This window comes from Symsagittifera roscoffensis, chromosome 10, assembly GCF_963678635.1.
Source record: "Symsagittifera roscoffensis chromosome 10, txSymRosc1.1, whole genome shotgun sequence".
Taxonomy (NCBI): domain Eukaryota; kingdom Metazoa; phylum Xenacoelomorpha; order Acoela; family Convolutidae; genus Symsagittifera; species Symsagittifera roscoffensis.
The window spans coordinates 28,849,975-28,922,063 of NC_087071.1; the positions used below are offsets into that span (position 1 = coordinate 28,849,975).

Below are 72,089 nucleotides of genomic sequence, written 5' to 3' on the forward strand. Positions count from 1 at the left end.
AGATAACTCATGCATGGCAACGAACAATGGCAACTTTTAACCTTAAGTTATCTAATTTTGTTCAATCTAACATGGAGTTCGTATCATTTTATCACTAGCGAGCAAAACTGTATAATCAATTTGGCAACAGCTTTTATTTTGACCAATTTTCAGCAGCAATCAAACTAATGTGTTCCTATCTAGTTTACGTTTATCTTGATAGAGTGGTGAAAACTTTCGAAAAACACGATAGAGAAGAGCTTTTGATTGAAATCGCTCGAAAGTTTGGTAAAGATGACCCTCCTCAGTTTTTGTACGACATAACTACAAAAAAGCCTAAGAGAATTGACACATCTAACACTGAGTTAGAGAAAGGCAAGCAATATCGGTGGGAACTTGAAGACTGGAATTGCAAATACCTTGTTCAAAGTGCTCTTTTCTGCTCGAAAGCAACCTACGAACCGAATCCTTACATGTTCCTGCAAGCGGAAATAGAAAATCACGGAGTAACGAAGCTGCTAGCTGCTGAAGTCGTTTTTGATGAACAAAGTGCTTCTTTGTTTCTGTTGGGTGATAATGAACACTATTACAAAGGTAGAACATTAGTTGTTGCATTCAGAGGAACTCTAAACAAAACTGATATCAAAACAGACTTTGAAATAGAACTAAAGAAAGATAACAGCTACTTCAAAGAGGGTAAAATTCACGGCGGCTTTTTGAAGAGAATGCAACAAATACCGATTGGTGACATTTTGATTCTGGCTAAAAATTGTAATGTCTCACGAATTTTAACTTGTGGACATTCACTTGGGGGCGCTGTTTCATCATTATGCCACATGCGACTGCATCACGCTCTTGCGGAAAAAACTGATAAAAGTGGAGGGCCCAAATATGAATTGATAAACATGACATTTGGTGCTCCATTTTTTGGAAACAAAGAATTTCGGGAATATGCTGAAAGAAATGGATTTGATCAGCGAATGTTTCATTTTGCGAGTGCCTCTGACATTGTTCCGATAATACTCTCCAATGGTCAACTCAAATCTTATTTAAAAGGCAAACCGTTAGGTGTCCTAGTGAAGCTGGTAGATTACTGCATTCAGATAGTTTCAAATGTGGGCTTCAAAAATTCAGAAAAAATAAAACACCTCAACAAACTTTTTTCATTTTTGAATGAAAACCCAGAAACGATGCACAGTGACACAAATGAGAGTAGTTATGTTCCAATCGGTGACTACCTGCTGATCATCGAGAGATCAAAAGAAACTGTTGTTGAACGTCTTCAGAATAGGCTCACAATTGTTCAAACTATGTTGAATAACGGTTTCAAAACAAACGAGGTAGAACTTTGCGATATTCGCAAACATCACTCTTTAGACAACTATATCCACATTGTGGAAAAAGTCATTGAGCAGTTTCGAATAATCAAAAGAGCGAAAAAGACAATTCTTGTTGAAAAAGAACATTGTAAACACTTTATTGGAAAACATGGAATTTCGTACAACTTCGAGGTGTCGTGCTCCTTCACCTGCGCCGCTGAATGTAACGAAAAAGAGATGCTGACCAAATCAAGCAAACCATTTGTGTTCTGCGAAGCCTGCTATTTTGATCCAAACACCGTGGAGCACTGTTTCCACCTGCAATGCTCGGAAAAAGATGGTTGTACATTCATTTACATTCAAGCATTTAAACCCATAGGGGCTTATGATTATTTTTCGATGAACGTTTTCTCTTTTTTTTTGAATCATTCTAAAATTAAAGAAAAAACAAAGTTAAAAGAATTTATTTCATCAAAAGGTTTAAACTAGGGATATGCAGTATTTGTCGAATTAACTTGATAGTGGCGAAGAGTTTATTTGAAAAGCTACATTTTGTAAAATGTACGGATAGTTCATTTTGAAGTTAAAGGTTTCAACCAAAATATTTCATGCCGATAACCGCTCAGTTTATTAGATACACAATTTTTCAAACAAATCTTGGCCAATATCAAGTTAGTCAAATTTGCTTAGCAACAGATACAATCTTTTTACTTCAGTAAACGATATCAACTAGTTCAGTTGAAATTTTAAAAAACACTTTTGTTTAATAATCAATGTGTTTGAGGTAATATGTGTGCATAAATGCTTCGTCTCCTTTCTTTTTTAGAGCATGACAAACGAAATCATCGAGAAATCAACTACTGCAATAGAAATCCAATCAAAGAAACTGAAAGGAATGTTATGGAACCATTGTTGGATCCTATTGCTCTATCAGTTGGACATCTTATACGGATTTCTTTTAGCAAAAAAGTAACTTACCTGGGGTCAAAACAAGTTTCTAAACAGATTGCTTTCAATAAAAAAAAACTTCGTTTAAGAAGCAGATTTATTTCAAATATGACCTTAGTTGGGGGAAAATGCAAAAAAAAAATTTTACTTCAACTTTTTAGTCGCTCTTTTTTATGGTGTTTTCGAAACCGATGTTTGGAACGGACAAATCCAGAAGATTTCTTTGATAATAAAAAATTTATTTTAGGCTATCGAAATGAAAAAAAAAATGAAGGAAAAACATCTCTTCTTCTTTCAAAAAATCATCTTGTCGCTTTCTTGATAATTTTTCGGATCAAAAACGAACCAATTTCGGTCACAAAACTCTTGCGATCACAAGTCAATAACTACATTAACGGTTTCGTTAAATTTACAAATTGACCAGAGCCACAATTGCTTATTTTTTGTTGCACAAAGAGCAGTTTCGTTTTCATTCAAAATAAAAAGAAAATCTGTGTACTGAAATAAAAAATCACGCAAACAGGATTCAATGGAGAAAACAGCATCCAATTAACAAGATGTATGTTTTTAATCAAAACAAGATCAGCCCTGAGTCTAAGGCAGTTTGACCCTGGGTATCGAGGATCTTTCGGACGATAAAATTAATTGTTCAATGCTAATTAGTGCAACAGAAACAAGCAGTCTACTCCTTGTAAACTTTTGTCATCATCTGTATCAAATGTTTTTGCGACGAAATATAACAAAAGGAGAGTTCTGCTGTGCTGTGTTTGAAAGTTCGTTATCCAGTTTTTTTGCCGGCCTTGCGTCTTATTTTAGTTTTACGGACTGTGCTGACGTCTTGAATGGTTACATACCAACAAAATACGACAAACATTTCTTGATACATCTTGAAAGAATGGTGTTTACAACCGGAAGCGTACAACTGGGAAAGATTCTTTTTTCCGGACAATTCCAAAAAATTTTTCTTGATTCAACGGGTGACAATGAAAAAGCTGATTTAATTGTCAAAGCTTTATGTATTTTGGAAGTTCCTCTTCCTCATGATGGATCATTAAATGCGATTACACATGACGACATATTGGGTTGTTACAGAAAAAAGGCCTTAAGTTTTCATTATCAGGCTCTTTCAAAGGTTGCTGGACGTAAAAAAGAAACCGAACACCGAAAACAAGCCGCAAGATGGATTGAAATGTCAAAAGACCTGCTCATTTTGTTGTATGAGAAACCAAACACTGTCTCTCGTTCAACAAAACGATTAATTGAGAGAAACTGGAAAAAAAGCGAAGAAATATTTGATTTCACTGAAAACACTGACGATATGCAAGTTTTTTTCAATTTACTCAGGATATCAGGCGAAGTAGAAGACCCAGGGGAAGTCAAAATGACCAACCGTAAAAGAAAACATGATCAACTAGAAAAGGTGGGCTTAGAATCAAAGAAAGACGTCCGGAAATTTTGAACACTTGTCAACAATGATGGATGCAAATTTTGATGTGTACTAAAATCAAAATCAGCAAAATATCGCTCAAACAAATTAACTTTGCAGATCTTCACAAAAACATGAAAGAAAAACACAAAAAACCTGCGATGCCACAAGTTATCCAGCAAACTCTGTGATGCAGCATAGCGATACATCATGCAGATACTCATTAATTAATTTGAAAAATATAGCTAAGCTCTGTGATGCGTTTACCTATCTAACAGCTTGAAACTTTTTTGGGAGTTGAAAAACCTACGACAAAAAATAAACCCACGTCCAGATTCACAAAAATTGATGGACGCAATTTTTTGCTCGCTTTTTGCTGAATATCAATCGGCGCCATCGGTCTAAGTTTTTATATATGAACGATTAAATAGGTTTTTTAAACGCTCAATTCTTTTCGAGTTAAATTGTTTACATAACGAGAGTTGGAGCAAATCTAATTTCACTAACTTTTTTGATGAATTATTAGAACAAAAATGAATCAAAATTTTTTTTGGTACTTACTGTCAGTTTTAGCCAATTGATTTCTCTTCCATCGTTAACTCTTTTTTTATCAATTCAAACTTTTGACACAGAGATAAAGCGGAGCTGTGCACCATTTGTAATACCGCACAACCAACATTGCAAGCAAGCCGAGAAAAAAACATAACAAAAACTAAATTATGAAAAAAATCAAAAAAAGTGTCAAGAATCACAAAATCTGAAATAATTTTTTTTCAGCTTGAGAAATCCCTGGATTTTTTATCGGGGCGTTAAAAACGACAAATTTTAAAAGACTCTAACTGAGCCAAAACAGATTTTTATTCCTTTTGTCGTTCCAAGAGAGAGTCGTAAAAATTATGTTTTCCTTCAAAGGTTGCAAAATAGGACAATAAACCGATTGAAAATGCCAAAATTGATACAGAGGCTGAAAAAATCAAATCAATCGCCAGAACAATTAACGTTGCTCATTGTAAGAGAGAATTTGACAACTAAGACGTTAAGATTTAAATTGATAAAAAACGACATCATTTTCCCTATCGGAACTCGCTCAGTTTACAAAAATGAATCATTGATAGTTGAAAAACCTTATTTCTCCCAATTTCAAAATCAGTGTCCACCAGAAAAAGTTGGCGAACAATAATTTCCTCCTTAAATCTATCTCCATCTCCCCCTTCTTGCATCATAATATTGTTCAACTCCGCCACTTTATCACTTGTTTTCCTTTGCTTTGCTCAAAGTTCACTCCTCATTGTTGTTGAAATAGCTCGCTCACTCTTTTTTTCACAACACCTACATTTAGTTGATTGCTTGTAAAATGAAGGTGCTTCTTGGCAACGTGACAGTTCGTCTCTTCCTTCTTTGCATGAAATTGTTTAACTCCGCCACTTTATGACTTGTTTTCCTTTGCTTTGCTCAAAGTTCACTCCTCATTGTTGTTGAAATAGCTCGCTCATTTTTTATTCACAACACCTACATTTAGTTGATTGCTTGTAAAATGAAGGTGCTTCTTGGCAACGTGACAGTTCGTCTCTTTCTTCTTTGTATGAAATTGTTTAATTCCGCCAATTTATCACTTGTTTTCCTTTGCTTTGCTCAAAGTTTACTCCTCATTGTTGTTGAAATAGCTCGCTCACTCTTTTTCACAACACCTACATTTAGTTGATTGCTTGTAACATGAAGCTGCTTCTTGGCAACGTGATAGTTCGTCTCTTTCTTCTTTGTATGATATTGTTCAACTCCGCCACTTTATCACTTGTTTTCCTTTGCTTTGCTCAAAGTTCATTCCTCATTGTTGTTGAAATAGCTCGCTCGCTCTTTTTCACAACACCTACGTTTAGCTGATTGCTTGTAACATGAAGGTGCTTCTTGACAACGTGATAGTTTGTCTCTTTCTTCTTTGTATGAAACTGACAGTTTGAATTTTAATATTCCCCTTTTTCACATCTCTTTCCTTGTCTAGCTGCCCGTTGTCAATATAATCTTCGACACAGACATCGCTTTTGTTTTTTTTTGTTTCAGTAAAGGGCTTACCTAAAAATGAACCTGGTACTTTGAGAACGTTCAAAAACTGATAATCAGAAATATAAACCGAGTTTTAAATAATGACGTAACTTAGTTTTTCAGTCGGTTCAAGAAAAGAAATGAAGAAATTATGAAAGTGGAAAAAGTTAATATGGTTTTTTCCGATGAGGAATCAAAAATAATGATTTTTTCCAACACAACAAACGTATAAATACTAATTTTAACATTTTCGCCTTGGCAAATTTCCTTTTATGGTCATGACGTCATTTCTTCATTACAAACGACTTTATCATCACGCATAATTCCATTTTTGGCAATGACGCTACTTTTATAAAGAAGTGGCGTCCTCGCCTATGCAAATTCGTTTTCAAAGAAGTTTTAATTTTGGATATTCTGTAATTGTGGGAACTTTTGTTTCTTTTCCAAAGAAAATATCAACCAACCAGATATCAGCAGTTTCTAAACATGACTTCGATTGAAAATAATCTTTTTGCGGAAATGACTATTCAAATCACCAAGTTACTCTACAATACAAAAAATTGGCCAGTGATTTCCTTATTGATAAAACGGAGGTAATTTTTTTTTAATTTTTCGCCACTTTTCTGACGTTTTTGTTGTCCTAAAAAGGGTTCTGCCGTTAAGTGAAGTTCTTATTGGGACAGTAACTCAATCAAAGACTTTATTTTTGATCCAAGTATTGCGAACCAAAGTGTATCAATTTTGGTTGAATGGAACCTGACAAAAATATTTGTTTTGTCCTCAGAACATTGAAATTATTCAAAACGTCGCTTGAAAGAATATCAAAAAACTACTTTTTATAACCTACCCGAAACGCAAAAACGTCAAAACTCATATGAAGCATTTCTCTTTTTCTCCGCTTTAAAAAAAAATTCGATATTCAAAGTCCTGTAAGTCAGGTTCGATACAAAAATTCCTGAGATTTGCTTTCCTTCTAAAAATACATCAAAATTGAAAAATTTGATTATTTTTGATTTTTTTTTAAATCAGTAATTTTCAATGATTATATAGAAGAAATTAAAGTGACTGCAAGGGAAAAAAACTTTTTGCTTTTCAAATCACTTTTTTTTCAGCAAACAATTTCGGGTCAATTATTCAAATCATTTCTTTTTTGCAAGCTTTTACTGATTTGGAAGATTTATATTTTTTGAAAATAATTTGACATCAGATACGAAGTTTGAAATAAACAATATTTCCGATGGAAACGAAAGATGGTAAAATATTCCCAAAACGGAAACTTTCCGAAAATATTCCCAAAATCCGATCGGATAGGTTTTTTTAATAACAATTACCAAGAAAAGAAGCTGAAAAACGATTAGAAACGACTACAGTCTATCTGAACAGAATTTACTCAGGTTGATTAAACACGCACAGGTAAAACGATGAAACCTTTATTATTAAGTGAAAATTGTTTTCGTTTTCTCTTCAGCTACAATCAACTACGATAGTCAGTTCCTATCAGCTCCATTCTGCGAGTCCTCAGTCTTCAAATTCGTTAGCTTTAAATCAACATCAGCTCGTGATATGTCATGATAAAATTTCTCAATCCAGGAAATTGTATTTTTTTCCTTTGTAAAATTTGGATTTGGTTTGGTTCCATTTCGGGATAAAGATTCTTGAGTCACCGTTGCCCAAAATATTCCCGGAATCCAAGATGGTCACATGCCAGAAGTCAGGGAAAAGAATTTAGTGATAGTGAAATCGCTCTGATGTCCATCAACGTGAACAAGCTAGGAATCATGGGATTGATATCAGATAATGCAGACAACGTTGTGACGGATTATCGCTTCTTCCTTGGCTCCAAATTTATTCCTCAACTTTGAACGACTTTTTCTTCCAATTGGAGCAATCTGCCAAGAACTTAACTAGAATTGAAGAGGATCAGTGATTTGGAGAGCCATCAACTCCATTGAGCAGTCCAACCAAAGAGTCACCGGCGTCTAAAGTAAGACTGTTTTCGCTTTTCACTCGGAATTTTAAAAAAATCAGCACTCAGCTTTTCGACGCTCTCTAATTTGCAAGTAAAAGGGTTGCTATTTTTTGCTTTGCAAATTGTATTTGTCCGAAATAATGGTTTTTACACAGAAGTGAAACGAGGACAAGCATCAATCATGATACACCAAACGCGAACCACTGCACGCTACTAAAAAGTGAGAGAGATGAAAATAACTAGGTGGAAAAAAAGGAAACACCATAAACTCGATCACAGAAAAACAAGCTAAAAACATAGCCACTAAAATTAAGCCCGCTATAAGTGTTTTCCGAGCATCTACTAAACCAAAAAAGTGGCTTCAAGCCAATTGATCCAAAAACAAAAGCTTAAAGGAATTCGGTTTCATAAAAAATTACCATTCTTTTGGCAACACGAAAGATCGAATCCCAAACAAACAAAACAGATAAGAAACACAACCACTAGCATCACGCAAGCTCTTGAATTTTTCCGATCGTCAAATAACTAACAGATGCCAATTGAATCTAAAACAAAAATGCCGTAGGAAATGGTTTTCATGGAAAACTTTTTGAAATACGAAAAACCCAATTTCTGAAAAACAGACGAAAAACACAGCCTGCAGCATAAAAAAAGCTTTAATTTTTTTCAAAGTAAGTTACATCAGATACGACATTCTAAATAAACAATATTTCCAATGGAAACGACACATTGTAAAAAAGTTCCTAAATTTGAAACTTGATTCCAATTGGAAAGGAATTTTTATTAAAAAAGAAGCTGATTAAGGATTGAAAAAAGCTGCAGTTTATTCATGTTGAATTGCAGAAACCTTCAGATAAGGTAAATTTTTTTTCGATTTCTATTCAGCTACAATCAACTACAATAAACAATTCCTTTCAGCTCCATTCTGCTATTCTTCAGTCTTCAACTTCTGCATCTCTAAATCAACCTCAGCTCGTGGTTCGAAAAATTTCGTCAATCCAGAACAAAAATCGTTCTCTTTTGTTGATTTTAGCCCTGATTAGGTTCAAGTTCGATAGGTTCTTGAGTCTTCTTTTCCCAATTGAATCTCTCAATCAAAGTTCGACACATGCCTCAACTCAGGAGAGTAGAATTTAGAGATCATCATACGCACCTGATGCCAGTCACTTTGAATCAACTCGGAACCATGGAGAAGATATCAAGTAATGCAGACATCGTTGGTATGTATTATTCCAAGTTCCCTTGCTCCAAGTTTTTAGCTCAAAATGTGAACAACTAATTTTCTTCCGCTGGAAGCGATCTGTCAACAATCTAAGAGCTGTTGAAGAAGATGAAGGGTTTGCAGAGACATCAACTTTAATTAGCGGTCCAGCTAGAGAGTCAACAGCGGCTGAACCAAGACTGTTTGTGCGTTCCCTTGAGAATTTACGAACTCAGCTTCTCGACAACTCTCTGATCTGTAAGTTAAAAGGTTGCTATCTTCTGTGGTGAAGTTTGTATTTGCAACTACTCATTTTTACACAGAGGTGAAGCGGCGTTAGCTACGCATCATTTGCGATAAATTAACTTGCACCCTTGCAAACTACTAAATAATAATATAGAAGTAAAAATGTGAAAAAAAACTGGAAAAACCAGAAGTTCGATCACAGAAAAACAGAATAGAAACAAAGTCATCAGCAAATTGCAAGCTTTTAAGTTTTTTCCGAGCGGCCACAGCACATGGTTTGACGCCATCCGACAAGAAAACTGAAATGGCAGAGGAACTGCCATAAAAATTACTTTTTTTGGGATTACGAAAAAATCAATCTCGCAAAAACAGGAGACTAACACTACCACTAGCAATAAGCACGCTTTTGGTAATTTCCGAGCAATCATTAAGCCAAAACAAATGGTTGAACGACAACTGATCCAAAATTGAAACCATCAAAGGAAATGGTTATCATAAGAAACATTACATTTTTTTGGCATCAAAAAAGAATAAATCTCAAAAACACAAAACCGCTGAGAAACACAACCTCTAGCATCAAGCAAGCTTTTATTACTTTTTGATCATCCAATACACTAACCACAGGTGGTTAGATATAAATTGAGCTTAAAACCAAAAAAAAAGAAATGGTTGTCATAAAAATGTTGAAAAGCAGACGAAAATACTCACTCTTGAAAAACAGACGAAAAACAGCCTACAGTTGAAAAACAATTTTTAAAAATTTTTTCAAAGTAAGTTACATCAGATACAAATTTTTAGATAAAAAGTTTCCCGATTGAAACGGTTCATTATGGAAAGATTACAAAAATGGAAACCTAATTCCGATTGGATAGATTTTTTAAAAATTATCAAGGAAAGAAGCTTATTGAAGATTGGAAAAACCTTAAATTTATACAAAGAAATCATTTTGATTGATTAAACTCACATAAGTGGATCGAAGAAACGTTCATCGTGAAGTAAAAATAAGGATTATTTTTTTTCATTTTCTATTCAGCCAGAAGCATTTTTCATTTTCTGTTCAGACACAATCAACTACAGTAACTAATTCTTTTGAGCTCCATTCTGCTTACCTTCAGTGTCTCTCTAAATCATCAGACACAATCAACTACAGTAACTAATTCCTTTGAGCTCCATTCTGCTTACCTTGGTGATTCCAAAACTGTTACACAATTATTTTTTTTGTAGAATTTGGCCCTGACTCAGTTCAAGTTCGGTGTAGCGCTTCTTGAGTCTTACTTACCCAATTGAATCTCTCAATCTAAGTTTGGCACATGCCTGAAGTCATGAGAATATACTTTAGTGATTATCACATTCATCTGGTGCTCATCACCATTAAACAACTAGGAACCATGGGGATCATGTCAGGTAATGCAGATATCGTTGGGATGAATTAATCCAAGTTCCCTTGCTCTAAAGTTGTGGCTCAAAAGGTGAACAATTTTTGTTCCCCCGGAAGCGATCTGTCAAAAATCTGAGAGCTGATAAAGAGGAAGAAGTTTTTGCCGAGCAATCAACTCTTTAGAGCTGTCCTGACAGAGAGTCACATGCGGCTAAACCAAGACTGTTTTTGCATTTCACTAAGAAATTGCAAAAAATTGAGAGCTCATCTTCTCAATAACTCTCTGGTCTGTAAGTAAAATGATTGATATCTCCTGCTTTCATTATGTAACTGTCCCAACTGGTGTTTTTTTTACAGAGGCGAATCGAAGTTACGCATCAGTTGCGATACAACAAACGTTTACCATTGCAAGCTAATAAATGTCAGTTAGATAGAAATAACTAAAGAGAACAAAAAAAAGAACCAGAAGTTTGATCACAGATAAACAGATTAGAAACAAAACCACCAGAAATTTGCAAAATTTTAGTATTATGCGAGCGACGCTAGGTCAAAAACACGTGGTTAAATGTCAATCGATCCGAAAAATAAAATGGCAGAGGAATTGTCATAAAAATTTAACATTTCTTTTGAGAATACGAAAATTTCAACATCGCAAAACAGGCGACCAACACAATCTCTGGCAATACGCACGCTTTTAGTATTTTCCGACCATCCAGTAAGCTAAAACAAGAGGCTAGACGACAACTGATTCAAAAATAAAAGTAACAAAGGAAATGTTTGTCATAAAAGTTTTGACACAAAACTCAAAAACACAAAACAGCGGAGAAACGCAAACACTAGCATCAAGCAAGATTTTGTTACTTTTTGGTCATCCAATAAACTAACAACAGCTGGTTAGATACTAATTGAACCTAAAACAAAACGCCAAAGGAATTGGTTGTCATAAAAGTTTCATTTTTTGTAGGGGTTTGCAGAGCCATCAAATCTTTTGAGTTTTCCAGTCAGAGAGTCACCAGCGGCTAAACCAAGACTGTTTTTGCGTTTTACCGAGAAATTGCAAAAAATGAGCGCTCATCTTCTCGACAGCTTTCTGATTTGTAAGTACAATGGTTGCTATCTTCTGCTTTGCAATTTGCATTTGTTCCAACTAGTAGTTTTTACACAGAGGTGAAGCGGAGCTACGCATCATTTGCGATACAACAAACCGGTACCATTGCAAGCTTTTAAAGGATCACTGAGCTAGAAATATCTGAGTTGAAAAAGTGCAAACACCAGAAATTCGATCAGAGAAAAACAGACTAGAGACACAACAACCAGTAATTAGCAAGCTGTTATTATTTTTCGAGCTTTCTCTAGGCTAAAAAACGTGGCTAGATGTCAATTGTAACAGTTTCAGTTACAAAATTATCTTACAAAAAAAGTTAAAATTTGTGCTAACTAAGTTGACAAAAAGTACGCGGACAATCAATTGGCCACTTATTTTTTAATAGTAAATATTATAGGTTTACAAAAAGAAGTGCTTGCCGGATTTGAAAGTAGTCTCTTCAAAATTTTACCCAGTAATTAAACTCAAATTTTCGAGAAATTGAGCGTGGCTGATTGCTTCAGAATTGAATGATGCAGAAATGGTTTAGTGATTTTGTTAAATTAGTTGTTAAATAGAAATAAATTTGATATTCCAGTTTGATAACGCTTGCTAATCGCCAGCGTAAATAGATAATGATTACTGAAGTGCTGCTTTTACTAAAAAAAATTTCAAAAAAACGAATTTTGCATCTTGCAATAAACTCTTCAAACATCTTGCACAGTTTCAAAAACAAGGAAACCTTCTGTTTTTTTTTGCGGAAATGATCACAATTTTTTGCCGGCATCTTAAATAGATTTTTTCAATTTGTTGTAAGAAAAATTATTTTTGGACAGAAGTTGAAAAAACTATAACAATTTTTTTTAACTTTTCCCAAATTGTTCACAACAATTACTGTACAGAATTGGAAAGAAAATCAGAATTTCTCTTTGGTTCCTGCAGAAAATATCAAAAAGAACCTTGTACAAAAAACAAAAATTTTACTGGCATTGTTTTTAATTGAAATTTATGAAAACGTTCGATATTTGTTCCGCTGTTTATAATTGAGCAAAATCAATTTTTGCATGAAAATTGATACATAACGACAAAAAACGCAGTGTAAAAAATAGGGAGTAGGGTTCAATTTCAACGAAATTAAAATTTTCTAAACAATAATTAAACTTTTTTTTGTTATCACCTTGTTGATTTTTTGCATCACACCAGAAAAAATAGATAAATATCAATATTTACCTAGTTCTCTAATTAGGCAACGAAGTTTGTGATTTTTGCGAAATATTAGAGAACAAATTTTGCACAACTGCCAGAAAATAATAACTGAAGTTTGCTTGCTTGTTTTTCAAAAAAAACCAATACAAATTTCTGATACATGTTGACATATACGCGCAAATTTCTGCACCCTGTGCGCAAAACTTCCGAATAAGTTTTGCGGATCTTTCAATTACAATCTTTTTGTGTATGTTTAAAAACAGTTTAACTTACAATACCTTTGTTTTTGACTTTTTTCTACAGTAGGCGTTTCTCTGCAACACTGGGTGAGTTTTCTGGAAATGTAAGTCTTAAGCTGTGTTCGACTGCTCGGTTCAGTTGATTGATTCTTTTGTCACTTGATGGCTTCACATTGGAATGGAAATGGTGTTTCTAAAAATAAAAAAAACAGTCAGCAATATAGTAAGTGGTGCAATACTAACCTAATAACCGCAAAAATTGATCGAGCGATGGTCCAATTAATACTGAATGGAAGTTGCAATCGTCCAGTGGTCTTGGGTAATTATGAACTTTTTATACAAACTGTCTGGAACAAAGATAAACGAGATTTTCAATTGTAATTTGATTGATTATTAAAATAGGCTTCAAACATAGCAGATGCCAACAACAATTACTTGTTGAAGTTAATTTAAATGACAAATGATCTGTTTTTAGAGCATCTCTAACAACTAACCAATGCCATTTTCGGTTTATCGTCTACTCATTTCTCTTTATTATAAAAAATAAATCCTCAATTGGAACGTACAGTGAACCATCTGCATTTCCTATCACTTTCCAAACAATTATTTTTCTACTACTTCTACTGATAAATTAGATCTGAAGGTCACGTCAGAGAGAACTTTTCGAAAGAAATATCCTTCTTAACAAAATTAACATGGTTTACTTGGTCTCAAAAACTTAACAATAGAAAATTTTTTCTCCATCTACTAAAAAGTGACTTGCGACAAACCGATATGTCCCAGCAAATCTTTCTTGTTGAAAAAGAAGAAGAAATAACTTCAATAATCCAAATCATTATCATTGATTATGCTGAAAAACCTCTGTACCTGTCTTAAATTCGAGCCGTGTTCTGGTAAGGATTCAACTACCGAGCAGGAATTCGTAAACCGCCATAATTCGTAAACCGCGAAATAAAAAAGAATGAGGAATGTTGACAGAATCGAAGGAAGTTTGAGCAGGCACGGCTGAAATCAGACTCCACTGTTCACTACAAAGGAAAATGAAATCCTGAAACAAGTTGTAAACTATACTTTGAACGGATTTAAAGAACTCACTTAATTCTTGGCAGACACTACGTTCGTTAACTTCTGCACTATTCCTTATTTTTAATGAATCATTTGAAGGAAATGTTTTAATTCAAAGGGTCTTTTTGTAATTTTTTCCAGCTTAGGAGTATGAGTTGGAACAGTGGTTTTCCATTTCCAAGAAACAATTCTTTAAAGCTTCATTTTAAATTAAATCTCTTTCATTTCGATTTACTGGTTTTACATGACAACAATTGGGATACAAGCTAAAAAATTTCTCAGTTTGAGTCGATATTGCTTAAAGGAAGATCTAAAACTTGCCAAAATTACTGTTCAGATAACAAAAAAAAATGATCCTATAGAATATCGTGGAAAACAAAATGAAAAATTGAATCTTTCATCGGTGTACTATAAAAAATGAATGCTCCCAAAATGAATGAAATTCTCAAAGTAATTGAGATGAAATAGCAGGATTTTTCGAAAAAAAGAAAGTACATAGTTTGTTTGCACATGCAGAGGTTTATACCCGGGTATGTTCCTATACAAATTGGGTTAAAAACTTCCCTGTGTCTGATTGGATACAGAATATCCTGCATGGTTAGTTTTTTGCAAACTCCGAGATCTTCCTTCTCCATGCAAATCGACATAATACTCATCGTCAGTGTAAAGATGCATCTAGCCTTCATAATCGTGTGTTATCATGCTCACGAGTCTGGTTTGTTTTTCTGTTTTTTTAAAGGAAAAAAGTTGTTTCACCAAAATATGTATCAGAGAAATTCAGAGAAAAGAGTTAAAAATATGAATCTAGTTGTTTTGGTTTTTGAACGCAATGATAATACCAGAGTATGAGGTGCGGGAATAAAAGCCGATGGATGAACAGTGATTAAATGTTTGCTCCTCCCAATAAATTCGAACCACTATGTCATTATGCTTGGCATAGCGGGTGTCTTCATGAAATCAATGAGAACTCAAAAAAAATAAATTGAGCACGAAAAATTATTTATAAACCCTGCTTTTACAGAAACAGGATGTTTTGCAGAAGGTTAACAAATTTGATAAATTATGTCAGAAATAACCACAAGAAGGTCACAAACGAAATTGAAATGTTCAAAAGCTCCAAATTTGATATTTGATGAGGAAAAAATGGGTGGAGGTAGAGCAACTACCCATTTTGTCATGCCAAAGTTCATCACTGTTCAGAAAGAAAAAAAATACGCTTTACGGAAACTGGACTTGACGTTTTTTTATAAAATATTAAATTGTATCAATCTTATTGCGCTAGTTTCTTCGAAAATGTAATATTACTTCATTGTCACTTTTTTTTTTTGAACTTATGATTTGCGATGAAGTTGACGATCCCGTAAAATTGGAAAGTTTTGTTTTCGTGTAAGAGATTTTTGACGTTTCTTGAATGTTTTTTGTAGTAGTATAGAAGGATTCTATTTTGTTTTTCTGTGCCAGCTTTTTACGATATTTTTGTTACTAGTATATTGAGTCAGTGGTAACAACTAGGAACTCAATTTAAAAAAAAAGGTAGGAAGATGCCACATCTGCCGCGTCTGATCAATGTTTTTATCAGTTTAAATTCGAATAGCGTTGAATCGCTTAGATTTTGCACACAGATTGGTGTAATTTTTTGCCAGATTTTTTCTACAAGCGTGAAAAGTGACACTGTTTTCAGACGATGAGCATACAGTACGTCTCTATACTCACAAAATTCCAAACGTTTTTGCAAATAATTCAAAAACAATTCATTCTCCTTTGTTCTAAAATCTTCAGACTTTCACCGAGCGGTTGTCTAGCAAGCATGTTATGGGGATAGCTACAGATTCCAAGAAAAGTAGACGTCGTAAATTTTGAAGTGAAAAATTGGAACTCATATTAAAAAGAAAACTTCACTGTATAAAAAAGAGAACTAATTTAAGTTTCCCTAAAAGCGCATTACCCAATCACTCTATTTCTCCACAAAGAAAGGAAATAGTATGGATTTAGTTTTTCTAGTTCTGTTCTCAATTTATCCATCATAAATATTACAAGTCCTAGAAAATGGAAAACAGAAAAACAGAAAAAAAAGATGATGTTGAAAAGAAGATTTTGGTTCTCTTTACAAATCAGTGAACGCAAAACTAAAAACATGTGATAATAAGCAACTGATTGATCGAATTTTGAAACTTTTTGTAAATCATTGTAATTTCAGCATTTTTTGTTATAAACGAGAACGCCAAAGCAAAGGACAGAAAAGATTAGAACTTCATTGTTTGGAATTAAGAAAGCATTAGGATAGGGAATAGGTTTCCCACTGTATCAAGATAGGGAATGGTAAGGTTTCAGTGTGATGGTAACAAAATGTTATGAAAAACTGCAATTTATTGGATTTTGTGTGGAAATGTCTAGTTTTTTTTCGCTAAAATCATGGCGCACATTATTTAAGTGGCGAGTTTTACCTGTAGATTGTGTAATGAATTTTTTATGTGTTTTTTTTTGTTCATGGTAATTCAATGGTAAGATGAGTACAATTTTGTATTTTTTATTTAAAAAATGATTTTTTTTTTTAAATTTCAAAAGACGATAAGGTTTTATATAATTCAACCGATTAACTATTTCATTAGATAATCTTACCCGTTAAAACAATGCTCCAACTACCTGAAATCATGCTAAAAAATACTGAAACCTCGAAAAAAGTCAAGTTTTTTTGGAAAAAAAATTGCAAAAATTTTAATTTTTTGGAAATAATTGCAGAAACATCAGGTTTTTATTAAATTGTTTTGTCGCTTCTGATCTAATTGTAAGTTATACTTACGTGCAGAAAACGAAAATGGACCCAATTTGTATTTTAAAAGGAATCATGTTGAGTAAATGATACAAAAATTTGAATAAAAATATGGATTTTTCCACAGTTTTCTCTCAAATTATTGTTGAAATACAAAAGAGTTTACCTTAACTTGAGCTAAAAAGATTGTAATATAAGGCATGGAACATTAAACAGAAAGCTCATGTTAGCTGAATCAAAATCGAAACTTCCTATTTCTCGGGAAAATTAATCGTAATTTTCAAAAAATTAAGTAAAAATTAATCGAATCTATCAAATAACTTCAAATTTTTATCCTTTTTTTTGTGTAAATAACTGGTTTTTGTCCAGTTCAGCGAGGAACTAACTAAAAATCTCAAAACACCTGAACAATAAGAGCGATATTCCTTGAAATTCTAGATCAAACTCGATGATTCAACTCCTCATCCTCAATTTTTTTCAATGATTAAAGCAAATTTGTAGAACAATTATTCAGAAGTTTTTCACGTAAATAGTAAATTTCAGAAAAATGATACAAATGAACAGTCTACTGCTGAAATTTACTAAAAATGTTTTACATTTTTTTTGAAAGTATATTAGATATTGGATGAAATTCAACAAAAACTTCTTCATAACTGATGATTATCTCTCTGTTGCCTTTACCACATTATTTTCATGGTTTTTCCGTAGAAATGTTCTATTTTTTAAGGTTTTTCTTGCTTTCTGCTTAATGCATGTTTTCGCTATTGAGCTCAATTTGCAAGAAAATTTTGTCAGAACTGGGGAACTCAGTAGAAAAATAGTATCAATTGAACGTCTAAATTGCTGGCAGAGATAAAATTAGAACTGATAACGACTGATTATTACTCTGCAAATTGTACATGTTTTCCTTTTAGTTACCTTGTTCAGTTGCTACAGTAGAATATTTAAGAAAAGATATAACTTTTGGGATCATTAAGTATCACTTTTTTGCAAAGCAGTTAGAGCATCGCTTTTTATTCTTGATTTTTGTCACAAGTTTTCTCAAAAATGTCTAAGTGAGAAGGAATTGATGATAGTTGAAGCATTAAAAAGCACATAAAAAAATTGAAAAATTAGAGATGCATCCTTAGGTTGACTTTTTGGAACAAGAAAAGAGCAGCTGTATTGTTTATACTCTGAAAATTTTCAGAATTAGAAATAAGCAAGGGAAGCTAGTTCCTAACTTTGCCCTGATAAGTCTTTAAAACTAAGCTTTGGTTCAGGAACACTTAATTCAAATGAAAAGAAACTCAATTTACAAAAAAAAAATGGGAAACCTGCAAACATGTGTAAAAGTCTTAGTGAAACAAAAATTGTTTTAAATTTCGATTTCGTTGTCATATCTTCTTCATGTACCACACAATGTTTTCTTCTCAACAGAGCTAAGTTATCCTGTTGAATATTCAATTTTTCTTTCTTAGACCTTCTATCACGAATTGTTTCAAACTTTCGCCCAATATGTAGGGAAATTCATAAGGGTCTGGAACACTACTTCGGATCTCTGTAGAAGATGTCAAATTCAACCATTTCTTCAAAAATAGTCATTTGTGGTAAATTTTCCCAAGTAAGCATTTGGGAACTATTCCTTTATTCCAGATCCACAGCTTCATTATTATATTTTTTTCATTTGAATCATATAAAAACCCGTATATTTTATTCGGAGGTGACTAAGACATAGCCAAATTTTTTTCTAAATTTTCTAATTCTTTTTCTCTCCTGTTCTCCTGATCCTGAAACATCTATGACAATTTGCTCACTTGCTTGAGAGATTTTATTAAATTTGAAACTCTTGACAGTTTTGGTACCAGCTTCAAACTGGATGCTGTAACTCACCCGTTCCATTAGGATTGGTTTACTTTGCAAAAAAATCCTCAAAAAATCTGAGTTTTCATATAAATTTACGTAATATGTCAAATGTTAAAAAACTTTCCAAGCATCAATCTTTTATGTTGGATTTTTTCTCAAGTTGAAATTTATAAGCTAATTTTTTTATGAGATTATTTCAAAACTCCTATTAAAAAAGTTGAGTATCTATCTCAAATAAGTGTTTTCTCAGTTTCTGCTTCATCTCTTCCAATTTAATCCAATTCGAATAACATTTTACTTGAAACTTGAACAAAAGATGGAAAATGAATCATTTCAACGAACATTCAATAAACCGAAGCAGAATTTTTACTATAAATCTTTGCTAAAATTTTCAACCTGATTATAGCATGTTGCTGTTTCACTTATGATTTTCAATTTTGAAGAAAAATTTTGGTTGAGAATGTTGTATATTATTAAGTTGAAGTTTTCAAAAATTAGCAAAAATCTTTTTTTAAAATCTTCTATAAGTCGGTTATCCTATTCTTTTCTGAAATCGTCAAAAAACAGTACAAAACCAAAATACTTAATAAATCAACCCTCATTGTCTGCTTAAAACTGCACTACTCTATGAACACTTTTATCAGCACTACACAAGGAAAAATTAAAAAAGTAACTAGGCAAAACTTTTCAATTAGTCGATGTTTTATAAATGTCCAGTTTTTTATAATATTTCAACAAATACTTAAGCACTCATTATCACTTTTGTGATTCACTTTTAATACAAATTTTTCTCAACCAATGAAGTGTTTACTGTAGGTTGAAGTTTTTGCATCGATTTCCATAGAAATTTTCACGACAATTTAAAGTCGGTTGTTGCTGGTTTTATCATCAACCGGATTTCTTGAAAAAAAAAATTAAGGTCAGAGCAAAAATAGTGATAAGAAAATTGTTTAATTTTTCAAGAATTTTATTTTCAAGTTCATCACAATTGTATAGAAAGTCAGATTCAGTAAAAATTATTATTTGAAGCATTTTCTACTATGTTTTTGATTAAAATACATTGTTTTTATCTTCTCTCGGAGTGTATTTCGAGTTTGCTGGGCGTTTTTTCCATTTTTAACATTATATTGACAAGAAAATGCTTCTTCTTGATATGATCAATGAGTTCCTCACTGCTATTCGTGTAAAAGTTACAATTGGATTACTTTAAAACGCCAAAGTGCTTGCGATGTCTTGACGCATCTTTACGTGTGTATTACCTCCCACATTCAAGACTTACAACTCTTTCTTTTCTATTCAGTGACGGCATCTCAACAATTTTGATACAATTTTTTTTCGGGGGATTTTCCCAACATAATTAACATATACGTTTGCCACCAAAGTGAGATAAATTTTTCTTTTTTGCTCTATATATTTTTTCGATACTAATTCAAATTTTGAAATTTTGATCAATTTTTTTCGCTTTTTTCTGTTTCTAACCAGCAAAAAAATAATTTAACAAAAAATACAATTTATCATTTTCTTTTTGGTATATAGTAATTTAAGCAACCGGAAGTTTTTAAATTGGTAAAATCGGTTAAAAGATATTCTGACAAAACTAGATTCTGTTTTTGTATCAGATTTAAAACAGTAATTGGAATGATGTTCCTTATCTTCATTTTTTGTTGTTTACGCTCTTCCATTGTTTTGTGTTTTACTGATCGACCACTTATTCTGAGTTAACTCTTCTAAAAAAGTATTGTTGATAAATTTGCTTTACTCTTCTTTTCTTAAATCTCCTCTCCATTTTTTTTGAACAAAATCTGTGTTTCTATACAAGTTAAATCATCGTTATCTGTCCACCACTCTTTTAGTTTTTTTGTTGTAGTTCAACCTTGAAATCTGATAAATGATTATTTCAGACCTTGAAAACGCTTTTGACAGAAACATATTTTTTTTAACTTAATTAAACAAAGAAACTTGAGAAAAACTCTTGAAAAACTTATTGTATCTTCTTTGAGTTATTTTCAAAAAAAATCACCATAAAATTTTCTTTGATTAGATTTTACTTAAGTTCTAGGAATTTCATATAGCCGATTAAAACCCCAAATTAAAGCAAAAAAAATTAAAAACAACTAATGAAAGTCAGAAATTCAAAAAAAAATAATGATAATGTTTTCAGCTAAATAAACATTCTTGGTTAGAATTTTGTTCAAATATCACAAAATCCAGTTGAATGTTGATAAAAACTATAGCTAATTAAACTTTCTGTAATTTCTTAAGCAAATAAATGAAATTCAACTGTTGATTGGTTTGTGTTTCATGTCTGTTTTGACTAAATTGTATGTTTTGTCTGATTTTTCCTCAGATATCCTAGCACTAAATGTACACTTCAATGAGAAAAAATAGTTTTGCACCTTTATTGTTTCGATTAACAAACATACAAAACATCACAAAGCACTGCTGAGGTGTACAATTATCAGCAAACATAAAATCTCCCAAAGTTTGGGACCATTCTTTGATTTCGCTCAAAGTATTGTTGACATAGACAACTTGTTTTATAGTTTCATTCTCTTTTGCAGTGAAGAGTCAAATATGACAAATAGGGAAAAGTTGTTAACATTTTACTTCTTGATTGCCACACACACCCCCCTGATGTTGTATGTTTCTTTTTCAAGTGAAACAAAAATTGTTTTAAGTTTCGATTTCGTTGTCATATCTTCTTCATGTACCACACAATGTTTTCTTCTCAACAGAGCTAAGTTATCCTGTTGAATATTCAATTTTTCTTTCTTGGACCTTCTATCACGAATTGTTTCAAATTTTCGCCCATTATGTAGGGGAATTCATAAGAGTCTGAAACACTACTTCGGATCTCTGTAGAAGACGTCAAATTCAACCATTTTTTCAAAAATTGTCATTTGTGGTAAATTTTCCCAAGTAAGCATATGGGAACTATTTCTGTATTCCAGATCCACAGCTTCATCATTATATTTTCTATTTTTTTTCTCTCGTGTTCTCCCGATCCTGAAACATCTATGACAATTTGCTCACTTGCTTGAGAGATTTTAATAATTTTGAGACTCTTGACAGTTTTGGTACCAGCTTCAAACTGGATGCTGTAACTCACCCGTTTCATTAGGATTGATTTACTTTGCAAAAAAAATCCCCAAAAAATCTGAGTTTTCATATAAATTTACCTAATATGTCAATTGTTAAAAAAACGTTCCAAGCATCACACTTTTATGTTGGATTTTTTCTCAAGTTGAAGTTTATAAGCTAGATTTTTATGAGTGTATTTCAAAATTCCAATTAAAAAAGTTGATATCTTTTAAAAAGTATCTCAAAAAAGTGTTTTTTCAGTTTCTGTTTCATCTCTTCCATTTTAATCCAATTCGAACAAAATTTTACTTGAAAGTTGAACAAAAGATGGAAAATGAATCATTTCAACGAACATTCAATAAACCGAAGCAGAATTTTTACTATAAATCTTTGCTAAAATTTTCAACCTGATAAAAGCATGTTGCTGTTTCACTTCTGATTTTCAATTTTGAAGATAAATTTGGGTTGAGAATGTTGTATATTATTAAGTTGAAGTTTTCAAAAATTAGCAAAACCTTTTTTTAAATTCTTCTATAAGTCGGTTATCCATTTCTTTTCTGAAATCGTCAAAAAACAGTACAAAACCAAAATAATAAATAAATCAACCCTCATTGTCTGCTTTAACTTTAAACTGCACTACTCTATGAACACTTTTATCAGCACTACACAAGGAAAAATTAAAAAAGTAACTAGGCAAAACCTTTCAATTAGTCGATGTTTTATAAATGTCCAGTTTTTTATAATATTTCAACAAATACTTAAGCACTCATTAGCACTTTTGTGATTCACTTTTAATACAAATTTATCTCAACCAATGAAGTGTTTACTGTAGGTTGAAGATTTTCGCATCGATTTCCATAGACATTTTCACGACAATTTAAAGTCGGTTGTTGCTGGTTTTATCATCAACCGGATTTCTTGAAAAAAAAATTAAGGTCAGAGCAAAAATAGTGATAAAATTGTTTAATTTTTCAAGAATTTTATTTTCAAGTTCATCACAATTGTATAGAAAGTCAGATTCAGTAAAAATTATTATTTAAAGCATTTTCTACTATGTTTTTGATTAAAATATATTGTTTTTACCTTCTCTCGGAGTGTATTTCGAGTTTGCTGGGCGTTTTTTCCATTTTTAACATTATATTGACAAGAAAATGCTTCTTCTTGATATGATCAATGAGTTCCTCACTGCTATTTGTGTAAAAGTTACAATTGGATTACTTTAAAACGCCAAAGTGCTTGCGATGTCTTGACGCATCTTTACTCGTGTATTACCTCCCACATTCAAGACCAACTCTTTCTTTTCTATTCAGTGACGGCATCTCAACAATTTTGAAATAGTTTCGTTTTTTTCAGGGGATTTTCCCAACATAACTAACATATATTTGACACCAAAGTGAGATAAATTTTTCTTTTTTGCTTTATATATTTTTTTCGATACTCAGTTCAAATTTTGAAATTTCGATCAATTTTTTTTCGCTTTTTTCTGTTTCTAACCAGCAAAAAAATAAATTAACAAAAGATACAATTTACCATTTTCTTTTTGGTATATAGTAAATTAAGCAACCGGAACTTTTTAAATTGGTAAAATTGGTTAAAAGATATTCTGACAAATCTAGATTCTGTTTTTGTATCAAATTTAAAACAGCAATCGGAATGATGTTCCTTATATTCATTTTTTGTTGTTTACGCTCTTCCATTGTTTTGTGTTTTACTGATCGACCATTTTTTCTGAGTTAACTCTTCTGAAAAAACTATTGTTGATAAATTTGCTTTACTCTTCTTTTCTGAAATCTCCTCTCCATCTTTTTTTAAACAAAATCTGTGTTTGTATACAAGTTAAATCATTGTTATCTGTCCACCACTGTTTTAGTTTTTTTGTTGTAGTTCAACCTTGAAATCTGATAAAGATCATTTCAGACCTTGAAAACGCTTTTGACAGGAAAATATTTTCTACTTAATTAAACAAAGAAACTTGAGAAAAACTCTTGAAAAACTTATTGTATCTTCTTTGAGTTATCTTGAAAAAAAAAATACCAAAAAACTTCCTTTGATTAGATTTTACTTAAGTTCTAGGAATTTCATATAGCCAATCAAAATCTCAAATTAAAGCAAAAAAAACTAAAAACAACTAATGAACATCAGAAATTCGAAAAAAAAATCATGATAATGTTTTCAACTAAATAAACATTCTTGGTTAAAATTTTGTTCAAATATGACAAAATCTAGAAGAATTTTGATAAAAACTACAATTAATTAAACTTTCTGTAATTTCTTAAGCAAATAAAAGAAAAACAACTGTTTTTCCTCAGATATCCTAGCACTGAATGTACACTTCAGTGAGAAAAATTAGCTTTGCACTTTTATTGTTCCGATTAACAAACATACAAAACATCACAAAGCACTGCTGAGGTGTACAATTATCAGCAAACATAAAGTCTCCCTATGTTTGGGACAGCTCTTTGATATCGCTCAAAGTATTGATGACGTAGACAACTTGTTTTATAGTTTCATTCTCTTTTGCAGTGAAGAGTCGAATAGGAAAAAAAAGGAAACATAAGGAAAAACATACCTCCTTATGTTGTATGTTTCTTTTTCAAATACTCTATTACAGATGTTGAGCTCCTGATCCATTGTTATTCTTTGCCAGATTGGGCTTCATATATAGGTAAGAGTCCAAAGTTTTGAGCATTGTGAATAACTGTTCTCCGGATTGCCGATATTTCTTCTCTTTCTTTTTCACTAAGATAGACTTGTTGGGAATTTTCAAACTGTCTCAAATCATAAATTTTTAATAGTTGAAAGCAGTGTTCAAATTCATTTTTCCCCCTGTAGGGTTTTCGGAACCAAACATATCTCCCAATTCTTGATTGAGTTTTTGAGAATTCAAAAGAATTGGGACTAGCATCTTTTTTTGAGTAAATTTTTGAAGAGTAAACTGATCAGATGAGGAAAAACGAGAAAAATTATTTCGAGATTAAATGAAAACGGAAGTAAGCAGTATGATTCATCGCGATTCCCATATTTGGAAGTAATACCAAACGTGGAAAGATTTATATAAATTTCCATTATATGGAAAGTGCGTAGGCGTTATTTTTGCTATATAAATCTATTTTTTTTTCGAAAATTATTCTTCGCAATGAGAACTGCTATGTGTCAAGCTCTTCCAGCTTTTATCCAGATTACAGTAAAAAATCGCTATTTGTTTCTGTTTCCAACGAATTTTACGAAAAGTACATAGTAACTCCGGAGTATTGTTTGTCTACCCACAATTCTTCATGTTCGGTGAAGAACTATAGGTTCCATTTGGTTTCAATGGGAACATATCTGAGCCAAACTTTGCAGAGATTAGATAAATATATTTACATATATCAAAAATTGACGGTTTCTACACTTTGTTCAAATTCTATTCTAGTATTGTTACATCAAGCAAAGAAGTATCCATTCAGCTTACTCGAGCAGTTCAACATAACTTACCACGGAAGAGATACCAGGTATTGCGAAGCAACGAGTAATTCGGAAAAAACTCAAGATACATTATTTATGTTCTAACCAAAAACTAGCATCCACACAATAAAATGGGAAACCTGCAAACATGTGTAAAAGTCTTAGTGAAACAAAAATTGTTTTAAATTTCGATTTCGTTGTCATATCTTCTTCATGTACCACACAATGTTTTCTTCTCAACAGAGCTAAGTTATCCTGTTGAATATTCAATTTTTCTTTCTTGGACCTTCTATCAAGAATTGTTTCAAATTTTCGCGCATTATGTAGGGGAATTCATTAGGGTCTGAAACACTACTTCGGATCTCTGTAGAAGATGTCAAATTCAACCATTTCTTCAAAAATAGTCATTTGTGGTAAATTTTCCCAAGTAAGCATATGGCAACTATTTCTGTATTCCAGATCCCCAGCTTCATCATTATATTTTTTTCATTGGAGTCATTTGAAAACCCGTATATTTTTCTCGGAGGTGACTTAGACATAGCCAACTTTTTTCTAAATTTTCTAATTTTTTTACTCTCGTGTTCTCCCGATCCTGAAACATCTATGATAATTTGCTCACTTGCTTGAGAGATTTTATTAAATTTGAGACTCTTGAGAGTTTCGATACCAGCTTCAAACTGGATGCTGTAACTCACCCGTTCCATTATGATTGGTTTCATAATTTGAGATAGATTTCCTTTTCTTTTAAAAATTGTATTCACGTTGAAAGCATGAACTGAAATGTAGGAGATTTTCAAACTAACTCAACGATTTTGTTTTTAGCTGTAGACTTGGCTCACATTCTCTAATAATATCTGAGCTCATTTTAAAAATTTTCACCATTTGGTTCACTTTAATTGTTGTTAAATGGTTTTGTAGAATTAGAATTTTTTGTTGAATAACTTTTGAAAGGTATCAAATAAAGGCAGAATATCCTTAGAAACCATTCCTATTAATCACAATCTTGGTTGATTAGATTTATTTAGATTCAAAAAAACTAGCAAATCAAACAAAATCCACAAATTTTTTTATCAATCTCATCACCTTAGAATTAGTTCTACAGTTCTGAATGGTTAAATTTTTAACGGATATTTCTAGAGTTTAGAAGAGTCAGAAAAACCCAGAAGTTAATGTGTAATGACTTCTTATAAACTTCCAGGAATTATTCTGTAGATTCTAAACATTAGAAGATTCTAGAAGTTAATGAGTAAGGATGTCAATTTCTCTGGTTGAATTTTTCTACAACTTTCACTGTTCTATAAAAGTTTAAGTGTAATGATATCTTTTTCTCAAGTTGATTTACTTTTTATTGCCTAAATAATTCAAAAGATACCTTCTCAGCTCTGTCGAGAGTTATGTCAGAACCCAGATTTTTTTTTAGAATCTTGTCAAATTTAACTTTGTTCGAGCTTGAACAGTTTTTAACATATAGCTCTACGTGTGCAAAAATTTCTCTCAAAATTTTTTTCAAGATGCTTGAAAATTTTTTGCAGATTGTAAAAATCGTTTTGAATTTTTGACAAGTGTGCGAAAATACCTAAGATTTTTTTTTGGTATGAAGCATGTTTTTCCTTGATTTTTTCAAAAATTATGCAAAATTTGAACTTCATTTCCTAGATAATTAAGCAAAAACGCAAAATATTAATTTGAAAAACAAGAAACTTGTTAATTTACTGCTTAGAAAATTTCAATATATTGATGACTTTCATCGCTATTCCCATGTTAAAACATTGGTTTTCTATTGTTTCTGATCAACAGACATGCAAAAACAAACTTTCAAGAATTTTGGTTTTTGAACAAAAGTTTCATAATAATTAATAATTAACTGTGCAAGAAAAAATTCAATAACTTCTTTTGGCAAGATGCTAAAAGTGTTGCAAAAAAGTGTTTCACCAAATGTGTTTTTTGCTACAAAATGCAAAAAGTGTTTGAGTTTTTTTGACAAAGTGCAAAAAATCATCAGGTATTTTTTACTTGTGTACAATGTTTCTACTGTTTTTGTTCTATAATTTGTGTGCAAAAATCAATCAAGTTTTCTAACATGTACCTGAATTTGGAGCGCTTAATTGGGTTGTAACCTGTTTTTTTTTTAATTTCTACTTTGAAATTCTCCTTTATTTTTGTAGTTAATATGAAATTGAAGAAATTTATTACAAAGAACAAAATAAATATCAAGCATCAAATATTTACAAACAATATTCAATCGACGAGCTGTCGAGAGTTTTGGAGGTTCTCTATAGAACGCAGAGCTGGACGTGGTTGTAGTGGTTATTGAGGAGCTGGAGGCGTCATTGTTTCTGAGAAATAATCATCTTCGTCCTTTGTGGTGAGGTTTTTCGGCTGATCCTGCTTCCTCCCAAGGAAAGAGGAAATCGTCGACTGGTTGAGCCACACAATTAGAATCAGGAGTGTCGGAGTAGTTCACACTCGACGTGTCGGAGTAGTTCACGAGTAGTACATGCTTAGCCACTTTCTCTATCATTTGCATTTCTCCAAGTTGGTTCTCTGTCATGAGAATTTGCGTTAAAGATGCTCGTTGAAATCACTGCGCATCACTTCCACCATGTGCCAGACTTGGATTGGGATGTCTGTTTGTGTCAAAAATACTTCAGAGACTGTTTCTCGCACTTGAACTTGTACTAGATCAGGCGAAAATTCTACCGAAAACAAAAAGTTGCTGTTTTGCACTGAGAAGATCATTTTGAACATTAAGTTGTGTAAAAGACACAGAGTAAAAAAAGCTTGATTGAGAGCTGAGAATGGAGGTAGTTGACGGTAGATAAATTGAATTTAAAGTTTTTAGAGCTGAAAGAGGAAAAATTTGACAGTAGTTAAATAGAAATTAAATTGTTTTTATGTTTGAGGGATATCTATAAATGATTTTCCATGTTTGGTCTGGTGTCGTGTCCAATCAGATTTCAGCCTCTTTTTATGGAAATTTTACATAAATTTCGTGTCCAATCGGAAACAAAGTTCCATTTTTAAAAATTTAAAAAAAAGTTCCTAAAACGAAGGAATAAAGAACTTTGTTGTACAGTTTTTACAAATTTCGGTATTGGGTAGGGGATAAAAAGAATAATTAAAATATTATCTTACCGTTTTTTGACTAATTTCAATTTTTCTAGAAAGAAAAAAGTTTTTTTTCCTAGTCAAGTGTAATCCAGCTGTAAGTTTGATAAGCAATATGTAAATCAAAACAAAACTCTTTGATTGAGTGAATTTCCTTAAATAAACCTTCACTTACTTGGAGAACTCTATTTTGAACAACATAGAAGTTCAAAAAATAATAAAAAAAGTAGGAGTCACATCTATTTATTAGATAAGAAAATCAATTGGAATTTTTTTTTCTTTTTCTAAATTAACTCGAGAAAATTCAAATGTTTTTTTGATAAACTTTTTCAAAAATTGATTAAGTTTTGAAAACTGATGAACTGTTCACTTTCAGAAAATGCTGGACTCTGATTGGTTGTTTTCCAACAATCAGTGTTATTAAAGAATACTCAATTCTGGTTGGTTGATTTTCTCCAAGCAATAAAAAATAAAACTCATTTCAATCTGATCTTCTTTTACCTTGAAAGCAACCGCTCTGTACTTTGCATAACTACTTGAGATTATTTTTAATAACTTTGAGCAATTCAACACTAATATTTTCGGGGCCTTTTAAATCTCCCAATTTTGTTGTGGACGTTTACTTTTATTTATTTTTGGTACATGCAATATCTTCCAATTTTTCTTTCAGATGCCGGCACTCAACAGAAATGAAAACGTGAAATGCGAGGTCTGTGGTGAAGAGTATAGTAGAGTCAATCGAGGAGTTATTTTTTGTCCGGAATGAATTATTTTACTTACAATCAGCAAGAATTGACTTTCCATACGAGCGAGAAGCACGTAAAGTCAACCCAAAGTGCACATAGTGTGTTTCGAGCAAGAAAACTTTCCCACATTGTTGCTCACTTCAACAGCATCGTAGAAAACATCACGGGTTGAAAGCGAGGAAAAAATGGACGCCACAAGGTATTCCTTTTTCAACGTTCAAAACTAGATTCTAATCTAGTCGGTGAAAAACTGGATCAAGTCTTTCAAAAACTTGATTGTGCAGCAAAAATCAACATCGCCTTGGGATTTGTGTTACGTTATATAGAAACCCGCAAATACAGTTTTTTCTACGCTCATGAAAGTAACACACTTTTTAATAAGTCTATGCTGCTCTGTACTAAAGCAGATTTGACGACCATACAGAATAAGTTCATGAGCAAAATATCATTGAACTTTTTACACAAGAGACACAAGAAACAAAATGGCAATTCAAGTTGATCACAAATGTGATCAATTTTGCCGCCTTTTTGAAAAACGTACCAATGGGATCTCCAGATTCAGTGATTACCGAACCACTCCAGAGGAGTAACCAAGTTAATTGTTTGGTTTCGAATCAAGACACAAAACATCCATACAACAACATCTTGTGTTTGTTTCGAGCGCTTGCAGTTCATTTGCATGGAACAACTAGTCTTGAAACATCCACTTCCAAGACTTTTAATGATTTTCTGGAAAAATCAGGATATGATCCGAAACCGTTTCGTGGAGTTTTGAGGGATATTCTCCCATTAGTTAGAGATGTAGTAGAGTAAAACATATTTAGTTACGATATCACCATTGAGTTTTTAGAAATTTCAAGTAAACTTCTTTTAAGTTTCGACTGAGCCTTAGCATAATTAATTTGAATAAGGCAACCTTAAGTAAAATCCTTTCTCAACGCCAAAATTGAAACTCACCAATTCTAGAATGCGCGGTGGAACAGGTGACAAAAACTTGTTTATCAGACTTAAAACCTAATTAAGGCCATACGACAAAAACTACTTTTTTTCTGACCATTTTTTTCTTGCCATTTACACGAAATAAAACCTCACAACTTCTATTCACTATCTCAAAAAATTATGTTTTTATACCCTGTCTCCATACGTAGGATTTTGGAACTGAAAACAAACACAAATATTAAAAAACGTGGTCCTCTATGCCCCCTCGGTTGCATCACTTTTACAACACTGTAAAGTTTGGAGTATCGATCCAATTGAAATCAATTTGTACTAGCAACTTAACCCGCGGAAAAAAACGGCAGAAAAATCTTTGGATTTATTTTAATTTTAAGAAAAAAAAACGAAATTACCAAACCTGATTTCCAGGACACCTTTATCTTGGATTAGTTTGATGAAATTTTTATTGAAATTCTCACAAAGATCAATCAAATAGTTGTTAATAAAAATTCACCTTCATTAAAGTTAAAAAGTCTCACATTAGGAGATACAGATGAATTAATAACTGTACGTTTCTACGTTTCTGTAAATTTCATTGAAAATTTGATAAAAAAGTATAAAAATGAAGATGTCTAATAAAACACCATTTCAAGTACACACTATACAATTTAATTCTCTGGTGTTTTTGCTGATTGATATTAAATACTTGATTAACCTGTCTCGTTTTATTGAAGCTCACAATGAGGCCCACTTTTTTAAAGTTTTTCGATCTTTCCTAGCATTAAAACCTCGTTTTTGAAAAAAAAATTTTGCTGGAACGTTTTTCATAATTTTCGTATCTTTATAAATGGTAATTAAAAGTCCCGAAAACTTTTCCGAGAAACCTGAAAGCTTAAGTCGAATTGATGAGAAACAACCACTTGACTTACTTTTTTATTCATTATATCATAAATCGATTAGATGACAAAACTAGACAAGAAAATACAATCCCTGCAATACGATGTCAATCATTCTTTAGTAAAAATAAAATCCAAAAAATATATATTTTTTTGATTTTCTGCATTGTTCTGCTGTTTTAAGTTACCAGTGCTACTGGCGTTTTATAAACCAGTAACAATTAGAGGAAATATTTTTGACTGAAATAATTGAATGTCATTCTTATCATTTTATTCTTGAAATTAATTTTCCCAACTTTCTTAACCAAAATTAATAAATCATAAGCTGGATGTGATAATCAATTTTAGAACTTGTCGGAAGCTACTTTAAATATTCGGTAGCTTGAAGTTAAACCATCTCTTATGAAAAGGTTTCCTGTGGAATGTAGAACAGTTTTCATCGATAATTGATCTTCGATTAGATATCGACTTCAAGCGTATTCATTTTTATGTTAGCTAAAATCAATAAATGAATATATTGATGGCATTAAGTTTGCGCAAGGCTATTGTTTTCCTAATAAACATTTGAAAGAGATGTTTTGATAAAAAGATCAAATATATGGCGATAGAAAAGTTAGCAAAAATTTCCAACTTACAAAAAAACATCAAAAGGAAAATTTGGCTGGTATGAGAATAACTCATTGTTTTTGTCATGCAAAACAACTTATAAAAACTTTCTAAATCGTTCAATCTCAATCAAAACATCACGAAACGGCAATTACAGAAAACCACCATTGAACTCGTGTCTGAGAATTAACAGCCCATATCGCTTCTTTTGTCCATGTTTAAAACAAACAAGAATGATGAGTGAGCTGTGAGCAGTGTTGAATTTTTCTAAAACTATCAAGATTATCATGTTTATAGACCCTAACTTAACAAACACCGTCTTAAGACATAAAAAACATTGCGAGACTGCCTTATACCATTGTATGCGTAGAAAATGTCAAAGTCACTGATTGCTACCAGTCTTCTGCTTATTAAAATAAGATAGCATCCAAAAACTTGAATTTTATTAGGATCAAAAAATGAACTTTTTGGGTTTTGTATGAAAAAGTAATTCCTTTTCTTAACTCATTTAGACCGTAAGGAAAAAAATTTTGGCGGAAACCCTGGGTGTTGTTTTTTGAAATCCAGATTGGTTTTAGATGCATAACAGTCTTAGAAGAATTTTTGCTTGTATAATTGATCATTGAAGTTTATTTTTTAGTGCGTTGAAGAGAAACTTCGTTTTCCCATAACAGGTAATGAACCGATAACTTTCGGTTTGTATATTGTTTTTTTTACAAAAATACAGATAAAACAAATAATAAGTCTCGGCAGAGTCTGAGCATAGCTGATTTTATTGACTGCAACAATAAATAAAACCTTTTCTCAAAAAAAAAATCGCCAGCTCTAGAATGCGCGGCAAGGAAATGTGACTTAAACTTAGAACTTTGAAAACCAAAAAAGTACCACCAAAACCCAAAATTTTTTTGCCATTCTTTTACCATTGTAAAGATTAAAAAACCCTTACAGCTCTATTCTCTTTCTTTAGAAATTGCAAACTCTATATCCTGTTTCAGGACATATCATTACGGACCTGCAGGCAAACACAAATATTTGTTTATATTGTCCTTGATCGCATCACATATATACCATTCTGAAGCTTGGATTTTCGATCCAAGTAAATTTGCTGTCTGAAAGTTATTTAAACCGCAAAGAAATCTGTTGATGAAGCTATGATATTGGTTTTCTAGGTTTCCAATATTGGTTTCCAAGACAAAAAAAATTTTTTGATTAATTTATTAATTTTATGTTTATTTTTTTAATAAAAAAAGCAAACAATTGAATATTAAAAAACGTCGAAATTCAAATAACTAGTATAAATTTAAGATGTTGAGATACAAATGAAGGAAGGTCCTAGTTATGAAAAGAAAATTAATTCAAAGTTTCTAGACTTGAAGAAGTCTATTCGATAAAGAGATTCAATTACAAACTATAGAAAATTTGTTTTTTCGGAAATTTTGCAGATTGATCGTAAAAGTATGATTGCCCAGTCTCGTTCATTTGAAAGTGAAATTGGGGCGTATTTTTCTCAAGTTGATCGTTTTGGGAATCTTCCTTCGTGTTCAAACCTCGTTTTCGCAAGTAACTTCTTGCTCCTATGTTTTGCATAATCGTCGAATCTCTTTTAATAGCATTAAAAAGTCCCGATAAATTTTCCGAGAAACCCCAGAGCTTAACTCTAATTGTAGAGAAGATACTTTTCGAATCAGTTTTCTTTTTCACTTTATCATCAATCATTTTGATGACAGAATTAGACAAGGACGTGGGATCCCTGCAATACGATGTCAATATTTCTTTAGACAAAGAAATCCAGAATGCTTTCAATTGATTTTCTATAAATTTCCGTTGTTTCATGGGACCATTGCTGCTGCAATTTTGGAAACAATTTGCTTTCAAAGGTAATAATTTTTGCTTGAAACATTCTTGAATGTCACGTTCTCTAATTTCTTGAAACGATTTTTGAAACTGTATACCTAGAATGTCAGCAGAAGCCACAATTAACTCAACTTTTTGGCTGTCGCTCGATATGTTCCGTTTCCAAAAATTAAAAAAGCGGAAGATGGATTTGATATTTAATTTGAAAATCCCGTCGGAAAAAGCTGCTGTTTTAACTATTCCGTAGACTGAAGTTCTACCGTCCGGTATAAAATTGTTTTCTAACGTAAGTAGGGCAGCTTTCAAAGATAAATGCTCTTCTGCAACGAAATTTCCTATAATTGTTCTCAGAAATTCTTGAGTAGTTAATTTACCTCGAAGAAAGCGTTGGCAAATGTATCCATTGAAGCTGCAAAAAACATAAAGTTAAAAATAATTATTTGTTACCTCGATATTTACTATCTTGCACAAGTCTAGATTTTATTGAGGCATTTTTTATTGATGAAACAAGATCATTTATGTAGGCATAGCAGAATAAACAAAATTTTAATTAATCAAAAGCAACTTTTTCAAAAGTTTATACGAGTATATGTATGTCCATCAAAAAAAGTCCCCTATTTTATAAATCGTTCATCTTCAGCTAAAATCCCCAACAATACGGCAGTTACAAGAGAATCATTATTGTACAGATGCTTAAAACTAAAAGTGTTTATGTAATCAACGGCTGGGAAAAGTTGACTGTTCCATGAGCACCAATCATGGCTAGCAATTAATTTTTCTACTAACCGATTAAATCTATATATCTCGTTTTGGTTGATTTTCAAATCCACAAGTTGAGCTCGCTGGAAGGGCGGTTTTTTGGAATCAATTTTACAACTCATATAGCTCCTCATGTCCATCTCAAGAACAACCAAGCAAGATGATTGGTCTTTGAGCAGTGTTGGATTTTTCTAAATCTATCAAGACTAATGTGTGCAGCCCTCAATCTAATCAAAACTTTCCTAAGACACGAAAAACGAAAAATACTCCAAGATTGTTATTAAGTCATTGTATAGGTCAATTCACCGCACGGAGGCTTTTTTTAAAGGTAGCAAACAAAGTCATTGCACAGAAGAGACGCTGCGCTTTGCACATACTAGCGAGAAAGAGGCAAAAGACCAACAGATTTAAAATGCACAAAAACTCAAACGTTGCATTTAGTAATTTGGATTTAAATAAACAAGAGGCAACTTCGGTAACTTTGCAGGTAATAAATAAGAACGTAATAAACTAAACGTTGGAAAATTTCTGAAAACGAATTTTTTCTATTACACTATTACACGAAACAATTTTTTTTCGGTACATTTGATGTCTTAAAAAAGTATCAACTTGATACTAATTAGTTTTTAAATGTATTTATACGCCTAAAAAGCCCCGAAGTAGTATTTTGGCATTGGAAAAACACCACTAAAAGCGGCATCTTAATTTTCAACTTAGGTTGGAAAAAAAGTCTCATTGTACAATTACACTACGCTCTGCCCATATAATTACTATTGATTTTAAAAAATCCAGCACTGTTTGGTAAATTAGCAATCGGGGATTTATAATTCGGAATCGACTTCGATACACTAAAATTTTCTTCTTGTTGTTTCAATAGTCGGTCAAAACTATCATTAGCTATCTGAGAATTTGGAAATGAAGCAAATCCAGCGAAAAAAGACTTTAACGAATCATGAAGATTTTGCAAACCAAGCGGTACGTCCTTGTTCCTAAATTTGTTTCCTGTCCAACGTTGGAAGCGCGGGGTTTTTCTAATCGTTGAACTTTCATCCAAACTTTCAATTGGAAGCTTAAGGAAAAAACCGATTGGAACAAATTTATCTTCTTCGTTCTGTGACGAGTTTTCGGACGCAATGCTGTGATCTTGAGCTTGTGATGTTTTTTCAGAATAATACTGTTCTTGCAAACACTGGAGTATTTTCGCATAATTACGCAAATTTGAGGCAATTGAAATTTGAATTACGTTTGATGACATTTCGCTGGTAAACGTTTGACAATCGCATTTGTTTCTTTTGTTTATTATAGGAGTATTAAAAGTAATGTTTGAAATCTGATAATTGTGGTTCTTTGAATCAACTCGTAAAATATGGCTGATACGGAAATGGATCAAAGAGGCTAATGCCCCACCCATCAAATGTCCGCATGTTAAAATTTCATCAACTCTGTTGATTTCAGCAAGAAGCAGTATGGCCGTGATCTGACTTTCATAGCTCTCTGTTTTACAGCTGATTGTGTAAACTTCTTTTTCATCGACTGAATTCGATAAATCGAGGTTGACACTTCGAAACGCAATAATCAAAGTTTTTTTAGTGGTGTTTTGGACTTTTTTTTCTGCTATGACAACAATTAGTTGTTCATCAGTTTTGTTGATGGCAAATAAATATCTGCTGACACTGTGAAACTTTTTGTTAAACTGCAGGTATTCAGCGGGATTTTCGCAATAAATGGCCATTGAACAAAAGAGTGCATTCTGTATCATTGTTTTGTTCGGTAGAGTGTCTGCCGCTTCAATCCATAAATAATGTCTCCCTTTTTTCAAATTTTTGGAATTTTCTGTGAAAACAGGTATTCGGTCATTTTCATTGTCTGATATATCAAAGATCACATCTGGACTTTTGCTAATGTTGAAAGATCGAGCGATTTCTTGGATCAAATTTGAGCCGGAAACAAACGCCCTGACGTTTTGAATTTGGCCGTAGGATACGTAAATATCCTTCATTTCTTGTTACCAGTCGGCTGTAGGTGGCAAAAACTGAGTTTTTTGTGATGAATTTTGGATGTTTGCAGATTTTTCCTGCTGATAGTTATATCCTGATATGTTTTCACCTATGGAGTGAACACTGTGACAAAATATTACCCGCAATGTAATTTCATGGATAAGAGTGGACTATAATGAATTTCCATGGTTTGTTCCCATAAAATTCTAAAATAATCTATTATGATGGATGAATAAGATATTATAAAACAAAAAAGTAGAAATTAATTTCAAAAAATAAGGGAGTTGTAGGTGGGGTTTGTAGGTGGGGTGTAGGTGGGGTTGTAGATGGGGGGAGGTGGGAAGTGGGGTTGGTGGGGTGAGTGCATGTGGGGTAGCATAGTTGGGGTTGGGGTGGGTTTGCTGATAAATGTGGGGGAATGGTATAAATTTTGGGTGGTGAAATTGAAAAAAAACCTGAATATTAAGGGAGAGGGATATGTTTATGCAAATTTTAAGTAAATGTGAGCATTTTGAAAAAAAAAACTATAGAGATTATAATACATCCAAAGTGCATTTAAAATCGATTAAAATGGTAAACTTTTGACCACGAAAATAGAATATGAACGATTATTATCCATGGAACCTCACTGCAGGCAACTAAGTGATGACTTGATTTAACTATCTGACGGCATAATAGACTTACCAAAAGAAAATTTGTTTGACTTGCAGATTAAAATTTGTTCTTTGTTGTTTTTTAATGCCTGAATCTGTTTTTCATTCAAGTGACATTTTTAGGTGTTTTTTTGTCCTCTTTTTTTTTTAACTTTCGGCGCTTCGAAGTCACACGAAGTCTATTTTAAAAACCGAAACGAAACACAATTTTCATTCGTGAAGCTTCGAAGTCACAAGCTTCTTGTGCTAGAGTCGTTGAACGCTAGTTTTGTTTTAAATGACTACTTTTGGTCCTTCGCAGATCTCCAGCTATTGGACAAGAACTCTGATAGAAGTCATTTTATTTTTTGTTTGTCTGAAAACTCGGATACACTGCATTTTTATTTTACAAAAAGCCGAGAATAATTCGTTTCGATTAACTGAGTGTTATGTTCACGGCTCGTTTTTTCTTCGTTTACTTCACCTTCGTTCGTTTGGTTTTGTTTTTAATTGTTTTCTATTTATAGCTCGTTTTTTCTTTTTTCTTCGTGTACTTCACATTCGTTTGTTTGGATTCGTTTTATATGTTTTCTTTTTACGGCTCTTTTTTTTCATCGTTTACTTCACATTCGTTTGTTTGGATTCGTTTTATTTGTTTTCTATTTATGGCTCGTTTTTTTCTTTGTTTACTTCACTTTCGTCTGGCTTTAAGCATGTCACATGTGGACTTTTGTAAACTTTTAAAGCAGATTTTCCGACCGGAGAGGCATCTGATTGGAAAAAAATTTTTGACTTGTGAATTGTAACTTTAAATCTGGTTAAAACATGTCAGGACAGTTTAAGATTTGTTGAGTTTACAGGATATTTGTTGCAGATCCATTTTTGAACTGGACACACAACATTGAACTTGAACCAATCAAAGTTAAGCTCCTGTAGGTGAAATGATACAATAGTTCGTTAATTTTTTTCTTTTTGAACTTACCATAAAAGGATGGGGGTTTAAACAGAGTCCATTTAGTAGCTCGGCTTTCACGCAACCTTTTCTAACCCAAAAAAAACAAATCTTATAAAAGTCGTGACTTGTTAAGAGCTGTTTAATTTAAAATGAAATCAGTTATTCACGCAGGTTGGCTAAATATTCATATTCTACTCAAACGTTTCCGATAACAGGCAACGTATTTGCCCAAACGATACTACTGATGGTGAAGTTGAAGAACACTTCAGCGGAGCTGCACCTTCCAAAAATTCTATAAAAAGCAAAAAAGAACTCTTAAATGCCGATCATTCAAAACACGGCAAATTGTCTTGATTGAAAATCAGTTGGCACATTTTTCAAAAAACAAGTTAAGAATTCAACCTTTTTTTTAAATTACACAGGCTAAGTAAACTTATAAAATACATAAAATTTTGATCACACCACTTAGCGGACCTCAATTCAACTTGTAATGCTTTCTGAGCTGAAATAAGTCTCTGCCTAGAAATTTGAAAAAAGATAGAAAATTGGAAATTTTCCGCAAATTAATTAGGCAAAAATGACAACCCCCAAAATCCATAACACTCCAAAAAAAAAATCGCAGATTAAACAATGTCCTCTTTTTGAGCTGCTTGAGCCTTTTAAAAAAATCCATTAAACAGGCTAGTTAAGAAAACAACAATTGTCTGAAGGAAAACCGACGAACGGAAAAACTCCCAGCTTCTTTAAATGTCTAAGAAACTACGACTGGAAAACAGGATTTGAAATCGCCGCACTGGAGCAAAGCGCGCTCTTCACCATTATATATACGTGAAAAAGCGCAGAATTTAGAGTAGCAAATGAACAAAATGCAACTTTCAGAACTTCAAAACTTCAGCAACACTGGTCTCATGTAAAATATATATTTTTCCGTTTTGCTCTAATCGTCGATGCTCAAGCGTAAAGAACGGTGAAAAAATGTCCCACAAAATTGTTATTTCTAGGCTTGCAATTTAACGCTATTTTGGCACGCTCGCTTGTGCATATTTATGAGTGTCAAATTCTCGCTTATGTCAAAACCACCCGAATAATCTTTCTCTGCGTTTTTTAAAGTATTGTTTTTTAAAGTATCATTTCACACGCCTCTTTCAACCGGGCTCGTTCGAATGACGTCACGTAATATCCCATTGGAACTGACGGCAAAATGAAGTTTGCATTCGGGTGACCTCCTATGATTGTGACTTCGCTTTTCTCGGTGCCAAAACTAATTTCTACTATGGAGTTCACACAGAGCTGATGGTCAAATCTAGCCTGAAAATAAAAAAAATCAATTACGCTCTAAGCATGTCTAATTTTACCCTATCTCAAAAACAAGAGTTATTTTAATAGACTACTTTTACTAGAAACCACTAAATTTAATAATTTATCAAAAAAGCCGAGTTCCGCGTTGCGTTTCGAGATTTTTTGGAGAAAAAAATTTCGCAAAAACTAGGTTCATAAATTTCGAAATTTTCCCGATAATTTTAAATTGTTTTTAATACCTGTTTACCTTGACAACTCGCAGACTTTTTGCAGCACTATCGAAATCTGATATCTTGTAAATGTAGTAATCAGGTGAAAAGCCTTTGGGCTGACCAAATTTCATGTACGCTCTGGTTTGGTAGTAGCAGCATCCTAAAATATAGGAAAACTTGAATATTCCACAACAACCTAACCTGAAAACATTTTCTCTTTTCTCCTCGCGAAGGTTTTCTTGAGTTGAATTTTGAAGTGTCTTACAAGTAAAAATTACATGATCCATTTTTAAGAAAGCCAAACTGATAATATGCTCTTTTTTATATCTGATATTAAAAAACTAATGAATTATTAAATTGGAGATACTTTCTGTACAAATTTACCTATAAAATCTTACAAAACAACTTATGAAAAGCCAAGAAAAACGAATTTTCAGATCTGAAATAGCCAAGAAAAACAAAATTTCAGATCTGAAATTATATCTGAAACGAATTTTTTCAGATCTGAAATAACCAAGAAAAACAAAACTTCAGATCTTAATTGTGATCTGAAATAGCCCATCCTTAAAGTATCCAAGCGTTATTTAAACGTTTCACAACCTCTTTCAGATCTGAAATTTAGATCTGAAATAGATAATTTCAGATATGTTTTAGAAAATTTACTGGGTACTGGCTCCGATGAGTTTGCAGAAATAAGAGCGAACTTTGATAGGTCGAAACGAGTTAAAACCACTTGAAACAATTTCTGAACTTCAGATGAATAAACTTGGAAAAAGTAACCTACATTCAGAATTATTACATGAAGCAAAAACTTCCGACTTAACCTGATGGTTCGAAACTGAGGAAAGAGAACCAATTGATGCTTCTGTAAATCCACCGACTCAACATCTCTGTTCGTAAAGTATCTTTCCAGTGATGCTGGCGGTTGTGCTCACGAAGTGATGTGTAGTAGCTATTAGTGCAGAAGTAGAGGCTGAAACGAGAAAGGTTCTAACTTGAGTGCGAGTCAATTAAATCGAGTGTGAAAAAACTAGCCAAATAAAGGTATAAGCCAACTAAAAATACGCAGTGTAGGAATAGAAGCGAATCCGATTTTCAAACCACTTGCGATTTGAACACACCTAGGATGGAAACCTAGCCGACAGGAAATGAAGCAAAAGCAAGTTGAAAAATTGTTTGAAAATGTCAAAAAAGACTACCACCAATTTCATACGAGTTTCTCGTTTTGCAAATAGGACAACCAGCCAATTACCAGTGTTGAAACAAAACTTATGCAGCGGTATCTGAGTCGGCTATAATGTAGCTGACACAAGTTGGGTCGAAACACGTTATCATAAAAAAAACTATTTAAAGCTCAAAACTCAAAAGTGGAAAAAATAAAATATTTCAGTAATAAACAACGCAGAATGAGCATAACAAGCCGATGCAAAAACGCCCAAAAACCTTCCTAGAGGTTAAGCAACAAAAAAAGATTATCGAATAAAAAGAGTACTTGAATAACTATTTCGTTTGCGCAACCTATTTTTGACAAATTCTATAGCAACGATTTTGATGAACATCGCAACGCTATAGGCAAATTTGAAAAGTAGTAAATGAGAAGAACTCAGGCGCGGATCTATTTCTCGAAGGTTATGGGGCCGATTTTGAGCTCTCCCAAACCCCTATAAGGACCGCAATTTGAACAAATTTTCTGTGCCACATGCAAATTTGAAAAAAAGCGAAAAAAGCGCAATATTTTGACCAACAGACTGCCTTTTTTTCGGCGCGCGATCCCCCCTCAAATTTAGTGTAGATTGGCTCCAAAGACGCCCTAGAAAACTTTTAAGGTCGGTCAGCTATAAATGAATATCTCAAAATAGTACAAAGGGGAGAATTACTGGGAGATATATATATATAGATATAAATTGTTTTTTTTCACACCCTCAAACCACTTTATGTCGAAGTTGAAAACTTTTAAGGTCAGTCAGCTATAAATGGATATCTCAAAATAGTAAAAAAGGGGAGATATACTGGGAGATATATATAGATATAAATTGTTTTTTTTTTCAAACCCTCAAACCACTTTATGTCAAAGTGGAAAACGTATCAAGTGTATTATCAAAATGTCTGCAAAAAATGAAGTTAATTTTAGACAACAAATTACTTTCGCAATTTCACAATGGATGTCACCATAATTTTGTCTAAAAGTTCACAAAGAAATCAGCAAAGGGCATCTAAAAGTCTCTAGTTTCATCAACAAGACTGTCCAATTATCTTGCCAGACATTCTATGATATCTAACAACACTCCCAACACTTAAACAAAATTGACAAATTAAAGTGAAAAATGTCTGTCAAAATTTAAAGCCTGACTGGCTCACTTTTTGTCCGATGTTCGTAACGAAAGTAACGGAATATTTGCTCTCGGGGTGGGTTTCTTTTCTTCAGACAAACTTCGACTTTTTAACTAACCGTTTTGACAGAATTTTTTTTGTCATTCAAAAACTTTTGTTGTCTTGAGCTTAAATTGGAATTAGATATTTCACCTGTGATCATTTTTCGTGAAGTTTAAAGGTTGCCAATTTGGCCAATTTGGGAAATTTAACGCTCGACATATTTTGCGCTATTAACACTTAAGTGGATATTTAATCCGTCTTAGAAATTGTTCCAAATTGCTTGAAGGAAGTTTTTTTAGCTCATTCAATTTGTAACTAGGAGCGAAATCTATCATTTTGTACTTTGTATAGCGTGTGGGGGGATTTTTTTATACAAACATTTCAAAAGTAAAAAAAAATCGTTTTTTTTTAAATTCCCACTAAATTTTTAAAATTGTTATTGCTCTTTAAGAGGTAGTCGGTATTTTCAGGGCTTCGCCCCTATACGAGCAGTCTTGTTTTTGTTAAGCAAAATTTATCATTTGTGTGTAATGTTCCGTGTTATCCGTGTTTGTGTGTTGTCATTTGTTTTAACTTGTGTGTGTTATGTTTCAATTTGTGTTCACATTCATGAGTTAAACATACTCTAACTTCTCGTCTCATCGAATTTTCTTCTTCAACAATTTTTTTTGTGCATAATTGCACCGAAAAAATTTATTGTTTTTGCATTATATCTAGATGTGTTTCTAAAAGGAAGCCAGAGATATACCTTTCATTTTGATATGTTGGTTCCCGTACCCAGCGAAGGCTGTTTTTCTGGATAGAATTGTTTTACAGATTACCTAGTGAGTTAGGACCGAGTTGGTTAACTCATAGAGTAATTTCGGATAGGGTACACCGTCTGCTCGTCACGCTATCTTATTTTCGGCCGGATAGATTCGTGCAACTTCTTAGTCTAATACCGATCCTAATCTTACTCTTATACTATCTAGTCTCAGGTTGTTTAACTAGTCTCTGCTAGGCTCAATAGATCTAGGGTATACTGGTTTATTGCGGCTGCTGAAGTGCTCGGGAGAGTCCAACTAATTTCTAAGTTAAATTCAAATCTCTCTGGTGCTGAAATTACAAGTAACTTCAGCACTTACAAATAAGTGGGTTGTTAGTTAGATGGATCATGATTGGTTAATATTAAATACTTTACATTGGTAAAATATCTAAATTATCCAATCATAAAATGTAGTTTAGATCAGGTTCCACCCATCCGGGTTTTACAGAGTTTTTTAGAATAGTTCTTCTGCAATTCGAAGGATGGATGATGGACGTTGGTGTTTGGCGAACATCATATTTCTTCTGTTTCCTTTTTGTTAAAGAAGTTCCAGGAAGCTGGAGTTAGAGACATAAGACGTTGTGTCTTCTAGTGACAACGACTAAGTCTTTGCAACAAACTCAAATCTGATTTCAGAATGGTTTGCTATGTCAGGTTTTTTTGTTCTGCGTGGAGAACTTCTTTTGTGTCTGATCTTAGTTTGGGAATGGCGTGGAGATTGTGCGTGGAGGGGATGCCTGGTTACTCGGATCTGTACGTATACTTGAACATCGAGGTGGTCATTGGTCTAGTTCAATGAAGTCCTTTTCTGCGAAGTCAAGTCGTACTCTAAATCCTTTGAGTTGTGATTGTGAGTGGCATATCGATTGTGGTTGGCCATTCTCTCTCGAGCGTAGTGGGGTCGTTTTGTCTTTAGATGTTCGTCCTTGGTGTTGTATTCTGATCTATGTATTGCATAATGTAATTTACATTTTATAAAACATTTATTAGTTTAATGTTTTTTAATTATGATTTTAGTTAGTTGTTTTCACAAAAGCTTTTTGTTTTAGTTCGGTTATTTTGAAGAGTTACTCACACTTGAGTAGCTCTTATTAAAAATAGAGGTGTGGTCACAAAGCGTGGATGTAGCGCGATGGGTTAGGCCGGCTATAGAGCATGCTCAGGACGTCCTTCCTGGTGGGTTAGGCCAGGAATGGGAGTATGATTTCATGCGGTTTTTGTGAGGGGTCCTGTTATGTGACAACGTTTTATGTTGGGTTTGTTGTGGTTTTTCTTATGTCTTGTTGGTTATGTCCTTTTTCCAAAAAGTAAATTGTTCGTGGTATGGGTTTGTCTTTCGACTTTTTTGTGTTTTATTATTTCTTTCTTAGACTTTATAATAGTCTTCAAAAGAATAAATTATCCAGTTTTAAACTGGGTTATTCCGGTTTGGGTACCGTTGGTTTCCTTTTCTTAGTCATGCTGTTATTCTATGATTTGTGGTATTTAGTAAGCTGCGTTGGTTAGTTTTGTTTAGTATATGATTCCTTTCCAACCGGGTTAAAGGAAAGTTTGAAACATGTTATTATATGTTAGAGTTGTTGAGTGTGAAAACTTGAAACTGAAAATCATTATTTTTAAACAATTCTTCGTGGGCGAGCTGTGCGAGTGTGGATAGAATTTCTGTGCGAATGAATGAAAATATCAAAAGGTTAGTACTGCAATTGCATTTTATTAATTTACTGCATAGAATTTGGAAATTTACTGCTAGTTATGGGGGAATTTTAAGTTACAAATTTTCATTATAATTAGATTTACTGCTTGTGGGGAAAATTTTAGAAATGAATTTACTGCATTGGTATTAAATTTATAAATTTATAAGTGTAAGAGATTAATAGAATTGTTGAAGTCTGTTTGATGAAATTTGCGATCTTTATTTGTTTTTTGTGGTTTTTGTAGGTGATCGTCGGATGAAGGCTAAAAATCTAAGGAAAACATGGATAAAGTATGGTGAGTTTTTTAATATTTCAATTAGTTAGTTATATTCATTTAATTCATACTTACCTGTTAGTCGTCGGGGAAAAAACCGTGGGGGAAGATGTCGTGAATTAGTTCTGAAGTTGTTAGTAGTTTAGCTAAGATGCGGATGATATTTTTAGTCTGAAGCAGTGGCCAAAGCAATTGGAGTGCCTTGATAGTGGTTAGTTCTTCAGTGCCAACTGCAAACTCATAAGGTGTGTTTTGGATTAGATTATATAATTTGTGATTGAATTTAGTGTTGTGGATGAATTCTAAAATTGGGATTTCTATAGGTTGTACAAACTCGTGCGGGATAAGGAAGGGTCGGGATTCTTCGGCGTTGAAGGTCTTGGTGATGGGACAGAAGATGTACATTTGGGTTATGGGATCATAATTACGAAGAATACCATGGAGGTTAGTGTCTTTAATACAATATGTGAAATTTAGGAAAAATGGTGAAGTGTATTTGGAATTAATGAATTGAAAACGATGGTGTGGTTGTCTAGAGGGTGTGTGTAGGTCAAAGTGATTTTGGATGAAGCGATAATAACTATATGTGTGGGTTTGTTTAGTGCGCAACATAATATCGTGTGAGCAGTGTAAATCTCTTTCGTGTGGTGCAAGGAAATGAAAGGTTAGTGAAAATATTTGGAAGCGTTCTTTAAAACTTTCGTATGCTTGTGTGTCTGTTAGTGCTTCTGAAATAATGTGATCAAACTTTCGATCGAAGATGTTTAGTGTAAATATATATGGTGTCTTGATGAAAAATTTCTCGGTAATTTGTGGATTAGCGAAGCGATCGTCGTCTAAGAATTGATCTTGGTTAGCTCTGATGATGTTGTGATCATAGTATTCGAGTGTATATTCGTTAGCTCTAGGTGCAGTGTGTGTTTTTAGTGATTTTTTATATCCAACGTAAGTAAATTGTCTAGCGGTTAGTGGTGTAGTGAGTTGATATAGCATGTCCGTATTTCGCTCTATATCGATGTGAGTGTTAGATAAAGGTAAGCAAAGAGGGTTAGTAAAATGATAATATGAGGTCCAAGAGAGAGTGGGCATTAAAACGTATTCATCTACAAAGTTGCGTGTTTCGTTAGTGTCGTGGGGGGTGTTTAAGGTGTATTGTGGGAATGAGGGTAAGGTGATGGCTAAAAATTCTTTTGTGTTAGTATGCTTGGGGTGGTTGATGTATTCACGGGCTGTTCCTGGTTTTGCTGGGAAAGGATGGTTGGGGAACTTTCTTTTAAAAGTGCGGTAAGCTCTATTAGTGTTGAGTGAAGATTCAGTTGATGTGGATGATGGTGCTAATGATTCAGTATAATTTGAAGAGGGTGTAGGGGTAGGGGGGTTGGATGAGTTTATTGTGGAGGAGATTTGGTTTATGGTTGGGGTATTAAGGTGGTAGGGTTGTTGTTGAAGGGTAATAAAATTATCTAGCTCTGGGGAGATTCGGGGGGTGTCTGGAGAATGAGATGATTGGTCAGAATGGTATGAGGAGTAAGTTGGGGTAACTTGGGAAGCATAAGAGGGTGTGGGAGTGATTGGGTCAGGGTTATTGGATAATATGGGTTGAAAAGGGGGTTGAGAAAAATTAGAAGAGTTATGAAAATTATTGGATGGGGATGGTTCTGAGTCGGCAAATTCATCGGGGGTTTCAATATTCGGGTTATTGAGTTGTGAGATGGAATATAAAACTGAGATGTGTGAATTAGTGTCGGAATTCATGCCTGATGTTACATTACTAGATGGAAAATCGGGTGGCGGAAAAGCAAAAAGTGGTATTATTGGGATTGGAGAGGTAAGATTGGTTGGGTGGGAATTTGATCGGTGTAGTGATCCAAGTTGGCGGCTCATCGTGGGCTAAAAAAATGATTATTTTGAGACTGAAAAGCGGTGGTATGGGGTTGTTCAATAATTTGTTCATAAGTATTATCATCTTGTGACTGGTGTGTCATTATATGTTGAATGGGACTTTGTGATGTGGTGAGTCGAAAATTTGGATTATGTGTGATGGCTAAATTTCGAAAATTTCGTGGGACTAGGGATAGTGGATGGTTATTTGGTAGGGGTGGTAATTGTGGTGCCGTTGGCGTTATGTCTACATTGTTATGTTCTTCGTCGTATGTATTTTGTCGTGTTGCTATTTTTGTGTTATATTCTTTTATTTGTGCGTCTAAAAGAATTTTGTTTATAGATGTAGAAAAGATTCCAAAAAATCCTGCAAAGAGTATGCGTGCTACGCTTGCTTGTCTGTTTACTTGTGTGTGTATAGCACATGTGTTGTAGATTCCTTTTAAAAGTGAGAAAAGAAATCCAATAAAGTTAAACATTGCGTATAAAATAGTCAATTTTTCTAAGTTGTAGTAGGGCCATCCTAGAAAATCGAGGATCTCATTTTTGAGTGTAACAAAGCTAAAAATGTTAATTGGTGATATATCTTGGGGACGGTATTTTTCACCGTTTAGATATATATAATCTTTAATGTCTTTAAAATATCCGCTATAGTCTTGCGTGTAGATATCGGCAAATCCTGCGGTTTCTGCAAGTTTGCGTAAATTTTGGTCTATTGATTGTCTTTGTATAGTGTCCATTTGTGTTAATAATTCTTGGAATTGTTGTGTTCTAATGTGATGTTGAATATCTGATTTTGAATAGATTCCTATTGATTGTAAGTCTATATTTGGGTTTCGAGCAATAGCGCGAATGCTTTCTGGTGAAAATTTTTTGAGTGATTGCATTAATGTGGGATATGGAGTGAGAAGATAATATTTATTTTCATCAGGGTTTAGTTGTACTACATTGTGGCTGTTTTCTGATCCACATGGGACTGCGGTATCCCAGAAATAGGTTCTTCGTGAAAGTGTATCCACGAAATGTACTTTATTCTTATAAAAGATAGAGATTCTTTTATAACATCGTTTATCTTCAAAAACGTATAGTGGTGATATTTTTTTAGTACAAGTATAAAACCATAAGATGTTTCCTTCATAGTCTAAAAAATTTGATCTATTTCCAGATAATAAGTATCCTGCATAGGGTATTTTTAATACTGCTAGTGCAAGTGATTGTAATATTTGTGTTCGTTCTAATTCGCATAGTTGGTGTAGTGTTTCTAATTCGGAGAGTGACATTTCTTGAAAAATTCGGCTAATTGTATAATCTAGTTTCATATCTAAATGAATATCATAGTGGATATTACCGAAATATGTAGTATTCATTAGTGATAATTCTTGTAAGCGTGTGCTTCTGGTGTCATGGGGTTTTAGATGTCCACCAGGTTGTCCGTTGCTTTTTTCAAAATTAACTGGTATATAGGATGTTCCTTCGTTTGGAGGATGACCTGTGGCATATGGGTCGATTTTTACTTTTCCAGTGGTCATGTCGAATCCTTTTTCGTATTCAACTAATATTTCGGAGTATTGTGTTTTGTGAAGTGGGTTTCTGTATTTACATGCAAGTTCTGTTTCTTGATATATTTGAAAACGTGTCAATTTATTTTCTATATTGTCTATGTTTCTAAAATTAGAACTTAGTTTTCGTGATGGATGGACTTGTTCATATGGAATTGATTGTATAAAATATTTTTCGTGAAATTTTATCATACGAGCGTGTATTTTTGCTACTTGAAATGTTGTACATGTATCTTCGGGGAACCAAACAATTGTTGCTTGTGTTCTCGTTGTAGGGTCGCAATAACCTTGATCATTTTTACAAGGTAATCGGATTCCTTGATAGATCATTGTATTATCTGATAAATCTCGTGTTAGTTGTATTTTTTCGAGTTGTATTTTCCAATCGAAAAACATTATTTCTTGGTATCCTTTATTTTTTGTGTCTGCTTTGCAGTTTGATGGGTCATTTATACCAATGTGTGGTATCCAATGTTTATCGTGTAGGTCATAGGTTAATCGTCCGTGTGCGCCGTTATACGGGTATTTTTCGTCTAGTTTTATATGTCCTTGGTGTCTTTCAAGTTGTGATTGATGTACAGAGTCTGGAAAAACTTGAAAATTAACTAACTTTCTTTGGGAGTTTTTATTTTGTGTGATGTTTAGTCTAAGTAATTCATTTTTACAATCGTCGGGATTGAGGTGTAAAAGACGTTCTATATTACTTTGATAGAATGATTCATGGTCAAGTCGGTTTTTGTTTCCGTTCGAGACTTGTGAACAATGTACTTTCTTTTCGGAAAATGTTGCTGTGAATTTATAACCTGTAACTGTTGTTGCTCGGGCTTTTGAATAGAGTGTCGCTATTACATCTGTGGTTTCTATAGCTTGTGGTTCTGTTTCACATTGTGATACTTGATTTATTGCATATTTATGTAGTGTTTTTTGTTCATTTTCTTCACAATCGTAATGTGTTACTAATAAATCTTGTGGTCCTGTACGAGGAGAAGGGTTTATGTTTTGATTTGAGATTACTAGAAAAAGGAGTTGGAGAAAAATTAATAATTTTAGAATATACATGTGTATGATAATCCTGAGTACGGATTATAAAATGTAATGTAGCCAATTGTGTTTTTGGTATATCTGTCGTATTTGTATATTACTTCAGTAGTTATAAACGGTGGTGGTAGTGATTGAGCTGTTATGTTAGGTGGATTTAATGGGTAGGGATGTTGGGTAATATTATTTAACTTAACTGTGATTTCAAACTTTAATTGTAAACTGTTTTGTTGGAGTATTTGAATATTGTGATCACGGATATCGTTGTGAATATCTTGGCGATATTGTAATCTATTAAGTGCCCAGTTATGAAGGCGGTTACTTTCTTGATGTTGTCCAAATAGTGGTGGAGGTGCTGTAAATGTATTCCAATCTAGTCTTAAGGGAATATTTATTGATGATTGTTCTCGATATCTGGCGTCGAGATTATTTGGAAAATTTAAGTTAAAAGGTGGTGGTGAAATCTGGCTTATTGATGGTGTTGATGGTAGTGATAATGTTTCTGGTAGTGATGAGGATGTTGTTGTATCCGTAGAAATATCTATGGGGTCATTGACTAAATTTGGTTCACCTTGTGTAAATGAATGTGTAGTCCAATATGGAAATCGTGATGTTTGGTTTGTGGGGTTGAAAGGATTTTCACGTATTTGCTCAGATGTTGGTGTTGAACCTAAGTAATCTGATGGTAGGCTTGAGGTGCTACGTTGTGAAAGAAGCGTAGGGGTTTCTGGTAATATACCAATGGGGTTTTCTGGAGTGTTTTGTGATGGGGATTGAGGTATATCAAAATGAACTCGTGGAGTTTGAAAATTTCTGTTTCGTCGAGAATGTATAATTTGTCTATTTATTTCGACTGTATTTTGGTTTTGACTAGGATTTCTTATTCTGCTTAGTTCTTGTAGTGTTGGGTATAGGTTATATGTTGGTTCGCTTAAAGGTGCTTGTCGTTGAACTGGTTCTAGTGGTTCTGATAAACGAGCATGTCGTTCTTCAAAAGTGTATGGATTGTCTTGAAAAGAAATTCGTGTAGATGTTTGAGGATTTTGAGTAATTGAAGGTGGTGTTTGGTTATCTTGGGATGATGTCGGTTAAGACTGACTTTGTGACTTTTGGGTAGCAATTTTTGATAGTTTTTTGAATTATTACTTTAGTGAGAAATTTTGTGTTTATTATAATATTCTTCCAAAAAAAGAATTAGAAGGATTGTTGCTAGGGCAAATGTGAGGATTGCTTTCTTTATACATTTACATATTGTCAAAATGAGGGATGATAAGAATGCTATGAAAATTACAAACAATAAAAAAATATCAGTTCTACTGAAAATTTTTCGTATCATTTAGACAAGTTATATGAATCGTACCTGTGGATATAATCAAGGGTTTTGGAAAGTTGGAGGAATAGTTCGAGTAGAGTGTAGAAAATTAAAAAAATGTTACAAAAAATGATTAGGATTATTAGAAAAGATTCAAGTATATCAAAAAGAAATATTATCAAGGTTTCAAGTATTGTAAAAAAATGTTTAAAATTTATGAGTATTTGAGTAACTGATTGAGAGAAGAGCATTTAAGAAATGATCTCTTGGTCGAATATTTTTTGCTGTTTGAGGCGATTTTCTAGTGTGGTCGGATTATTTATTAGTTTTTTGACAAGTGGGTTGAGTTCTGTAAAAAATTGTTGGGGGCAATTTTCATGGTGACTGGGAGGTCGTCTTTTTCTTTATTTTTGTTTGTCAAATGATCCGGGGTATGGTGAGATTTTTATACTTTAGGCTAATTAAAATGTTCATTTTGTTACTTTAGGCTAAGTTAACAAATTTGCTTTGGGGGTATTCGTGGTCTGAGTTGGGGAAATATTGTTGATCTTTGGGTTATTAGATAAGGGAGGGGTACGGTATTATGGTGATATTTATTTTAGTTGTCAAGTTGGAGTGGTTTGCTTATTTTTGACCTGGAGGTCGTAAAGTTATAGTTATAGATGTGCCTGGAGTTCTATATGATTCGTCTAATTGGTCTTAGTTTGAGTTAGAGAAAGTGACGGATTGGATGAATCCTATTGGTCTATTTTGAACTAGAATTATTACGTACTTGTCAGCATGTTATTTTGAAAAATGTAAATGAAAAATGTTTCGAAGGTTTCAAGATAGTGAAGTATAATGTTAAAATTACTTTTGAAATTCCACTTTCTTTAAAATTTTAGATTGGGGAATGAATATTTTATAGTTTTTACGTGGTTGATTTCGGAGTCTTGTTGTTTTTCTATTTTCTGATTTGTCGATTTGTTCTTGGGGTATTATTTGTTCGGTCATTTTTCTATTTTTTCTTTGTTTTGGTGATTCTTTATGGTTTTGTGTATTGATTTTGGTGGCGATTGGTTTTGTGTTTTGATTTTCGGTGGGGTTATCATTTTGTTCTGTGTTTTTCAGATGTGGTTCATTTTGAATGATTTTTAATCCTGTGAAAGAATATAATTGAGTTAATTCGCGGAGTGCGTATTCTTTTGGGTAATAAGGTAATAGGTTGTTTCGATGTTGAACGATTTCTTTTTTGTTTGAGTCGGTAATTTTATATGTGACATCAGTGGGTTTTGCAATTATTTGGTATGGTCCTTTTCGAAGGGGTTGTAATTTTTTAGAAATTCCTTTTTGAGTATTAAAATTAGGTATTAAAACAAATGTTCCAATTTTTAATTCGGAGGCTGGTGTAAAACGTGAATTGATTTGTTCATTAATATTTTGTCTTTGTAATAACTTTTTTGTTATTTTTTGATAAATTTCGTTGTGTTTTTTATCTCTATTTAGAATCCATTCGGTGTGTGTACCGGAGGCTAGTTTAAGAATTTGTGGGTGATGAAAATGATCTTCATCGTGTGTATGTAAAGGTAGGTTATAACAAATTGAGTCTCTATTTGGTTGACAATAACCTTGTGCGTTTTTATGAGAAATTGCTGTAAACATTATTGGTTTGCGTGGCTTTTGGTTAAAAACCATTTCGTATGGTGACATTCCTAAAGTTGTCGTAATTTGTGAATTATACGCTAAGGGAAATAATTTTACATCTGCTGACCATTCGGTATATTTTGTATCATTTCCGTTGATGATACATCTAAGATATTCTTGTAATGAACGGTTCATACCTTCGACTAAGCCGTTTGTCCAAGGTGCATGAGATGTACGTGGTTTGTGTTTAATGTTATATAAATGACATAGTGTGATAATTTCATTATTTATGAATTCTGTACCGTTGTCTGTAACTAAAATTTCTGGTAGTCCGAATTTTGCTATCCAGTGTTCATAGAGTGTTGTGTAAGCGTAATAAGCGTTACAATGTGGTACTGGGTTAAGTGCTACATAATGTGTAAATGCGTCAACAATTACCATAATGTAGGAGTTTCCTTCGGATGAGGGTGAAATTGGTCCTTTAGTATCAAATGAGATACGATGGTTAAAGTACAAGCTTTGTCCTTTAAAATCTTGTTTTTGTGCTATTTGTTTTTGATTTGGGTAAGGTTTATTTAGTTGACATACTATACAATCATTGCATAGTACTTTTATCCAAATTGGTGCATTTGGGAAGTAAAAATTTTGTATAAAATTTGAATATGTTTTTTCTGATCCAGAGTGTCCTTTAATATTTTGTGTATGTGAAATATTAAAAGCTATAAGAATCATACTTAAAGGGAGACAGGGAACTGTAGATTCATTCAGGTTATACTCTAAAAGGTCTGTATTTTCGTTAATTGTTGTGTTGTTAAATTTGCGAAAGTATCGGAGGAGTGTTTTGTTTCCTAGAATGGTTGAATCTGCTTTGATAGGTTTAGTTTTATATTTGTGCCATGATTTCAGTTGTCGAATTACTGGGTCAAGGTTTTGATATTGTTTCAGTGTTGAAATTGTAATTATTTCTGTTGGGGGGAGAAAAATGTTTTCGATTTCTAATTTAGATAAGGGTATTGTATCAAGTGGGTCGTGAAGGTCAAAAACTTGATTTATTGTGTATTTTGAATCATTTGTTTGTGGTCCTGATAAATTTATTTTATCAGTTAAATCTTCTTTTTCAATTAGTGGAAAATGGTCTTTCTTAGGCAGGTGTTGTTTTGTTCGTTTTTGTTGGGTGTTATTTTTTATCCATTGAGAATATGGGATTGGTTTGAAAGTTGATGTTCCAAGTAGATCAACTTCATAATGATTATTTTGACAATCTAAATAAAGTGGGAAATGTTGTAAATTATTTATTTGTGATTGTTCAATATCAGTTTTTACTGCATATTTGCATTCCAATCGGGGTGATGTTTCGTTTTCTGCAAGGTAGAATTTTATGTTTTTGGGTATTTCAACTGTTGTTTTTCGTGTAAGTAATTCAGGTGGTGTATTTCTACTTAAGGTGTCTGGTAATGCAAGATTTTTTCCTGCAGTCCAAACTATATGTAAGTTTGGAAATTTCATTAGAATTAGTTGAAATCTGTAAACTCGGTGGTTTGGGTTAGATTTTTGTGTAAAGAGAAAGATGATTGGTTTATGGTCTGTGAATAAAACTGTGGGGTGTTTTGATCCAAGTATCAGAAATTCATATTCTGTCAGTGTATATATTATGGCTGTACATTCTCTCATTAGAGTTGAGAGTCGTAGCTCTGCTTGAGTGAATAATCGAGAATTTGCTGATATGAGGTTCATTTTATTTGTACCATTATGTGATTGTAATAGTGCTGCACCGATGCCAAAGTTCGAAGCATCGCACATTGCATAAAATGGTTGATTTGAATCTGGAATTGTGTTTGAAATTTGTTCAGTTAAAAGTTTCTTTACTTCTTCAAATCGTGTTTGATGTTCTGTGTTCCATTCAAAATTATTTTGTTGTCTAAGGATGTTATAAAATGGTCGTAGATATAATTGCATTTTATAAACATATTTACTTAAAAAGTTTAACATTCCAAGAAATTCTTGGATTTTCTTTTTATTTGTTGGTGGTTGAAGTTTTTGAATAGCGTCAATGCGTGATTTCAATGGAGTGATTGTTTTTCTTTCTATATTATGTCCTAAGAATTTAACTCTTGTCAAAAAGAAGTGTGATTTATCGGGGGCGGCCTTCAGATTTTCGTTCTGAAGTATTTGGTGATATTTTTCTAAAACATTGAACATCTCGTCTTTTGTTTGTGATTGCATAAAAACATCGTCTAAATAGGTGATTGCGTTTTTCTTGAGTATAGCTGGTCCTATGGATATTCCATAGAATAAGCGGTTGAATTCATATTGTTGGTTTCCGATAACAAATTGTGTTAAACGTCGTGATTGTTCATCTAGTGGCATTTGATTGTATGCACTATTCATATCGGCGGTTGTAAAGTATTTGCCGTTTATTTTTGTTAAAATAACTTGTATTGGTTCAATGGGCCAATTACATTTTGATTCATCTATAAGTGAATTGAGGTATCTAGCATCGAGAACGATTTTCAATGATTCTCCTTTAGCTAGAATGATAACAGGGTTGATAAATGTGTTGCCTTTTGGTTGTTCTTCTTTATTAACTGGTGATATAATGTTGTATTGTTCTAAAATATCGAGTAATCTGTTCACTTTATCATGTAAGTGAATTGGTACTTTACTTGCTCTCTGTTTTTTGAAAACTGCGTCTGGTTTTAACGGGAGATGTAGTGATGAACTGATTTTTCCAACATCGAATTTTGATGTTGCATAGACTGATGAATATTTAATTAGCTGTTTGGCTAACTTTTCGAATTCGTCTTGTGTTATTTGTGAATGTTGGAAATTAAACATTGTTAAAAATTTCTGTTGGTCCTCTGTGTAGTTACTTATGTTGAATGTAGGTTTGAAATATGGAGTTTTTGTGAAATAATCCGTATTTCTGTTTTCGTTACTTATTATATTATTTATAGATAATTCTTCATTAAGAATTGTAGATTGGCAAATATCTAGTAATTGGAGTATATTATTTACGCGATAGGCTTTTTCGTGTATTGGTGATATTGTAGCGTTGGTTTTACAATATCCTAAAAGTCCTAAAGGTAATGTTACTTGGTAAGGTGTGTTGTTATAGACATGTAAGGAAATGATATCTGAATTCGAATTTTTCAAATATTTTATGGATGAGATTGTGATTTTGAAAAATTTGTGAATAGGTTTGAATTCAAAATCTGACATATAAAATTTTTGTTTGTTTTGTTCTTTATCATATTGGTGAACTTGTTTGATTGAAAAATTATAGATATTTCCTGATAGTGGTTTCAAGTGTTTTCTTTGTTGGTTAAATATCGGGTAGAATTTTGAAAAGAATGGTGGTTGTTTATTTAATCTTTGAAAAAATGTTAAGGATGTTTCTTTTGTTTTTGTATATTTATCTTTGATTAATATTTTACTATTTAGTATGTTAATTGTTGGTATATACTTCGAAATAAATGGTATTCCAATGATATTATATTTAATGTCAGTGATATGGAATATTTGTTTAAATGGCTTATTTAAAATTTTGCTTTGTTCCATTGTTCTGGTGGGGAGGAGAAATAATTGGATTTTTCCGTAGTTTATCAATGTTGATCCTTGTGCTGTTGCTAGTTTGCTGGAGGTTTCAAGAGGTGTTAGCTTTGGGTGTAAGGTTTTTATTTCATTCCATGTGGGGATGTTTATTATGTTTGATTCTGCTCCTGAATCAATTAAAAAATCTATTTCAAGGTCTGGTGGTTGAAATTCTTTATTTCTTGGGCTTTCTAAGAGAAATGGTATTGTCCAAATTTTTTCTTTGGGTTGTTCTTTTTGTATATTTTGATAAATGTGGTTTGTATTCAAGCATTTTGTTTTGGTATTTTTATTGGTTTGATTTGTAGTGTTAATCTCATTTGTTTCTTGTGTCGTTGGTGTGGAATTTATGGGTGTAGTGTAATAATTTTGAAGAAATTCTGATTGATTTTCATATATGTGTGATGGAAAGGGTTGTTCATATATGACAGATTCATAGTCATTTTCGACTTTTATCATATTGATAGAAAGAGTGTTTTCAGTATCACTTTCTGAATCTGATGATGTACAGTTTATTTGATTGAGTTGTAACGTATCAGTTACTGTGTCATCAATACCTGGAGGGTCTGATGTTGTTTCTGGATTAGATTGTACTTGATTGATTTGTCTTTGATGTTTAGGTGTACTACTTCTGTGGCGATTATTAGAATTATTATAGTTATTATTATTCCGGTGTGGTGATTGGGAATAATTTCTATAACGATTATTATAACTTGAGTGTCGATTTTGTGAATTATTTCGCGATCTGTTTTGATAATTGTTGTTTGGTCTGTTATAGTTCGATCTATTATATGAGTTATTCCTTGATTGATTGTTCGGGTAATTCTGGTTTCGGTTGTTTGAATAACTTCTATTTCGATTATAGGAGTAGTTTCTATTCCTATTGTATGATGAATTTCGTGATTGGTTGTTTGGATAGTAGTTATTTCTTGATTGGGAATTAGATCTAGAAACAAATCGTTGTGTATTTGAATTTGATCTGGAGTAGTTACTTCTACTATTTGGTCTATTGTAGTGATTTTGTGATGAATTTTGTGTATTTCTTCGTTCTGGCGATCTTCCTCTATAACTTGAGTTATATGGTGATTGATTTCTTGTATAATTTGTATTGTTCGGGAGTGGTTTTCCTGAACTGTTGTTGCTGTGGACTGTTTTGTTCGGTAGATTTTGATCTTTTTTCATGTATTGATAGAATGATTTATTTGGTTCTTTATATTTTTGAGGTTTATTTTGATTGTCTTGCTGTTTTTGTCTACATTCGGAAATACTATGTCCGTATCGTCGGCAATAATTACACCATTTTTTGAAAGATGGTTTGCCTTTAAAGTTTGGGTTCTTTTCATAAATATTGAGTATTTCAGTGATTTTTTCAACGAGGTCTGTCTCTGATTCCTGTATATTATTAATATTAGTGGGAGTCGTTTCAATTCTATTAACGTATTGTAATTTCAGATTTTCCGTTTCTTCTAGTTTCATCGTGATTTCTGCTTGTTCTAATTTGTCTACTAGTTTTCGAAAATCTAAATCGGGTTCTCGAATTGAAGAAGGATGGGATGCTCTCTTTTTTATTGCTATTTTCCTTAATTGTGGTGTTAAGGTCATCATTAAGATTTCTGTCATCTTTGTGTTTTTATAGTCATGTGTATTTAGTGAGTATGCTTTTCGAACTAGTGTTTCGATTCGTACTGCTATTTGCTTGATGGTTTCGTTTGGTAATCTGCGAATTTCATTACATAAAACTCTTTGTTGTTGTTTGTTTCTTTCGGAGTCAAACATTTTTGAAAATTCCTGTGTAAACCTTTTCCAGTTTGATTTTATTTCTAGAGGTAGTACTGAAAACCATTTTTGGGCTGCGCCATCTAAGGTTGTTTGTATTAACGCTGTGCGTCGATGTATCCAATTTTGATGTAGTGGCGTATTAATTGGTTCAGGTCCAATATTTAAAATCAGGTTTGCTGTTACTGCATTTAAATAATCTTCTACAGAGTATTCAGGGTCTGTTCCTGTGAAAACCATTAAAGGTTTGTTTGATGTTATTGATGATCCACCCATAAGGTATGGATTCATTGTCATTTGTAATGATTCTGCTGCATTTGGCATTTGAGAAAAATTTGAAAGTTGGTTTCTTGTTATTTCATGTTGTTGGAGATAATATGGGAGTGGTATTTCATTTTGCATTTGTGATGCTTGATACGAGTGTGTAGTCATTGGATTTTGTTGTTGAATTGGTTGAAAGGATTGTGTATTAATTAGATTTTGTTGTTGAATTGGTTGTTGATGTTGTGCATCTATTGGTTGTGGAGAAAAATTTCTATGATTTGTACGTGTTTTCTGTATTCCTTGTCTACGATATTCTTGAGTATTTGGTGCAAATATATCTGGTTGTAAGAAATCATCATCTGAGGATAAATAATCCATTTGATAAGATGTCTGTTTTTTATTTTTATTTTGTTGAAAAAATGGGTAATTTTCACTGTGATCCTGTGGAGGATTTGTTTGGAAATTTATTGAATTAGGTTGGGTCATTGGGTTATCCCAATTTCGAGATCTTGTATATTGGTTAAAATTTCTTTGTGGTTGGTTATATGTTTTTGAGGGATGTGTATAATTATAATTATGGTCTGCAAAGTTGTTTCTAGTGAATGTTTTGTGTGTTTTTGATGGTATTGTCATGGGTCTGTATGTTTGGTAATCCATATGTGAATATTTAGGGGCAACCGAAGGTTTAACGGTTGATTGTAAGGTTACCTGTGTTTGTGAAGGATTTGTATTTCTTGGTGTTGTTAAATTTGGGCGTATTGGTGAAATACTTTGTTGTGTAGTTGTTGTGTGTACAATTTCTTCATTTATGAAGTGTGATGGTGTCTGGATATCTTGTTGAGTAAGATTCCTAGTTCCATTGAGGTTTTCATTGTGTATAACTGTAGAGTTTAAACTATTATTTTGTGTATCGGGTAAAAATGTATTATAGTTTAATGGTGTCGCATCAATGGTTAATGGTATTACTTTTACATAATCTCTTATGTAAGATATTGTACTTATTGCTTGACTTGAGATTGTTTGTGGGAAGCTTATAAATGCGGGATGAGACCATTCGGGGTCCCAAACATAATCTGATTGTTCTGTGATAGCGGTATCATCGTTCGAGTTTTGGGGTCTAAAATTTTTTCTTGCTTGTGCAATTAAATCAATATTGTGTGTGAAATAATCTATTATGAACCATGCCAAAATTTTTTGTAGATCGTGTTTTGTATGTTGTGAAACGTCGTCTTTCGTGAAATTTTCTTTAATGATGTTTAAATAACTAGAGAGTAGTGTGATTTCATGTCGTACTTTCAAATGTTTAGATGTTTCTGTCGGTGAGACATTTGTTATTGGGATTTCGTTTTCTAATATCGAAATATAACTATATATTATTGCGAAAACTTCATTGGTGAATATGGAGTTTGCTCTTTGTGAGTTATGATATTGGATGCTTTTTATATATTCTGAAAAAACTTTTGAAAATTCTAAATCAAGATCGTCTGTTTGAATTGTATATTTTCTATTATTATGGTTTGGTGAGGTGAATTCTATGGAGTAGATTCCATACTGTTGCGTTATGTTGCATATATCTTTTAAGTAGTGGTCTATGATTTGTCTTTTGATTTTTACATCTGGGAACTCTGTTTTACATGGACTGATTCCGGGTTCAAATAAATTTAATAGTAAATTTTTGCAAAATATATGCTGTCCTCTATCAGTGGTTGCATCTACTATAAAAGGAAAGATTTCATCATCATCTGGACTTTCTTCACCTGGGGTGTGCGTTGAGCTCATTTTTTCGTTCGATGACTGTTAATATGTAATTATTAATGTGTCGAATTGGTTGATTCCAATTGTATAAATGTACTGGTTTGTGTTTATACTGCTTTTTTATTCTTCTTTTTCCTCTTTTTGATGAATTTGAAGTTGTTTCTGAGTCAGAGAAACATAATTGATCGTGAAGTGGGTAATTTTTATCTATTGATTCTTTTAGTTTGTAAAGTTCGTCTAAACTGTTGGTTTCTGATTCTGAAAATGCGTTTCGATTTTTTGAAAATCTTTTTCGTGTTATTTGTCTTTGTTTCGTTATTATTTTTCTTTTTAGTGTTTGTCGTTTTGTTCGAATGTATCCAACTGTTTGTGTATGAGGTGTGATTACAAGGTCGTATTTTTTGTTATCTATTTCACAATTGTGTAAAACGATTGTTTGTTTATTTCCTAGGTTTTTAAATGACATAAGGTTTAGGATGACGGATGCAAAAGGTTGTTAAATGATTTCTATTTTCCTAAACTGTTAGTTCTTACGATTTTTTGGTTAGCTTAACCTGGGTCTATTTGTTCAGGGTTGGAGAGAAAAGTATATCGATTCCGAAGAATGATTTTTTACTTTCTCGTGGCTAGTATAAGTTAAGGTGTTAACTTACTTAATCTTACTTAGGGGTAGTGATTGTGTTCAAGGGTTGGAGAATAGTAAATCGATCCACAAGGTTCAGGTATAATTAGAACGCGAGTAGTTCGTTAGATACTATTTTAAACTTACTAAGTCTAAGATTTATCCTGGGTCTGTTAAGAGGGGGGGTCAAGTGAAGGATGAATAACCGAAGTTCTTCACTGTTTATCCTAATTTGAATGATTAGTTTTGTTTAAAAATTTCTATTAGTCTTGGGTCCTTAGAAAGGGTTGGGTAGTGAATCGACGTTTGAGGTCGTTAGACACTAATTAAGTGGGTGGGGGAGAACAAAGTTGTTCTATTTGATCCAAGGATAAGCCTTGATGATCAAATTTGAAATTTAATTAAGTAGAAAATGATTTAAGATCCAAGGATAAGCCTTGATGATCTGGTTTTAAAATTAAGTGAATTTAAGTTTTAATAAATTTTTAAATGTGTGTAAAGGAAAGATTTAGTGTTTTGATGATGTTAGTGGGTTTATGATTGCTGTTATGTTTTAGATGATGGAGCTGGAACAACAGGATGATTTATGATTACTAACCATTTATTGTCATGCTACTAATTTTTATTTTTTATTTTTCAATAAATATTTTTCAAACATGTTTTGTATATTACTGCAGAGTTTTAGGAAAACGATCTTAGATCTTTTTATCAATCGTTATTGTATATTAATAATTTTGTTTAGCGCCTGAAATGATTTTGAAGATTAACTTCAAGGTTTTATGTTTGCAAATGAAAATCTAAATTCATTGCCAGTAGTATTCTAAATATAAAAGTTTGCTCTGGTTTTTGCCTAACTATCATATAGCTATATGGCAAGTTTCTACTTTGTCGTATGTCGTCTCTGGTTCGAGGTCTTCTTCCAATTCCGGGTAGTTCTGTTATGGTTCGGAATATTGGCTCTGATCTATTGAGTCGTAGAGACATTTCGATTAAATTATTGTCGTATAACATTTTGTAAATGTTTTTGTCTAATTTCTAATCTATTTTGGTTAATTCTAAGCTATTAAGGTCTTGTTCGAGACTTATGGTCGCACCAGATGAGTTAGGACCGAGTTGGTTAACTCATAGAGTAATTTCGGATAGGGTACACCGTCTGCTCGTCACGCTATCTTATTTTCGGCCGGATAGATTCGTGCAACTTCTTAGTCTAATACCGATCCTAATCTTACTCTTATACTATCTAGTCTCAGGTTGTTTAACTAGTCTCTGCTAGGCTCAATAGATCTAGGGTATACTGGTTTATTGCGGCTGCTGAAGTGCTCGGGAGAGTCCAACTAATTTCTAAGTTAAATTCAAATCTCTCTGGTGCTGAAATTACAAGTAACTTCAGCACTTACAAATAAGTGGGTTGTTAGTTAGATGGATCATGATTGGTTAATATTAAATACTTTACATTGGTAAAATATCTAAATTATCCAATCATAAAATGTAGTTTAGATCAGGTTCCACTAGCCAAGTTTTTTTTTGTGTTTCATGTACATAAAGGATCTTTTTTTCATTTAGTTAGAAATAAACAATTTCTGGAAAGATATAACCAGAAATCGATTCACTGCTCAACGGCAACGAGATAACATATTATAACAAGTGGTGCTTTGCATTAGGTAGCTAAAATTATCAATCAGTATCATGCCATGTGGGCTAGCCGTTAGAACAATTGCCTATAGGACCCCTTATAAAATCTTGAACGCCTTTAAAATCGCAGGCCGGGAGATGGAGCCCCAGCAGGAGACTTTTTTCTAGCCTGATCAGAAAAAGGGTGACGAAAAAAGAATTTTAAGAAAATCCCTACTTTATTTAAACATTTCACAAGGAATTACTGACCAGAAAATAGATTAGATTTGATGTATTCCAATTCAGAAACAAAGATTTTTGTTCGGTACGGGTTGTATGGACCTATCAGTAGCGTGATGAACAACGTATGTTGGAAAAGAAATGATATGAATTATGGTATATGAAAGGCTTTTTCTTACATTGTGGATAAGTTTAGGGAAATGTAAAGTCCCATCAGTTAGAATAGGTATGTACCTAGATTAATTTTTGTTTTGGGCTCAGATGTTTAATGCAACAATGTGATTTCATTAAATGAGCTGATAGTTTTTTGTTTGTCTTGATTCATTACAAGTTATTCTTTGTCATCCAGTTTTCGCTGTTTGTATCCAGATCATAATTTTTTCGGAAACTTAACCAAATAGATTAGTGTTAACTGCACAAAAGAGTCACATTCTTGTACTTAGGAATTTCCGAGAGCTGATCAATGTTAAAAGGCAACAAAAGAACTTTGAACAGGACAAGTCCTGAGCATCTCCACGTTGTTTCCTTTTCATCTCTCTAAAGTTATTCCTTTAAACTTGATTTATTTGAATCAACTGGTAAGGGATCATTAAATACGACTAGGATCGAGATAATTGTTTCATAATTAGAAGGCGGACAAATTCAAGTACAGGGTATTTAAAATGTAGACTTGCGCAAAATATGCCTAAAATTACCCCTGAGGCAACTAGATTATTGAAAAGAGGTTATCAACCAAGTTGTTATCCTGAAAAAAATGTGGTCCAATTTGATAACGCATACTACTGGCAGCAAAAAAAATCAACAGGAATAAAAATCAGCCAAAGTTTATGAACCATCCCATGAAGTCAAATGTCATTCTCACAGCTGAAGTACTAGTTTTTTGATATCTTTTAGGTTACGGAGTATATGGAAAAATGGAATTTGGAAATTGTTTCTGTATGGAAATTTTCACTCACGGTGTATATGGAAAAAACGTTCATAAAATAATTTTCTTTAAGGAAGACTAATAAGCATTTTTCTAAAAAGCTGCAAAAAACTCCGAAATAAAAAAAACTAAATTCAAGAAATTTTTTTTCTTTATTTCGAGTTGCAATATCACTTTTACGCTCTAATGAGCATTTTAAAAAATTAATATCTGCAGGGGCGGATCTAGGATTTTTTAAGGAGGGTGGGCGAATTTTTTTTAGATCGACCAAATTGGTTTTCTGAGCTCCCCCAAATCACTATAAAGACTCCATTTTGACCAAATTTTCTGCGCCGAAGGCAAAAAACAGAACAAAAAAAGTTTTATAGAAATTTTGGAAAAAATTCGACCAAAAATACTCGTTTTTCGCCGCGCGCAACACCCCCCCCCCCCCTTCGGAGGCGCCTTCGGAAACGTTTTGTCATTACGAGGCCAAACTGTGCATTCTCTGCATTGTAAGCGGAATCCGCAACAGGCCAAAATCGGATTTGTCGCGGAACCCGCGACATTGCTACTTTTCTTTGATCTTCTATGCTGTTTTGGATTCCACAAACAAATACCTAAATCATTGTACCGCTCAAAATCGCTTCAAAAGAGGCGAACTTGCGTAATTCGCAACTTATCTTGCGGAATCCAGAACAGTTTGTTGAATCCAAAAACAAATGATAAAACATTTGTAGCGTTAAGTTGAGCTGTTGCGGAATCCGCAAATGTAAAAGAGAATCCGCAAATTGTAAGTAAAATCCGCAAATTGTAAGTGGAATCCGCATTTTGTTTGCGGATTCCATTTACATGTATGTTTATATGTGGTAACGTTTTAACTTATATCTTTTATTTACTACAGGTGTTCACTAACAACGGTTCACCAACAATACATGACGTCTACCAGTCTCAATTCGATCTCAACTTTGATCTCACCAACTTCGTCACCAACTTCGATCTCAATTCCTGTAACCCAACTTCGATCCCAATTCCTATAACCCAATTTCGATCCTGGTTCCTGTAACCAAACTCCGATCCCAACTCCTGCCATTAATCTCTATTCCTGCAAAAGGAACAAATTGAACAAACTTATGAAGTAAACTTGCAATTAAATTAATCATTTCATTTCAATCAATTAATTTAAATATAGTTTGATAAGGCAGAATTTTCGGAAACAAATTTTTGTTTTTGCAATTAACCGCTTATTTTAGCTGTACTTGTTCAAGTTTTGTTAATTTTTTTTATCTAAAACGGATTTACTCAAATTCGTTTTTCTTAATAGATAAATTAGTTTCTATGAGCAAATACTCCAAATAGATAGTTTACTCTTTATGAGCAACTTTGACGGGCCGGCATTATTTTCAGACCATAACACATACTGCATACAGTAAAAAGAATACGGGAAATTACGGTTCATTTAAAGAGCTCAAATAACAACAAACAGTCATAAAAAACAGTCATGACAACAAACAGTATAAACAGTTCAAGTCGTTCATTCCAATTCATAAAAATCCTGGGCGGACTCGCCCATATTATGTATAAATACTTCTCGGTAGTTATCCTCGACGACATATGTACCACGGTATGCATTTATATGGCATCGGATTGTGTTCATGAGGAAACCTCTGTGTTCGTTGAACTTGAGAGATTTGATCAGAGTGTCTAGCTCTCGTTCGTTTCTTGCTGGCAACAAATCCCATTTTCCCCCCGCACAGAATCCCATGATTGATGGCATCCAAAAAGTCCTGAGGTTATAATGCCCAAAGTTTTAGCACTACACTGTGTGGATGATAAACCAATGGCCTTTCTGGTTACTGGTGAATATGGAACCAATATGAAAGTTTGCCTGTTTTTTCTCCTCATCAAGCCAACCTATCTTTTATTGCCAAAAATGCCGCAAAAATTGGCTAATTGGGTGAATATATCACTCAGATCGCAGCTAAAATTGTTCTAAAACGAAGCACAAGAGAGTAAAAGAATAAATTGTTGATAGTTTTGGTTGATTTTCTTTGCTGCCAGTAGTATGCGTTATCAATTTAGACCACATTTTTTTTCAGGATAAAAACTTGGTTGATAACCTTTTTTCAATAATTTAGTAGCCTCAGGGGTAATTTTGGACAAATTTTGCGCAAGTCTGCATTTTATATACCCTGTGTTTTAATTTGTCCGCCTTCTAAAGATGAAACAATTATCTCGATCCTAGTCGTATTTAATCATCCCCTACCAGTTGATTCAAACAAATCATATTTTAAAGAATAACTTGAGAGAGATGAAAAGGAAACAACGTGGAGTTGCTCAGGACTTGTTTCGTTCAAAGTTCTTTTGTTCCTTTTTAACATTGATCAGCTCTCGAAAATTCTTAAGCACAAGAATGTGACTCTTAAAAGAATAAATCATACTTAACAAAACATACAAATCATATTTTCTGGTATAATTGAGGAAGAAAGTAAAGATAAGTTAGCACTTCAATACGTTAAAGTGGTCATTGTTAAGTAGATCGTCTTTAAACTTCAAAGCAATATTGTGTTCCTCTGGGAAGGGGACCTTTCGTTTAGCAGACCAATCTGCGATGATTACTAAAGGGTCAAAAAGTTCCGCCGATGAAGTTCCCGTGGTACTCAATGTTTATGGAAACAAACTATTGTTCAGTATTATGAAAAATTGTTTGGCTTTAATCGATTACAAAATGCTTTTGTAAATAAAAAGCTAATTATCTAGCAGTATACAAGAAGTAATAGCAGCAATAATTCTAAGAATAAATGAAGCTAAAGAGCTATCAATTCGAGCTTGACGAATCACATTGCTTGAACTACTCGTTTCCGTTATAAGTAATAGTATTTACAATTGAATTTACAGCGACCGGCGGTCGGTTTAATTTTATTCTATTTAAAACGGTAAAATTTTGCAAAGTCTAATTTTTTTGGACCTTGTTAGTTAAATGAAAATAGATCTGTAGAGCTGGAATGTGAAAATTGTTGCGATGACTACAATTGTGAAAACCATAACCTCAACCAGAATCTACCACAGGGTTGAATGTCAACTTCCATAGGGATCTACTGTTCAAGTTGATTTTGAACTTCGGGATAGGCTATGTTTTTTGTTTTCGATGTTTGATCCCTATAAAAAGTTGACCTTAAACCTGATTTTAATAGCTCAAGTTTGAATCTATGGCGGCTACCAATCATTTCGAATTTGCATTCTAGGGTTTCACGAATTGATTTGTAATATTGCATATTTTTAAATTTAAAACTACGTTTAGTTGTCACTCTTAACCCATCCTATAATGAAAATGGAATCAGTTCTCACAAAAAAAGCCAAAACAAAAAGTTTCGTTTTGCCGAGTTAAACCAAAATCAACAACATTGTTTAAACATTTTCATCCTCAGGCATTTTGATAATTGATTGCGCAATTTCGAATTATTTGGTTAGACAGTTTTAAGTGGTTGCGTTAAGCTGCAAGCATGACTGTTTTTGACACATCTACAAAAATTTAATGGGATATGTCAAAAAATATTTATGATAAACATAGGAAAAGTTAAATTAAAAAATCAAAATAGCCGCATTCCATCAAATTTTAAATTTTAAAAGGGTATATCCTCGAAATTAGTTGAGTAATGATTTAAGACTTGTTCATGGATTTCACAGACAATGGTTAAGTATTTGTTCGTAATTTCCGCATTCGTTGTTCTAGCTAGCCATTGTTCAAGCTTGTTTTTGCTTGATATCTCACTTACAATCTGCGGAATCCGCTAACAGTTTGTGGAATCAATAAAAACAAACTGTCGTCTTCTAATACAAATTTGTTTTACGTGATATCGTATAAAACAGCTACTCGGCCCCCACTTTTTCCAGAGGTGAGAAGTAACCGGCATTGAGGGCATCATCTGGGAGCCACCCAGACTCATTTTCGCCCAAAATTGGTACAAGTATGATACTGAGGTTCACGAAAGGGGTGCCGGACATCAGGCCGATGTGACTTTAAGCCGAAACGCAAAATAAGGGACTTCAAGCCGAATAACTCAAAAACCGGCTGATATTTTTAACGGATGCCATTGAAAAAATAGCAATTTTAGGTGCTTGTAAAGTTTCAATTTCGGCCTGAAGTCCCTTCGGCTTGAAGTCACGTCGGCTTGTTGTCCTAAGCCCCACGAAAGGACCCCAAGAAAGGCCCCCGACGGGATTTGTAGGGCATACCACTAGCATGGGTTACTTGAACGTCGTTTTAACACTGAAGTCGTCGAAAATGATATCTCGTTTGGCTGTGCTGCTGTGAGCTGAGTACTATATGATCTGAATTTGCTCAGCTACACGGAGGGGGTACTTGGAGTTCAGTATTTAGAATCTGCGGTGCTCTTTCAGCTCTATGTTTCCTTAGAGCCACGATTGCAGAAACCTTACTTTCACCGCCAGTTTGACATTGCTCCATCAAAAGTGGTCGCCTGTGATTGACGTAACTAGTTGAAAAATTACTCCCCGGATGTAGCTGGTAAGATGTCGGAACAATAACTGAATCAGAGTAAAGAGAGTCAACTGAGTATTCTACCTTCAAACACTTGAAATCACTACCCGCAAAGTTCCGGCACTGGATAAAAGCAGGTGACAGTTTTTTTCACCAGCTCTTTCGTTTGGTTTTTGCCCAGTATCACTAGATTCCAAATCAGTTGTTGACTCAATTTTAGCTTATTGGTTTTGCAACCGTTCCTCTACAGTCATAGTTCCTTTGACCAAATCTTTGTCATCTTTCAGCAAAACAAAGTAGTTGGGTATCTTGGAATGTCCCCGAAGAATGGTTTGAGCATTGTCTTTGGTTAGGACATAACCTCCTAAATCAAGGATCCATTTTCCACCATAGCTTGTGGTGCTAGATTCGGTTTTGCTTTCTTTCCCGCAACTGCTGCCGCTGTACATCCGAAAGTACCCAACATATTAAATCGCATACCGGAAAGCAGCAGGCTAGATGGACGCTTTCACCCATGGCAACTTTCGGAAATTTTAGACTTTTTTGACATATTTGTAGATACGACGGGATAGGATTGTTTCCTCCCAAGACGTCTTCCGCATTGTTTAGAAAACTGCTTGTGCGCTTGCCAGATTTGATGAAACTGCAGAATAAAAAAAACATTTCGAGGAATAATGGGTCATGGTTATGCAATCTTCCTCCGCCTCGCATTGTGCTACTTTGAAATTCCTTGTTCGCATGGTAGTTAGATTTTTCGAGAGTTTCGCACAAATGTTCCCAGGGACTTCGTATAAAATTTCTCACCACAAGCTGTGGCATTAGGAACAAATTCAGTTTGTAGGGAGTCAATCCTAGTTCTCCAAAGATAAGCACTGAAACTTGATAGTAAATTTCAGCCTACTTCTTGTACTATATAGCTTTAAAATCACCTCTTGCTCGTAGTAATTTTGTGCATTCATTCAGGCTCTTTCTCAAAAGTTCACTGGCATCTTTAGTGGTGATGCACACGAGGGTTTTCAGGAACTTTTCAGACGAGACTCGGGTAGATGGCTTGTAGCACTTTTACAGACTTAATGTACGTACATGTTTTTTCGTTGTGGCGAACACATTTTCAATTTTTCATACTCCTTCAAAGAGATCTTCAATTTTTGTGGTAGCCTCAGCGATGACAGTCAGCGCAGAGAGTCCAGAAAGAGAGACTGCACCCATTTTGCCAGCTTTGTCTGTTCCTCCTATCAAAAAAGTGGTGAAAAAAAAGGGCTTTTTGGCCCCCCGTCTGGTCAAATTTTCCTCAAAGCGTTGAAAGGCAAACTTTTCGTGAGGATGCATGTCATCGGTTGTTTTTTGTGCTATTTTACGAAGATCTGTTTCCACACATCAAGTAATCATGTGGATGGCATCTGGACAAACGCATCCATTGTCTTCGATGCTGACCAGTGACTTTTTTTGAATTGGCAGATTGAGTTCAGTTCTTTTACCAGTCTCTGACTTGCAAGTTAGTGGGCGGAAATCTGTAGTGTCATTTTACACATACAGTGGGAGCCACGAGACTGTATCAGATGACTGCTCATTAGAGACACCAATAACCAGCTGCAACAAAAATGGTGAATTGCCACTATAGGTCAGCTTTGCTCCTAATTGTCTTAGGGAATTTGTTTGGTTGTACAACCAACCCGATTCTTGGTCGCCTACTGTGGTGGGACCAACGTTCTGCTCCATAGCGTATTTGCTGTCTTTTCCACGGTACGCTGAATTTACTAATAAAAATAATCAGAGGGGTATTTACAATCATACATTTGATTTCTCAGTGTTTTAAGCCTTGGCTGTGGATTCCATTTACAATGATAAACTATTTGCTCTTAACTTCCGCACTGTCTTTTTCCGTACGCAGAAATAATTTGCGCTCTGCTCCATGGGACAAATATTAGAACCTATTTTAGTTAAAGAACAAATAAAGTTAACCATACTGACTATATATAACATATAAGCAATGCCGAGACTTATAATCATGACAGATTTTTTCCAAAACAAAATTGACATAACTTCGAAACAGAAAACGCTGCTAGTCGACTGCACACTGATGTCGACATCGAGGAGCCTGAACGCGAGTCTGGTAACCTCCCCACCACCAATCTCACAGCTGTCTTCCCAGATATCCACGCGTAGCCCTAGAAGCCCCGTGGTTTTCAGTGAAAGAAACGCAACTGCTTTGACGCAAGAAACCAGGTCAATTCGAAATCCAGAAAAATTTTTCTCGGACTTACAGAAGTTTGTTAAGTGAACCACTATTTCGGTGGTTGCTCAACCAACGTGTCTAGGAGAAGGAACGAATGTTTTGAAGCCTGTAATTTCAAGCTGAGATCGAATAGTGTTGATAATATTGTCAACGTTTCCGGTTTTTGTTGCCTTAGCCAAATCATACTTGAAATCTTTCGAAGATCCCCGTTTCTTAAATAAGAGAGTAATCATAAAACGGGTCAAAAAAGTAAGTCTACACTTTTTGCGACCACCTTAACCGCGTTTTATTCTCTGGGAGTCTTTTTCAGCTACTTCCATTAGTCCTTGGAGGCTAATTCTATGACACCGAACATAAAACAGAACTTGGAGCCAAAATCTTTCAGACCCTTTTGGAGTGCGCCATTCTTGTAGTTTCTCCAGTACTCTCTTCCGAGTAGTCTTGCGAGGAATCACAAGCTTCGAAAATTGAATATGACGGTGCCTGATTAAGGATGCGGTCGCTGAACTTCTTGATGGTTCTGAGGGTGATGGAAGAGCTAATGGTTGTGAGATTGCTGATTCTGTTCATGTCGGGGTTCTTGATGAATTTCCTAACTTTTCTAAGGGCGTTGTCGATCTGTTCTGATGGTTTATAACACTAAAAGGTGAGTATTCGGGTAGCATTGTTTCTGAAAAAAGAAACTTGACGAGGTTTCTCCGTTTTTCGTTCCGCGGTATAACCTTGAAGCCCCGTAGAATTAACATCTGCATGATTCCTTCTGCCTCTGCAATCGAATGACTGCGTTGCCTTGGTATTGCTAATGTTCGTTTAAGATTGTCAACTTCCAATGTAGTTCCATCGACCATTTCTGAAACTAGTCTTTTCACTGTTCGATATTTGTTTGCCAATTCTTTTCCTGTTATTTTGTCAAGAATTATGGCGTCTACAAATTTTCGAGCATTGCCTGATGCTATCGAACAGCGATTCCACAATTGTTGAATCATACTTTTCTCAATTATCGAAGAGTCGTTTGTCGTATCGGGCGAGTCGTTCATTTGAATGTCGTTTCGTACGCGTTGGTTTGTGCGTCCCGATTCGTTTCTCGGTGATTTGACTGTCGATTCGTATCGGTTTTTGTCGATAATCGTATCAGTTTTGTTGGTCGGAATTGTTTGTCGGAAACTGAATTCGAAAAAGGTGCAGTAATGAATGAATTTAGAAGACTTTCAAACCGAATTTGAAAGAGGTGCAGTGATGAATGAATAGAGGGTGTTACTTAATTATCCATATCCGTGGAAATACTAATTTGCTTAATTGGAAAACTAATTGTGGATTCTGGTGTGATTTTTAACTTGGCCTAACCGGCTCGGCCAAGCGTCCTAGTTGTTTCGATACTTTGTAAGCCGTCGAGTAAAATAGTCACTAAATGTTTCTTGAGTTTGATTAATTGGATTTTTAGGTTTTTAGATTTCATAATCAGTGGTTATCATACGCTCTTCAATTGGTTCTGGTAAAAGGAGGAGATCAATAATTCTTGAACTACCCAGCTTAATTATACCATGTAATTCTAGGTTATACCCTTTATTCCTGTGATTTTTAACTTGGCCCAACCGACTTGGCCAAACTTGGCTTCAGCTTCATAGCCAGCGGATAGACTTCATAGCTAACTAGAGTCATAGTTGTTTCGATACTTTTTAAGCCGTCAATTAAAAGAGTCACAAATTAGTGTTTCTTGTGTTTGATTAAATGGGTTTTTAGGTGTTTAGATTTCATAATTCGTGGTTATCAAACGCTACTCAAATGATTATGGTAATAGGAAGAGATCAACAACTCTTGAACTCTCCAGTTTAACTAGTCTTTGTAATTATACCCTAGTTTATACCTTTTTTTCCTGTTATATGGCCCAACATTTTACTTTCTTGAAAAAAGTTGTAGGGGTAAATATGTTTGACCTTCTAAAACATTTTTTCCAGTAAACAAGTCACTAATTATATCATCGTTTCTGGAATCTGATTTGTATTTGTACTTGCGCCGTTTATTTTTTTAACCCACCCCAAATACGAAAAATTTCCGTTCACTTTGCAAAATCTCAAAACTGACAGGAGTTAATGGCGCCCTTCACTCTTTTTCTCATTCCAAATACTGATCAGCTCGTTCCAATTTCGTTTCAATTAACAGCACAACTTTTAACACAATGAGAAAATCTCAAAATACACTGACGAGTTTTTTGCAGTTGCAAAATCCCAAAACGGACAAAATCCCAAATACTGACAAAATTGCAAATACTGACAAAATCCCAAATACTGACAAAATCCCAATTATTGACAAAATGCCAAATACCGACAAAATCCAAATACTGACAAAATCCCAAATACTGACAAAATCGCAAATACTGACAAAACCCCAATTACTGACAAAATCCCAAATGCTGAAAAAATCCCAAATACTGACAAAATCCCAATTACTGACAAAATCTCAAATACTGAAAAATTCTGACGAAGACTCAAACGAATACTCTCAAATACTCAAATACTTACGAAATTCGAATTACTGACAAAAAGTTCTGCAATTGCAGAACTTTTTGTCAGTCATTGGGATCTTGTCAGTACTTGGAATTTAGCAGAACTGCAACAAACTATAATCAGTGTTTGGGATTTTGCAGAACTGCAACGAGCTATAATCAGTATTTGGGATTTTAAACTGGTGGGGTAAACAAGGTACAAAATTCGTGGGGGAAATTTAGGGGGAGGGGCAGTTAACTAGGTACAAAACTCGTAAGGGCATATTAGGGTGGATATGCCTTTATAG

The 72,089-nt window shown here is 33.5% G+C and overlaps 1 protein-coding gene across 1 annotated transcript; it reads right to left on the reverse strand.

Annotated features, from left to right (window-relative positions):
- Positions 1-37,591: 37,591 nt before the first annotated feature.
- On the reverse strand, positions 37,592-40,215 carry LOC134855113 (uncharacterized). The gene is made up of 4 exons (XM_063871513.1): positions 40,065-40,215; positions 39,276-39,400; positions 38,870-39,037; positions 37,592-37,704 (listed from the first exon to the last, which is right to left on the reverse strand). The coding sequence occupies exons 1-4, from the start codon at positions 40,126-40,128 to the stop codon at positions 37,603-37,605; spliced, it is 459 nt and encodes a 152-aa protein (XP_063727583.1). The 5' UTR covers positions 40,129-40,215; the 3' UTR covers positions 37,592-37,602.
- Between the last annotated feature and the right edge of the window lie 31,874 nt (positions 40,216-72,089).

What these genes read in the sequence shown, in the direction of transcription:
- LOC134855113 (XM_063871513.1), bottom strand. Translation starts at nt 40,128, where the DNA reads ATGTTGAGTCGGTGGATTTACAGAAGCATCAATTGGTTCTCTTTCCTC. An exon ending in CCTCAGTTTCGAACCATCAG is followed by an intron (nt 39,401 to 40,064) that starts GTTAAGTCGGAA and finishes CCTATATTTTAG; the next exon opens with GATGCTGCTACTACCAAACC. An exon ending in AACGAGCCCGGTTGAAAGAG is followed by an intron (nt 37,705 to 38,869) that starts GCGTGTGAAATG and finishes TTTCACCTACAG; the next exon opens with GAGCTTAACTTTGATTGGTT.